This window comes from Salarias fasciatus, chromosome 14 (assembly GCF_902148845.1).
Source record: "Salarias fasciatus chromosome 14, fSalaFa1.1, whole genome shotgun sequence".
Lineage (NCBI taxonomy): Eukaryota > Metazoa > Chordata > Actinopteri > Blenniiformes > Blenniidae > Salarias > Salarias fasciatus.
The window spans coordinates 29,307,291-29,379,379 of NC_043758.1; the positions used below are offsets into that span (position 1 = coordinate 29,307,291).

General features: G+C 41.3%; 2 protein-coding genes across 2 annotated transcripts; both read right to left on the minus strand.

Annotated features, from left to right (window-relative positions):
• Positions 1 to 10,828: 10,828 nt before the first annotated feature.
• Positions 10,829 to 37,622, minus strand: LOC115400339 (SR-related and CTD-associated factor 4-like). Its single transcript, XM_030108147.1, has 18 exons — positions 37,403 to 37,622; positions 36,511 to 36,594; positions 35,666 to 35,710; positions 35,394 to 35,555; positions 35,194 to 35,311; positions 34,972 to 35,105; positions 34,742 to 34,888; positions 34,569 to 34,642; positions 33,988 to 34,081; positions 33,738 to 33,821; positions 33,554 to 33,627; positions 33,226 to 33,407; positions 29,243 to 29,343; positions 29,041 to 29,154; positions 28,806 to 28,962; positions 28,640 to 28,731; positions 12,031 to 12,172; positions 10,829 to 11,805 (listed from the first exon to the last, which is right to left on the minus strand). The coding sequence occupies exons 1-18, from the start codon at positions 37,430 to 37,432 to the stop codon at positions 11,381 to 11,383; spliced, it is 2,259 nt and encodes a 752-aa protein (XP_029964007.1). The 5' UTR covers positions 37,433 to 37,622; the 3' UTR covers positions 10,829 to 11,380.
• Positions 37,623 to 39,981: 2,359 nt separating this feature from the next.
• On the minus strand, positions 39,982 to 57,942 carry urb1 (URB1 ribosome biogenesis homolog). The gene is made up of 38 exons (XM_030108141.1): positions 57,741 to 57,942; positions 57,518 to 57,657; positions 56,869 to 57,020; positions 56,658 to 56,787; positions 56,480 to 56,576; positions 55,293 to 55,378; positions 54,957 to 55,210; positions 54,676 to 54,871; positions 52,994 to 53,131; positions 52,725 to 52,898; positions 52,529 to 52,646; positions 52,311 to 52,433; positions 52,106 to 52,218; positions 51,848 to 51,961; positions 51,364 to 51,480; positions 51,116 to 51,254; positions 50,876 to 51,034; positions 50,556 to 50,755; positions 50,227 to 50,445; positions 49,963 to 50,148; positions 49,053 to 49,881; positions 48,480 to 48,684; positions 48,215 to 48,401; positions 48,081 to 48,136; positions 47,806 to 47,993; positions 47,554 to 47,664; positions 47,411 to 47,474; positions 47,131 to 47,299; positions 46,898 to 47,000; positions 46,657 to 46,817; positions 46,461 to 46,572; positions 45,557 to 45,663; positions 45,154 to 45,297; positions 44,026 to 44,135; positions 43,729 to 43,935; positions 43,408 to 43,649; positions 41,919 to 42,461; positions 39,982 to 40,329 (listed from the first exon to the last, which is right to left on the minus strand). Exons 1-38 carry the CDS (start codon positions 57,874 to 57,876, stop codon positions 40,157 to 40,159), a joined length of 6,702 nt encoding a protein of 2,233 aa, XP_029964001.1. The 5' UTR covers positions 57,877 to 57,942; the 3' UTR covers positions 39,982 to 40,156.
• Between the last annotated feature and the right edge of the window lie 14,147 nt (positions 57,943 to 72,089).

Sequence of the window (72,089 nt, forward strand, 5' to 3'; positions counted from 1 at the left end):
GCATTCATGAGGAGGACAAAAAAAAACCCCTACTGCTAATTACACAAGCCTATTTGCAGTTAAATAGGGCTGAGTAAGCCTGTATAGCTCTGCAGGACCAAATAAGAGTATTAACATGCAGGAGGTGAATGAATGTTCCTTTCCTGGCTATATATGCTAATGTGATTTAGATATTCAACATGTGCAAAAATACAGTAAGATAAGCACATTTCAATGCAATATCTTTTGGAAGCATGTCGTCTATGAGTAGATTGCACAGCATTTCACTATCAGAATGATAAAGAAGAGGTTTATGTGAAACTGTGCTGGAATCACACTGAGGCTGACTTTACTTTAAACCAGAGGATCTTCTGCACGCGGCGTCTGCTTCTGCAAGCTAACTGATGGAAACACTGGGGGAGAACATTCATCCCCACCAGGGTTTAAGCGTTTGTTTTGATTTTGTCGAAGGTCCCCTCAATCACAGCAACCCTCCTAAACCCGGCCGGGCCCCAGCGCAGGGAGAGATAATCCATTGTGCTGGAGAAGAACACCATGTACCACTGATATGTAAAGCGAAAAAAAATGCAACTGTTACGCAAGACATGAAAGCGGTAACCCCGGCCCGGGTAGACATCATTAGTGGAGGATCCAGTGGTCTCCAGCAGAGAGTTGCCTCTCAAGAGTCAACATCAAAGACGCCGGTATGGAGAGGAAAATAATTCAGAGTACAGAGAAAAAGGCTGGAACTGATTGGTCCAGACTCAACCTACACAGGCAATAGGTGTCTCTCCAATGTTAGTTATTAAAGGATGCGTGGAGAATATCAAAGTGTGGCGGTCTGCACTTAACAAGGTCAACTGCAAGCTGAGCGCTCCCACCACAGTTTGGCCTGCCAAAGTGAACTACATGAAAACATCAGTGTTGCACAAAACACGTATCGTATATTGCAGTTTGTTATTTTACATTTGTGGATTGTTTGGTTGATTATCATTATATTTTATAGTCAGACAAGGGTACAAAAAAAAAATCTTTAAATTATTCAAACATACTTTCTTTGTCCAATGAGATAAAAGAGTTTGTAGTTTAAGGGTCTCAAACCAGACAATGATGAATAATTTAGCAGCGAAAATCAATATCCCTGCTGTCATGTGAACTTGTGAATAACAGTGAGGGTCTTCACAACTCAAATTCACCCAATAGTCATAAAGCAACACTCAACGTTCAAGTCATCATTATTTTATGCAAATAAACTTTTTCCTGTTTTTGCATGGCGACAGGATTTTGCCACTGGGACGATAAGGAAAATTACCTTCACAAATATCTTCTCAAGTTTCAAGCATTACCTACTTCGCCCCATGTGCGCGGCAATGTTTTTAAGTGAAAATGGAAAGCCTTCATTATTTTTTGGGGGCATCACTGAAAATGCAAGTCTCTAAGGTGGCGCTTCTAGAAAATGCGCCATCTCCGTGGAAACAGGAAAAACTGAACGTTCCTGAAACGTTGCTACTCCGCATGACCAACACAGCCGTAGCTAACAGTTCTTCTGCACGTTCTCATTTCCGTAGAAATGGTTTTCAAGATGTTTACGTGTTAAAGTGAAATCCTTCTAAAACAAAAACGCATAAAATGATTTCACTTGAAATGTTGTCGTCTAAATAAGGCTTGTTGCTGTTTTTTCGCCGGTTTTGTGGTAATGATCATTTTGAACATAAATGAATGCTTAATGTGAAAAACTGTGATTTAAGTTCACCCCTGAAAATAAACTCTTCCAGTATTGTCAAGGAAGAGCGTCCAGTGTCCAGTGTACGGTGCAAATTCTAATAACTTGCTACAGCAATATTCTAAAAGGGAAAATGTATCTAGCTTTGCAGCATAAAGTTCCAGAGTTGGGGTCAAATCGACCTGAACATAACATAAACATGAAAACACTCAAAGTCGTCACACTAATTAAACCCAGTAGGAAAGCTTTTGTGAAGCAAAGCCATTACGGTACAAATTCTCATTTTTACACTTTGAAAAAGGTCAACCTGACTCACGCAGCATAACAGGATGTTCCAAACCAATTATCGTTATTAGTAACAACTTCATTGACTCCACCAAGTATTTTCAGCCACTTGAATATGAATGTGACAAACCAATTATATTTTATGTTGCTCAGATTTGTGAAAGTGTTCACTTTTAGCCCTGTGGAGCATTGATGTTAAAGCAACTTGTACCTTGGATATCACCACCTTAAAGGCCTTGTTAATGTGACAATATTTCAAGTGAAAACTCAAGAGTCTTTGCATCGCAGTTTTGCGTCTACACAGCAACATTTTGAAAACGATTTCCATTTCTACTGAAACAGTCAGAACACCGAAAAAAAATGCAGTTAGACTTCCAGGTCACAAGTTGGCACCGTTGATTGTTTTTGTAATGAAACCACACACACATGCACACAGAGAATAATGTGCAACAAACATTAAAAATGGCAAGAACACCATTGTTCTTATTGTCTATCTACTCATCCATGTGCAACAGAAGCAATGAAACTGTGTCTTAAAAAACAAAACAAACAAAAAAAACCCATCAGATTCACAGAAGATAAAGTAGTTCTTATTGTCTGTGACCTGAGAACAGTCACTGTACAGCGGTGGTGTCACATACCAGTCCTGAAGGGCCATTTCCCAGCTCCAGCTCCTCAAACTCTCATAAACGCACCAGCGTTCAGCTCTGCAGAAAGTCAGTGAAGAACTGCTCACCGCACTCTGGTGTGTCAAAACAGAGCGAGAGCAGCGGCCCTCCAGGACCAAGATCTCCACAACATGGGCTTTAAAGCAGGCTGCGAGAGTTCCTGGGTATGATTGATGGTGTGGCAAACTTTGCCCAACTCCAATCTCCCCAAAGTGACTCATAGCCTCAGCAGTTTGCTGCACTTAGTATCTATTATTCATTTTAAACCACAAGACCCTATGAGCAACGTGAGGCTGATGATCACCGCCGTGTGCATTTTTGACAGCTGGTCATACGTTCCTGCCTGCAGCTCAAGAATAACTGGAACAAACACGGCGTTAATGAGGTCTTTAAAAGCTCGTTTGTCATGGCATTTTCAAACTCCAGCGACCAGGATTCTGGAAGGCATGTTGCTGTAAGTGAGAACTGTTCACTCGTCTGTGTATGGGCACAGCGTCCGTCCATCTCGATCTGTCTTCTCTACCTGTGTGTCAGGGTCATGAAGGGCTGGAAAAGGATCTCTGAGCAAAATGCAGGGTACACTCTGAGAAGTGGTCATCAGTCCATCCAAGACCAAACACAGACTCTCAGCTTCAGGATAATGAAGGCTCTATTGAGACAATAACATTTTCAAGTGAAAATGGAAAACTTTCATGGTGCCTTGGGGGGCCGTTCACAACAACGATGCTCAGAGCCACTTGAAATGCCCATTTCTGACAGCGCTCTGACTCTGTGTTCATATAAACAGAATCCTCAGTTAACCTGGAGTAGGACCATACTGCTTGGCGAGGTCAAAGTATCAAACCCAACCAGCATCCAGTGGGAGTGATTGAGGGGATCAGTAGCTACGGTTAAATGGACCATGGTGATTAGAATTAATCACATCAGCTGAACACTTCGATCTGAGTAGATTGATTTAACCCAATCACAATTGTCTCTTATCGTGTTCCATGTAAATAGCACATCAGTTTGCTTTTCACTGTCTGAACTCTGAACACATTCCTTATGTAAAATCTGCTACATTGCATCTTCAAGTGATTCTTTAAGAGGGGAGTTTTAAGACAGAAAAAGGAGACGGCAGAAAGCGACCTTGAGTTTGTGCAGCAATGCCATGCAAAAAAAACAAAAGACTGACCAAAAAAGCAGCTTGTGTTTATGCAAAGGACTTCAAGATGAGGCTTCAAAAGACCAGCGATCCACTCCTTCAATTAGAGGTACATGGAACAAGAGGTGAGCCATGCAGATGTCTGAGGATTGTTTAAAACTTAAGTCAATAATCCAGGTCTGTCTGCACTGTACGAGCTTAGAGGATTAAATCACGGGTGTCAAATACATTTTAGTTCTCGGCCAACATGCACCCCAATTTCATCTCGAGTGAATCTGACCGGTACAACAGAACCATACCATAATAACCTCCAAATCTAAACTTCACAGTTTGTCTTCGTCGTGGTGCTGAGTATATTTAATGAAAATATCGACATTTTCTCAAAACCAAAAAATTACTAAAAATAACTACAATCTCATTATGAAGCCAACTTTATGGGATTTCTGTATTCATTATGCTTTGGAGTCAAACAGAGAATCCCTCCAAAAGACAAGTTCTCCTGTTTGAGTTTTACACCTGGAGGGTGAGAAGACTTGACATCCGCTGCTTGTTTTCTAAGCTGAGTGCAACACATCCAGCAGTTGTCTTCCTCACAACACACGGACAGCATCACAGTCGGCCTTAACGTGCAGCACTGCTGGAGGCGTTGTCTCCTGGAAAGCATCTGGGATCAACTCTTGGCAGGCCAGGCCCATGCTTCCCCAGATCACGCTGACTGTCAGCACATCATGAATTCATCACGTATGACCTCAGTTTGTCAGAGACTGAGAGACGTGGCAACTTTCAGTCCACTGCAATCACCACCAAACTAAAAAAAATACAGAGATTGTCCCTTTAATACACGCGTGACTTGAAGAAGCACCGAATCCTGCACCCACTGATGTGAATAATGTGGTTGACTGTGTGGGACGGTGGGATTTCTTTTTCCAGCTGTCCAAAAATGGCAGAAAACAGAGGGATGGAGCCACACATCAACGGTGTTCTCTAATGGAGACAGATGTGGTGTCAGGAGGAGCAGGGAAATGCTGAGCTCTCGTCTGAAACTCAATATAACATCAATGTAAACAGAGGTGCAAGTAAAGGCAAGCCTGTCCTTCATTTGTCAACTTGAGACTCTTAAACGTGATCAAATGATATTTATGTGGAACAAAATAACTTCACTTTGTGCATACAGCTTGAACATGGACTCTCTCTCTCTCTCTCTCTTTGGTGTAAGTCTGAGGGTTCGTGCAAAAAGAGCGAGAGCAAAGAACTCTCACAAGACAAATTTGGCAACCAGCCTGAGAAGACTGCATTCAACAAGACAGACAGGATATTGAAGTCTCCAGCTGCAGCATCGACACTGTTACACAATATGGCTGCAACAACACAAGATCTGTGTTTATTAGTGTGGGATCTGCCTGAAATCCAAAAACATCAAACTGCTGATTATGTAAAAACGGAAGAGGACGCTCTGGGTTTCAACTCTGATCTGAGGTTCCTGCTCCCAACAATAACACGAACTATGGTAGATTAACGCGATGAAAGATTGGTTTAAGTAAAATGGCAGAAGATGCTTAAGTATGTTTTGTGGAATCATTGAAAACTATGGGGGGGGGGGGCATGTCGCTGCATCACAAAATAAACAGAAACACTTGTTTCAGTAAAATGTCGCTTACTTCCAGTTAGTGCTCTTGGTTGATCGTGACTTATGATACAGATTTATAACTAGTAATTTCCAGAGATGTGATGAGATTCTTTAACCTTAGACACAAATCAGGTGATGCATTCATTTCATTAAGAAAGACGGTGGTCAGATGGCGTTACATCTTAGACTTTTCAATAATGCGACACATCAGAAAAGTCACAATTTAAGGTCTTGTTTCATGTTATTTTGAGTGAAAACGCGCCATTTCTATTCCAGGAAAGTTTGCATTTACGCAGCAACATTTTGAAAATGATACATGTTTAAGTGGAAACTGAAAAGCATGTAGTTACCATGTTGAGACACTAGCGGGAGCCACGCATGGACCGATGAACAAGTTGGATTGTTATTACAGGCGACTCTCAACCGTTAAACTACCAAAATTCAAACCTTTGAATATCAGTTCAGTCTGGGAACAGTTGAAACCTTTGAAACTTGCAAAGTAGATCAAGTATGAAGAAACTACATAATTAAAATATAGGCACATTAAAATAGAACCCAGTTACAGTAATTAGCAATTTGTAACAGCTAATTGGTATTTATTTACATGAATCTAAAAAAAGTAATTTAAGCAAATAAATCATTTGATAAAGGATATGGAACAAAACCTGCTTACACACAATTTTACCACAAAATATAGAACGCTATGGGGATTCCCGGATTCAGGAGTGAAGAAGTTGTTTTGTTGTTAAAACAGAGTAACTCTTGATAATATTTGTTGCAGCCATATCGGGTGAGACCGGCGCCTGGCACGGCGGCTTGAGCTGAGTTCAGTACTCTCATTGTAATGCCTTTAATCAGATGCTTAACTTTCTGGCGCGACGCCGCTGTTGGGAAACATCATCAGCACCGCAGACTGGAGACGAAGCCAAACTTCTGCAATAAATACATCCAAAACACACTTTTCCAGGAGCATTTGAACAATTTAATAAAATAACGCTGTGGTCCGAGCAACTGCACTACAACCTTAAAATCAATCTGACATGGTTACAGTTTAAAATACAGTGGACGGCAACGGAGATGAAGGGTTTAACACATTACTGTCTGTATGTTCTTCACAAGACTGTCTTCAGTATTTACTCTGCAAATAAAGTGAGGAGCTATGTGCAAGTGGGACGGGCATGAATTATTCACAAGGAGCACTTATGAGGGTGAGATTATGCGCATCTGAAGAAATCAACTGTGTGTTTGTAACATTTTCTGAACACGCATGAGGCACAAAGTCATGGATTGTACAGTAAAGCCACTGCATTAGCATATGAATGTGAGGACATTCTTTAATGGGACGGACAGCAGCTACAATCATTCCAGTTGACCAAACGGTTGAGAGTTAAAGATTGTGGACACAAGAGTTAAAAAAAAGAAGAAGAAAAGAATTACAAGTGAAAGATGTGAAGATGTGGTGGGGGAGGTTTCTGTGCAGGCACCTTGCTCAGACAGCCTCAGATCACCACCTCCAGGACACTGAGGTCAAACTGCTGCTGCTTCACTAATATGTCGCTTTTCATTCACATAAATGACACACACACTGCTTCCTTACTGCCACACACAGGCCCTAAAAGCACTGCAGATTTACAAACACACTAATGCAATTAAAAAGTAGTTTTAGGTTACTTTTAGTCATATTTACATGCAGTTTACAACATCTAATATACTCATTTCAGTGGAAACAGATTTTTCAAAACGCTGTCATCTAAGCACGAAACCTTTCTGAAACAAAAATGCAAAAACGAATGGGACCTAATGTACTCTTTCTCGCACTGTGAGTTCTTTAAGGCCGATTGTCCTCTTTTATCACCCTCTTTCAGATTAGAGTTATCATCAGTAACAGTCAGGACTTCAAAACAACCCTATAAGTCTCCATCAGTGGCAGCGAGTCCAGTCTCTATATTCCCTCACATGTGCGTCAGCTCACAGACATTCACCCGGAGTGGCTCAGACCTCTTTAATTGGATGTTATTCTGCTTTGTCTTTTCTCAATTTTTTTTTTTTTTATAACCCGGATCACTAATTGGTCCATTTTTTTGGTTGAGTGACACAAGTTGAAGACTGCAGCAGTCTGAGAGCGTCCCCAGCGTTTCTGTTTATTAGCCGATTGCTGGAGAATCCAGAGGGCCTCCAATAAATCTACAAATGCACATCTCTGCTGACTGCCCTCGACTGAGGGACTCTGCCTTCATCTGGACTCGTCGTCGAAGCTAATCCCATTTAAGTGGTGCCACAACAACAGTTTTCAGACACAACAGCCTGACATATTGCAGCGATTTCAATCACTGAAACCTCCCAGAGTCTGTTGAGCTTTACGTGCAGCAGCAGCAGCAGCTCAGCTACAGCATATTCCCTGTGGAATCACCTCATATATCTGCACCGGTAGCACGGCTGGTTTGTGGAGAAGGAAGGCCCGGGCTGGGCAGAATGAAACCTGCTGACTGAGGAGCAGCATCAACATTCACAGGACGGGGATCGGGGAGATGTAGCCTCTCTCTGCGCAACTTATCTCCCTTCTGCTGGGTGACTTTCAGTTATTTACAAGCTGAAGTGATCGGCTGAGGCGGGGAACCCCTGAGCAACACCAGACAGCTCTAGGAAAAACACTGCAAAATGGCTTTTCCCTGTGTCTTTTTTTTTTTTTTTTTAATTGAAATAAAGCGTAACAAGTGAAACTCATGTGATGAACAGGCCGGACGCAGGCTTCTCTTTAGAGATAATCCCCTTATTTTCTGACAAGACAGAATACATGAACGGCCTCCGGTTAGACAACACAGACCCAGCGACTACATCAATACGGTCAGTTATCTCACTCCAGCACACTGCAGCTCAGTCTAACTTTCAAAGAAATGAAACAAAAGCATAAAACACCTGTATGAACATGAATGTGAGTCAATAAAATACAGTTAGTATGCAAATGAATGGAGCAGATATTGACAACTCACCTCTAAACACTGTTCCAGGGAGAGGGGAGACGTAAGGGTACGAAAATCTATTTAAAGCCAGACTGGGACATACCAAACAGGGGGAATAGCTGAAGCATGAACCATTATAGTATTACAGCTGGAGGTGTACATGGCAGGTTGGTTATTGACGTTTGTTTCATTTCAATAAATGAAACAGAGATAAAATAGATGAACCAGTGCTATTGGGGTGTGTGAAGTATTTTTTCATTGTAATCTAGTTATAATAGTGTAAGAGTAATGAAGACCAATAAAAATTCTAAAATGAGTTTTAGTGCAAAAATATCACATCAGATAAATTCAGTCTATGCATGAAAACAATGATGTTATTACAAAAATCCACTTTGTGAAAAGCGCTGCTCTAAACTTCCAAACATGTTGAATATTCAGGCAGTGAAGACTGAGCTGGACAGGAAGATGCATCATGAACCCAAATCATTATTTCAGTACCTGGTGGCCGAAGTGGGGATTTCTGAAGCACAAACATGAATGATAAAGGAACAAAAACAAGCAAGTCTACTGAAAATACACAAAAATACAAGAGTATGGTGCAATACGGGGCAAGAGAAAGCACACTGTTAAATCCTGAAGATGTTAAGATCATCTGATTAAGTTATTAATCACAAAACATATTCATATAACTGGACAGGATTATAAATGGCATGTCCACCTGATGAGAGGTTAACCATGTCTCAGAACTGCCTGTGTGTAAATGTGTGTATTACTGTCTGTGCAGTCAGAAATACTGTCTTCATCCATTGTTAGAGGTTCAAGTGCTTTCCATTTTGATTACAAAACATTAATTAAACACTACTGTTCAAAACATGTCTGGTTCTGACACCTGCGTCTGAATATCTCCTCTTCTTTTCTTTCTAAATACGCACATGCTTGCGAATTGTGATGCAGTGCTGCTTTTGTGTGCGCGCGTGTGAAAATGGCTGTTGAAAACATCACTTTGAGCAGGAGACCAGTGCAATGACGCTGCAACAAACGTGACACCATAAGGTCACTGAGTGAGGCGGCTGCACGGACGAGCTCTCGCCTTTCAGTTTGAGTCACCTGCACGGGATCCGGTTGCCGAGGCGAGGTGTAAATACACCGAGAACGCAACAAGAACACCTCTCTGGACGAACACGGGCACGAGAGGTGCAGCAGCAGCAGGTCGGGTTAAATAACTCATGTCCGCGCAACAATTTACCGCACCGTTTTCCCCCAAACCTGTGATCATCACCACAGAGACGCGCAAACAGACGGAAACGCGCCCTGCGCGCATCCCGATGTGCGTATGAAGCAACATTTGCTGCATTGATGCACTGGGGCGCACATGGAGATGTCTGAGCATGCATGCATGCATGTTTCGCCCCCCCCCCCCCCCCCTCCCCTCCTTTAGTCATTCAACCACCCCCCCACCCCACCTCCACCTCCATCAAAACAACTGCTGTGTGACTGGACGGAGGGACGCGGCTCGCCGGCCTCCTCCGGTGCGCTCCGGTGCGGCAGCGCCTGTCACCTCTCATAAACTTGTATGATGGAGTGACGCGGTCATGCGTGCGCGCGAGGTTGAAAGGCGCTAGGACCGCGCGGGCGCATGGTGGGACACCGATACTAATTTTTTACCTTCAAAATGATATGATGAGGACGTGTGCGCGCGCCGGCATCCCAAACATACCTGTGTCGGCTTGCGTCGGAAATCTGCGTCCTGCGTCCTGACATTGAGACCTCCATGTTCCCTCTGTGTTTTCCCTCACACGCCGGTGTTACCCCATCAGTATCCGCGCTTCCCCGCCGCTTCTTCAAGGTCTGCCCGCCTGCCTGCCTGCCTGCCTGCCCGTGCACGGACCATGCGTGTTATTGCCACAACGCGCGGAGGGGCGGAGCCCGCGGTCCTTGGAGACGGAGCGCAAGTGGATCAGCAGAGTGCCACTTATTTCCCCTCAGAGCCAATCAGCTGCGACCGGCTCCCCATCCGTGTTCAATGACAGCGTGAAATGCACAATGTTTTGGTTTCCAAAGAGATGAAACAATAAGAAATTATGTTTATATATATATTTTTTAAAACCAAATGCGTAATTCCTGTTCAGAAAAAGCGTGAAGGTGCACACACAAGCTGAACACAGAAATGAGATGGGGGGTGTGGAAAGGACTGAAATCAATTTTTCAGACATGATAATGAAAGGAGAGCTCATCACTATCCAGATGTGACACTACAGCTCGTAAATATGCATATAAAGAATCAGGTGGGTCAGTTCAGGTTGACACTCCAGAGAACAGTCTTTTTTTAAAATCATATAAGACCTTTAAATTTTCTTTAAATTGAACATTCTTGTAAAACTGAGAAAAACCAACTTTTCATGCAAGACATTTCAAACTATTTGAATCCAAAGAAAGACATTAAAAATGAATAAACCACCTGCAGAAATGACAGTGCCTTCTTTTTAATATTCACCCCACATAATCCAACAAGGTGTGACCTTAACATATAACAGAGGTTGGAAAAGGAAACAGGGTTTACCCTACCCTCTACTGGCAGGACGGGAAACCTTCTCGAATGAATCCAGTTTCTCTTAAATATCAGAGTGGTACCAAGGCATTTTACTAAAAACAATATACCAAAAAGGTATCGTACATTTTTACAGTGTTTTTTTTTTTCTTAAACAAACGAGACACCCTGGAAACGGACTAAGCTCAAAAATACAGACATTGCTTTTGTTTAAACCGGCACCTACCATAACAACACACTCCAGGATAAACTACACAATTTTCCAATGTACAAAAAGATTGCAAACAGAGCCAACCAGACACATTATGTACAGCCAAAAAAGTCTTGTGTGTGTTAAAGGAAAACTCAGTGAAAACCCAAACAAGTCTGAACAGCAAATGTCCAAACGTCCTTCAGTTCAGTGTCTCAGTGGTCACAGTGCTTTAGCTTCATCATTCAGCAGATTTCTACCACCTCCCCCTGGGAAACTGCGGGATCCCAAATCCCGGTCTCGCGTTTCGGAAAAGCGCTTCCCTGTTATTCATGCCCTCAAGTCCAAGAGAGGGGTGTCGGATAAAAGGGGGGCCACGAGGGGGGAAGGGGATGGCCAGTCTGAACCTGTCCGCCGGGAACATGGGCCGTCCGGGCAGCATCTGTGGAGGCATGTGAGGCATGTGCGGCGGGGAGAGGAAAGAGGGGATGTGAGGGTTCGCCATGCCCGGCGGGACCTGCAGAGACGGCACTCCGGGCCGCGGCCCCGCCATGACTGCCTGGCTCGGCAGGGTCATCACCGGGGGGGACCCCAGCTGGCTGGTGGGCCCAGGATCCGAAGAAAGGCCTTTGTCCAGCGTTGGAAGGTCGGTGGACTCTTCTGGAAATTTTACACCTCCGACTACAAGAGAGGATGAGAGCAGATTATAAACTTTATCTTTACATGAACACGTTTCGGTTTCAGACGCGGTAACTTTTTGAAAACAACGTCCATTTAAAAACGAAACGATGCAGTTTGTTGGGCCACTAGTGGAGGCTGTTTGTTCCTGTGATGAAACAATACTCACATGCAGAGAACAACACGACTCTTTGGTTAAACTGACTGTGGTCTCGTCAGATGTCTCACCTGTTGCCAGCTTTGCAGGATCAAACTCCGGCCGGACAAACGGAGCCCCTCCTGGAGGCATGGAAGCAGGGGGCATCAGTACGGGGCTGGGGAAAGAAGGAGGGGGATTTCCAACACACTCTGTCTGCTGAACCGGCTTCACCTGAAAGACAAACAAACACAAAGGCATAGCTTGTTAGGGTGACGGTAGGTCAGCACCTGGGCCGTGAAGTCAGCGGGAAGGAGAAATCAGCACCAGTTCTTATGGATCATCTGAATTATTGTGTGTTATTGAAAGGCAGAGAGCAGAAATGACGACACATGTATCCAAAACAGTGAAATAAGTCACTGTGAGAGGTTTGAACGACCTCAGAAAGAGGCAGAGGAGGATTCCAGGTGAAAAAAAGGCTGAATATGACCATTTTTATTGCTTATCTCTCAGCCCTTGTTTTTCATTTTTATTTTTTGGTTCCATTGAGTTGTTTTTCCTTCCTAGAAGTGCGACAAACAGACTTATTTATAGGAGTCATAAAATACAAGTTTAAAACAGTTTTGATTTGTACACTGGATGGCAGAAAAAGAAAATCACTGCGCCACAGAAACAGCAGAAAAGAAATGTGGATAACTTCACTCTGCACCAGGGGTATCAAACATGAGGTACATGGGCCAAAACCAAAACCTCTCTGGGGGTGAAAATCGCTGAGAATCTACACTCTGAATGACAAAATGACAATCACTTCTTATTTCACTTCAATAGAAAAACCAAAGCAGAGAATCAATACCCTGAAGATTCCCAACTTTAACATGTACATGTTGGCATGTTTGGATATATACTGCTCACCATCAAATACACACAAAAACGACCCTCGTGATAATTTAGGTGATGTCTTCAATGAACACACTGGAACTGAGATGATTGATTCACAAAAGAAGTCAAGATAGAGCAGTTAAATCTTTTATCAATTCAATTTAAGGCAGAAATGTGTGAAAGTCAGATTAAACACTGGACAGGTCACAAGTCCACCACAGAGCAAATAGAGAAAGAAACGCAATCAGACACACACACACACACACTGAGGGGATGATTGGAGTCCCCAGATAAGCTCAAATACATTGTATGGGTGTGAAAGCTTCTGAACAGCAAATGATGAAAAAGATTTATGTAAAAAAAAAAAAAGTTAATATAAGCACACATTAACAGAGTATAGCTAAAAGTTAGTGGGATCGATGCATCCCCAAGATTATACTGTTATGTTGTGACGGGTATTCTCATTCCCATTTACGTTTATGCAGTTTCCACATTAAACCTTGTTCATGCATCAAGAACCACAAATACTGATTTAACCAAAGACACATAAAAAAGTTTAATTGAAGCAGTAAAAGATGATTTTTTTTCCAACCATCATGTCAGAATAATAAAGTGACTATATTAGAGAAACTAAGGCATACTCACAACACATTACCCAAAGTATGTTAAAACACATGAATACTCAGTGGAATAGCCTCAAACACGGATTTCACTGAGACTGTCATCTGTAATTAATGGTGGGGAGTTCATTTAATAATGCCTTTCACTAATTAATGAACAGTTGTTGCATAAAAATTCAGTGTACAGCTCCCACAAAACCATGATAAGAATGATTTTACATGTGATGTACGAGTTACTATATGGCTGCACTCTTAATTCATTCTGATCAAAGATATAATTAATCAGACATGTAATATTTAAACATTAATATAAGACCTTTGAAGTAATACATTTATAACAGCATTTCTCCCCGATGGAAATCTGCTGTTGTGGTTTAAATGACAGCAGTGACCTAAATTAACACAAATGAGGCTTCTCTCCCCCAACAAGATCCAAGATAACAGCTGATCACAGTCACTGAGTGCATCAAGTCAAACAGTCTTTTAGATTTTGATGTGATCACTCAAACTCTGTGCCTTGATATTCTGTGTTGGGTATCAGTTCGCTGTAGGAACAGACTGCAGATCGAATGGTGTTAATCGGACTGAACACAGTACACTGCTGTCTTCAGGATGACCTCCCAGTGGAAAATATCTTGAGCACAGATTCACGAGAATGTTTGAAATGAAAAGCAGCTCCAGAATTTGATATGAGAACAAGCTTTAGTTGAAAGGACAAAAAACTCATTTTTATCAATATGTCTTTAAATCAGGTGATATCAGCAATATTATTAATAGTTTCTCAACAATTTTCTGGATACTTGACACAGTGGAACAGCAAAAATATGAGTTTTTATATTTGGTTTTTGTAATAGAATTATTTTGGCAACACATTGTTCTTTGCCTGCATGTGTGTGGTTCCATTACAAAAACAACCAACAGCACCCACTAGGGGCCCTAAAATATAACTGCAGTGTTTCCAACATTTCCGTGTAAATGAACATAGTTTGTTGTATAGATAATTTTTGAAATAAAAATGCAAAATTGATGTGTCGTCACTTGAAACGTGGTCATGTAAATGGGATGTGATAATACTGAATGATGTGAAAACAAAAACACAAAAAAATAGTAAAAGATGTTTTCAGCTATGATCGAGACTGCAGCAGAGTTTTATCCTCAATGAGTGAATATGGTACCATCTCATCCACAATAGCTGTGTTTCCATCAGCAGACTGCAGAAAACCTACAAAAAGACTTTATTCCCCAGGGAATGCGGCCCTATTTAGGTATTAATTTATAACATTATTGGCAAAATGAATGATAATTCATCAATGATCTTGTTCAATTATGATGTAAAGGGCTTCATTAGAATCAAAATGTTATTGGCAGGTATTGTGTTATCAGGCATTATTACATTATTAGTTGTTACAGTCCTTAAAATATCCAGAAAAAGCAAGAATTCACTTTTGCTTGATTACTTCAAGAGGAAAAAAAAAAAGCATATTAGCAAAAATAAATATCATATAAAAGAACAAAACATTCATTTGGTAAGTCAAAATGAGGCCATTTTGTAAAGACTGACTGAGAACTGACTGAGAACTGAGCAAGCAAAGTTTAAAGTTGAGTCCAGATTCTGCCTGCAGCTCTTGGATGGGAGCATCAGAGTGTGGAGACGATGCAGAGAACAGGAAGCTGATTGCTCCACCGGTTCAGTCCCAAATTTTTGACTGAGGCAGGTCGATGGCATTTTGTGGAAACTTCCTCTGCATAATTGGAGTGAATCTCAAGGCTGTCAATCCAGTACTTCCTGTCTGAGAGATGAGGCTTTCTTCACACTGGTCGATCACAAAGTACCACAAGAACTTCAGATTTCATCATGATGACATGGAAGCAGTTTTGATTTTAGCTCTGATTAGATTGAGCTGCAACAACCAACACAGGCCTGGTCGAAGAAAAGCATCCATCCCAGGGGCTGGTTGATCGCCGTGAGGAGGAGCCAGGCTGCTGTGGATGTGGAGGGTTCTTACCAACAGTACTGAGGCCGTTGTTTGTGAAACGATTACGATGTCAAACTGACATTTTGGCTCGTTTCTTCAGATTTCAGTCAACCAATCCTTTCATGGTTGCATTAGACATGTTAACCTCTGCTGCTTATCCCACATATGCATGTTCTGTATCACTCTGGTACCATTTATTAGGAGAGTCTTTTTTGTTAGTAGGAGTCGCAGAGATGAAAGGTTTTTGTCATCAGCATTGTTACGGCAAGCAAAATAATCTCTAGAACACAAATGTCCTTACTTTTGGGAGTAATTTACATAAGATGAAACTCAACACAAAATGTACAACTTCTTCCCAAATCACAATGAGCGGATTAAGAACGGCACATTTGTCAACTTGACAGAATTACCAGTGATCAGCAACATTCAGGTGAGTCTGGAAGCATTTGTAGTTTCATCTCTGTAAACTGTGATTCATAAGATGTGTCTGTATTGCATTGTCTTGATTTAAAGGGTTTCATTAAAAATGAAAGTCATTTACAGTCATTTCTTAACCCACACAGACCACCAAATCCTAAGATTCCTCCTTTAAATTTTTGGCCATTTGTTTAAGCTTCTTTTCTCTTAATGAGTTAAAACACTCAGCTGAGATCAGACGGCTCTTCAGTTGGTTTTGCAGTACATTTTGGGATGTTTGTATATGCAAAAATTGAAGCGCTGTTAGTTTTACACTTTAGGAGGCAACTGTGTTAATATATAGTATAAGTCAGAGATGTCAAGCACCTTTCAGTTCCTTTGGTCTATGAAAATGAATGTCTTTATTTGTAGGGAAAATACTACAACCTCAACATAAAGGCATTTTAATGAAACCTTCTGATGCCAAATACAGTGAAAGGTCCATTTATTTCTCTTGTAGCTGTTGAATTTTTCATGTTTTTACAAACTCACCCTGACAGCTTTGCTTTGAGACTAATGCTACCTTCATAGCAACGAGGTAGCTAGCTTTCATGGCAGCATCACCAATATTTCAGTTTGGGCCCCAGTGGTCCAGTTTACATGGGTGTTTTTTCCAATCTGATTGAAAACAAGCGCATTAAATGCATTTGTATACATAGACGGCATACAAAGTGATCCACATTCAATCCTCGTTTACAAGGGCCCCTGGTGAAGCGGATTATATGGCGTCCTTTGACATCGCACAAAGTCTCTCACGGAATTTTCAGGTTTTGATCTTTAGCTTTGCAGCCAGCAGTCCTCAGCGCCTAGCAGTGCGTTTTTATCTGCTGGATATCTGCTCAAATAATGTTCCAACATCTCCACGATGTGCTGTTTAAAGAGCAAGCGATCCTCAGGCCAGAGTACCGCCCCACCGAGCGGTACATCCCGATGTTGAGCTCTGGTCGGCTGCCAGACTCCACTCCGCCCGCCGATGTTTCAGATTAACTGGTTTCCCTGTTAACTTGTGACCAACAGATGTTGAAAACCCGACTGAAACTTGCAGTCGATCGGGCGAACGTAAATTTCTAAGTTTGGTGCCTTTTCTGAGTCTCACTTGAACATCTGCTGCTACCAGCAGGTGTTCACAGAAATCCGGCAATCGTTAACATGTGAGTCAGTTAATCCATAACACCGGCCAGGCGATCTACAGGTGGTCTACCACGGAGCTCTGAACAATTCCCTGTTGTGCAATTTTCAGTCATCTCGCCTCTCCAGTATCTGATCTCTTGGGGTTTTTATTAAAAAAATGTTTCTCAACCACCGTCGAGTTCTTCTGCTTAACTTTAGTGCTTCGCGTTTACTGCGCACGTCATCACATCACTTCCTATGAGGGAACGCATGCGGTGACAGAACAATCCCCGTTTATTCCGCTTCACTGTCAAGCGTTGTTTATATGAGGCACGGAGCGGATTATGGATCGGTGTAGACCACCTCGTACAATCGGATCCGAAATATAATCCGCTCCGGTGTTTATATGACACATGTACAATCCACTTCACCTTACAATCCGATTATATGAAGGATTTTTCAGCCCATGTAAATGTGGCTAGTGCTGTGTAGAGGCCAGTTTTGGCCCATGGGTGTGATGTTTGGCATTCCTGGAATAAGTAGATCTTTCACCTTTTCATACTTTCCTTGATGTTCTGTGATTTTCAATACATTTGAACACAACTTAAACTGGACACACCAACACTGAGACCTGAGCTGAGCTGAGATGTCGGTGATGCTGCCATTAAAGCTTGTTGCTCTCAAATCATGCTGTCTGGGTGACTTTGCAAAAACATGCACAATGCAACAGCTGCAGAAGTTTTTTTTGGACATTTTACCGAATTTTGCCCCAAAAGAGTTTATTAAATTGGCGTTATGTTGGGGTTGTAGTCATTTTTATTTGCAGTAATTGCTTGGTATTGTGGAAATAGACATTTTCATTAGGTATACTCTGCACCACAACAAAGAACAACTTTGAAATTCAAACTTAAAGGTTACCGTTACTATTTTATTGTAACCGGCTCCAGATGCACTTAAGCCGTACATACTGTAGCCCCTCAACTAAAACGTGTTTGACACACCTGCTGTAAAGTCTACCCATGTTACTAAATGTAGAAAATGACTTATTTTCTGACTTGAAACACTTACAGAAGTTAAATCATGATTTGTTTCATTGCTAATAATGAAAGAAACATATCAACACTGACAATATGAACCGTAAAAGCAGTGTCAAGCAGCTCAGTTCCATTCACAGCAAACCATTAGTTTCATCGCATATTAAACACACAATCATAAGGCAGTGTAATCTACTTTGAAAATGATGCCTGTCTTAATCTTATGGAGGGATCTGAACTTCATTAGATATCAGGAGCAAATATTCTACAGCCATTGCTATCCTTTCACACTATTTGATCACACTGGATTTCAGCTTTTTAAGAATTTAGTTCAGAATTTTGTTCTCGTCAGTAATGTTTTTGTTGTATAATGCAGCATTTTTCTCTTCCACAGCTTTGAATGGTGTCTCTTGATTGGACTGACAGATCTTTACACCAGATAATAAATCGAAAGAGCAGTTATCAATTTCAATGTGCAACAAATAATAACTGAATTTAGCAGTCAACCCTTCAGTAGTCAACTGTGCCGTTTTATTTTGTTAAACTTTAAGGATTAACTAAATATGAGGAAATAAAAGACATACAGCACTTAAGTTTGATTGCTTCTAAAATTACATTTCAGTATTTTTTAAATCACGTTTTCAGCATACTCAGTTTTTTAAGGAACACGGACTGAGGTTGTTGGAGAACAAAGCACAGATCTTCTGTGGCTGCACACTGGTTAAGATCCTCCTGCCTCTTCTAAAACCACAGACCACATTACATAAAGATCAAGACCCAGTGGGGGCACAATATCATGAGGATTATTTTTATTTAAATACTTGATGTTTGGCGTCGTGTTGTTCTGCTGCACAACAAATTTGGACCCAAACAACCAACTCCCTGCAGGTTTTATATGACAGTAAATAGCAGCATATTAGATGTTTAAGACTTTATCGCTGGCCCTTATGTACACATTTGTAAGACAATTTTATTCTCTTGATCTGTGTTAAATACTTAAGTATTTACATTTTTTTTTTTACAACAGAATCTCTCATCTGTTCCTAGAAAACTGTCAAATGGACTCATGAAGCATCCAAGGGAAGTGGAAATGCAGCTTTGTTTTAGTCTGCATTTAACTCCCAGAAGCTTTGAGTATCATTTTAAGCTTACAGTGTGTGTGTGTGTGTGTGTGTGTGTGCGCGCGCATGTACTTGTACATACTTGATTGTGAGGACCAGAATGACTTTTAAATCAACAGACTGAGCATATTGCAGCAAAGTGAGGACATTTTTGCCGGTCCTCACTTATAAGCAGACCTTTTTGAGGGTTAAGACTTGATTTTTAGGTTAAGGCCAGAATTAGGTTCAGGTTAAGTTTAGGCATTTATTTTTGACAGTTAAGAAGGGTTAGGGGCTTGGGAATGTATTATATCAATGGATGTCCTCACAACCATAGAAGTACAAGAATGTGCGCGCGCGCGCGCGCGCGTGCGTGTGTGTGTGTGTGTGTAAAACATACACAACCCTAAAAGTGTTAATTCTGGAACATGCCTGTTGCGCTTTACAACGTTTTATGAAAAACATGCAAACCCAGTGAATCCAACAATTCTTTCATTTTTACATTCTAACATTCCCAGGCAGTGGCTTCTCCTCTCTTTAATAAAATAATTTTAAGATTGAACTGAATCAAGGCAATATAAACAAACTCATCTATACGCCCCATTCCTCAACTAACATCTAAATTGTAGGAAATTCATTCAGATTGGGGAAAAAAGATAAAATAATGCCCAGATAATGATAAAAACAGCCTGATTTCAGGAATATTTGACTCATCCTCCCTCTAAAACCCTTTTGATGCCTTTCTGTACTTACAAACATAATGAAACCATTTTCCCATGATAGAACAAAACACTGAAATCATGAGGTCTTTCATCGCTTAATATCAGGCCATTATTACATTTTGACTTGTGCGCTCCTTAATGCAATAAAAAGACTCATTTGTTGACATTGTCTCTTATGCTTGCCCTGTAATGAACTACAAACAACACATAAAACCTACTTCATCTTAAAATACAATACTTGATATGTTTTATGGATCCCACATTACTGAGAGAAATCCAAACAGCATACCAAATAAAAGCCTGGGTCCCCATAGGCTTGAAGATATTTGCCAGCTGCACACTTTGAACCTCAGCTTGTTTGAAGAAGTGAAGCACTGATGTGATTGGCAGGAAGATGGGTTGAACCTTTTATGTTTTCTCCTTCTTCAAACATGCCTGTGGCACCTTCAGGGCTGGAAACCCTTTCTTCTCACTCCGAATGATGACAGCTTGACAGATACAAGCTCTAATTAAAATAATTATCTCCAATGAAACGAAGACACTAAAGGATCGCAAGGGGAGTTTATCGTTGACTGTATATTAACCACATGCAGCGAAAATAGAACTTTTCTTCTATTGAGCTTTCATACATTTTAACCACTACAAAGAAGAGCGGTAAGGGGGGCAGGGGGGGTAATAACCACAGAGGTCTGCTCTTACCATTGTCTGACTTCATCAGCAGAGACCAGAAGGTACCAGCTGCTTCGCTTCTCCTACAGGTTCAGTTCAGAGGAAACCCTCCGAGGCAACACATCTTCGATCAGGACTCCATAAAACGCCTCAATATTATTATTTTGTACTTGCTGTTCAGAAAATACTTCAGAAGGAGAGTAAACTACACTCCAGAGCGACCTGCTTTGATTTTACCTGTCCGACATCCCACTGTATCATCCGAGAGCGAGAATCCGAAAATCCAAAGGTCGTTTTTTGCAACACTCACCTTGGTGAGGCCTCACGCGTGTGACGTTCTCCACAAATGGACAAAGAATCCCTCCTGTTTTACTTGAAGAAATCCCCTTTTCCTTGAAATATCAGCTCATTTGTTACAGACTGAAAGAAGAACTGAAGAACAGGGCTTTACGGTGTAGTTAATGATGGTTAAATATCATTCCAGAGGCCCCAACATTATACCGATGAGGTGAACACATACAATAAATACAGATTTAAAACGTAGATATCAATAACATGCAAGAATCAACTGAAAAGTTTCGAGCACTATGACTGTGATAACTTGAGCAAAGACAACAAGAAAAACATTAGGAAATAAATATTTAGACACAGTATAACATAACAAAATTATAAATTTAAAAAAGCTTAAAATATTTCAGAATTTGAGTAATTGATCAGAAACATTTATTGCAAAATGTTATCTGTTAATTAAAACTGAAATTTACATTTGTGAGTAATGAATTAAAATTAGATTGATGTTTTGTACCATCACACTTGGAAGATCCAGTGATGTAAAAGTACTCTCCGAGCTCAACCCCACTCTTTCTATTCTTATTGAAGACTTGAGGCACAGAATCAACTCATCCTCATGATTCTGCTGAATATGACAAGTCTCCTTGGCCTCAGTTTGCTTTTGTTTTTTTTTTTGTAGATGAAATAAAGAAAAAAAAGTATTTTCTTTATATTTTGAACAGTGTTCAAACAATGTGACATAGACAGTTTAAACGACTCACAAACGTGAGATACTGTGTAAAGTTTCTTGACTTTCCAATAAATGGCAGCACACTTACAAATCCAAACACTGAGCTTTAACTCTATGTCTGTAAGTATCTTCAAAGTCAGGGCTCAAGGAGATAATCTTGCACTGAGTGCTGGCAGCTCAGAGCAAAAAAAAAAAAAAAAAAAAAGCATCTCGGTCATACAAGTAATTAGCTGGTTAAGATACCGCTTGTATTGGAAGGAAATTATATAACTGTCAGAGAGAATACATTTAACTTTGTTTCCTTTTCTAATTACTTTAATTAGTCTGCGCTCAAGAAATTCAAAAGTTCTCGTCGAACGAAGTCTGCAGACAAAGGATTGAGCAGTTTAAGCTCGAGTACACTCCACATGGGTAGAATTATTCAGGTCTTATGCTGAATCTCAAGACATTTTCACAAAGTCACTGTTTAAACTAAACCTTACCAAAAGTCAGAGAATGAATTCATTTGAAAAATAAAGAATGAAGATGCTGCATTCCTTTTGCACAACACAAACTCTGTTTGGTGTGCATGGTCTGAACCCCTCAGTTCATGCTAAAGTACCGTCCTATACCTGGCACTGCTTGGCTTCATTTGTCTTCCACTTGGCCCATTTCTCTCCGCTGTGCAGCTGCTGCTCCTGAGGGTGGCCAACAGCGAGACTCCACACGATCAGCATGACTCACAACCGATTTGCATGTTGTTTTATGCCAGTTTCACACGTTACACATGCTGTACAGACAGAAGAGGTATAGGAAATGAAAGTACCTGGTGCGCGGTGTCAAACGCCACACGTCTGATAACACATCTTATCCGGCCACCTACTGTGTTCTGGTATTAAACACAGTTATGAAAGAAGCAGGTGACACACACTGACAAGCATTGTGTGTTCCACAGTACTGTTGTGTGGTATTACGTAGACACACATAAAACCAGTTGATGCCCTTATTCATGGGAGGGGAATCCAGGTCCTCGAGGGCTGCATTCCTGAATGGCTTCAATGGATCCTCACTTCAACACACCTGATAGCAGTGACTGGCTCGTCAATCAGGCTTACATCGTGACATATTCATTTAATTCAGGCATGTTGGAGCAGGGGAACAGGATGGTGGCCCTCGAGGTCCAGGATTCCTCATCCCCTACCCTTATGTATGCCGAGGTAAATCAGCTTGAGGGAGTCACTGAGTATATAGTCAGCTGGTTAAGGTCCGCTTATATGACGATTGACTGAAAATATCAGGTTTTGTAAGTCTTAGGGGGCTATATTTTGAAAAAGATCACCGTCTACACAGAATGGCAAACACTGAAAATGATGTGGTTTTACCAGGCACCAACCTCCAGTGGTGAAAAATGAAGTCAATATGGAAGCGTAGAAAAGGTGTAATTCCACAGAAATTTCAGCAGGGGGCGATGGTGTTGGTTTCACACAAAAACCCAAAGTCCCATTGGAATCCATTCAGAAATGTCGAATTTCAGTGTGAAAATAACACTAAAAGCTCTGGTTCAGGACATGTTTTGGTCTATTAGTTTCCACAATTGTGACGGCTTGACTAGACTGATTTTCACACAAGTTATCTGCTGATATTACATTAAAGTTTTGCATAAATCACTCTATGACATTGCCTCCTCCGTCCACGTGATGTTGTCACATGCCAGACAGGACCAATCACATTTACATCTGATTTCAAGTGTTCAATATGAACAAGTCCTGCTCGAAGCCTCAAAATAGGATTTCAGAACGCTGCGGGTAACGTCACGTGGGCTTTGTCCATCTTTGTATACAGTCAATTGGTTTCACTGTGGGGCCGCTAGTGGATGCTGAGATTTCGTTGTGCAACATCCCAGAAATGCACGTGCAGAACAACACGAAATGACATTCAAACACTGTCAAACTGTCATTCTTCCTTGTACACCACGGTTAGGGTCAACACACTCAGCATCTGTCGGATCTAAGAAGAAATGTCTCCATATGGCTTCAAGCACCTGCCAAGTAAGTGAAACCCCGAAGCACAAAATGTTTCTGTTTTGAATTGACCTTTGGCTAAGCCCCGCCCCTTAATACAAATGAGCTAATAGCAATCAACTCCCAACTTCCCAGAATGGAAATTATATTCTCAACTTCAAACGCTGTGGAAAAGCATTCGAGCTTGTGACAGTATATTGCTTTCTGGGCTATTTCAGTCAGGCACAAGCAACAGCAATACCAGATAACCCAAAAGGAAGAGCAACCAGGTTTACTTCATCCCACTTTGTTCAAAGACAAAGCAATATATCACCAACGAAATCCAGTGATGTATTGATGATACAACGCTAGTAGCAATGGGCTTCCTTAAGCAAGCCATCTAGCTTACCTGATGGACGTTAGATGAGGCTTCTTCCTCGATTTGGGATCTCAAGGAGTCATGGTTGTCACAGTGGCAGCAATATGTGCAGCTTTCCCGACGGCAATCCTGTGTCTTCTCCTGTGGTGTATTGCACGTTGCAACCGACTTTTGCAAAAGCTGGAACAGTCTCAGCTCACCAAGATAAAAACAGCTGCGACAGCTTGTCCAAGTTGGGAACAGTAACTGAGGGGGGCGGGGCTTAGCCAAAGGTTCATTAAGAACACTGTCGTGCAAAGAGGGCCTTAATGTCTCGTAGTCACTCATTCCTGCACAAAAAAAATGAATTCACCTCAGTTTGCATTACTTTGAGTATTCAAATGTGGTTTGGCTACATCTGCAAAAGCATTGGCTGTGCTCCCGTAAAGACAGAAACGGCCATGTGCTTACACAGAAAAGTAGGAACGACCGATCTCCAAAACTCACACAGGTGTCAAATGTTCTCCAAAGCATGAGATCGCAACTAGGAGTGTAACGGTATTTGTATTCGTCCCATACCGTCACGGTACGGGGGTCACGGGTCGGTACACACAATCACACGACGAATACGCGAGTGAGTGTTAAAAAAAAAAAAAAAAGCGAGTCCTGATTACAACCTTAGGTGGCGGTAATGAGCCCAAAAAATTCCAGCGACCCATTACCACAGAAGAAGAAGAACAAACAGATCCAAACATGATCAAACGAAGAAGAAAGTACAAGCGGAATGAGAGATGCAGCATGTGGAGTTGGAAGACCCGCCAGTCTCATGTAAATTTGTAAATTTGTCGCGTGGGAAAGATGTTCTGGTACATTTGTGAGCTTTTGTTTCTTTTTCCCTGCTGTACCGAAAAACGTACCGAACCGTGACCCTGACACCAAGGTATGTACCGTACCGTGGCTTTTGTGTACCGTTACACTCCTAATCACAACCATGTGGAAGGTCTTCAAATGAGTATGTACGTAGGTATGCCGCACCAACATTTTCTGCAGTGATCTTTAACAAGCAAAATGTGATAAATTTCAAGGCTCACACTTTTTCACACAACTCACAAGGCTCAAAATAGCTTTCACACCTCTTGGTATGAACAAATGTGCATTTTCTGCAGACAAAATGTGGATTTTAAAGATTATAGTACGTATAACTGTCATGCAGGCCTATTTAAGCCCCTCTGGTCCGAATGCTGCACCAACTGGTGGAGCGTCATGTCTCCATGACTGCAGCATCACGCTTTACAGACAGGATAATGAGGCAGAATTGGAAGAAGACGATGATGGGAGACAAAAGCATGTAGGTTTTAGTGGAGCTAACTAAAATGCTCTGCAGTTTGTTTCACTCAGTGCAAACAGAGGGATATTATAATGACTCGCAGGTGCCGTTTTACAAACTGTTGAAGCGTGGCGCACATCATTGGTGTCGGCACAATTCAAGAAGTGGCGCAGATTAATCCTCCTCACCCATGAAGTCCTCATCACAAGGAGATATTGATAACTGACAAGGGAGGTTACGTTCATGGTCTTGCGTGGCTCATTAAGCACACATTCTGCTCAAGGCAGTTGTTTTTACCAGAATGCTATTGCTGTTTTCACATCAACAGCACGGAGTTCCACAACTCAACTGGCTCAACGCACAAACAGCAAGTGTAAGAATTTTTGAAGGGAAAAAAATTGGGGTGGATCAACTCCACCGCACTTCTTAGGAACAGATTTAGGCATTGATAATTGCCTCTTTTTTTTTTTTTTTTTTTAAAGCTTTTACATCAACTTGGGTTTACGTTTGTAATTCCTAACAGGCTATAAGATTATGATGGTATACGTCTAGGCTCGGCGTGAAAACTACAGCACATCCAGAAGGCTGCCACAATAGTGTGCACTGACAGTGAAAATATAGCAGAGACAAAACCTAAGGTAGTAATTAAAAAAAAAAAAAACACACACACAACACAAAAGAAAGCTTGGGACTGAAAGAGAGAGGCAACATACATTCAAACTGGCCTGACAGGCCCGCAACTCAAACAGAGGCTCGAGCAGTTTTATTATTCGAAAACATTAAAAGGCTTAAGTTCCTCTCCAGAAAACGTCAGCTCCAGGTATATGCTGAAGTGCATCAACAGCTACAATAAAATACAATTCTGACATGCTTTTAAGGGTGAAGTCCTCACTGGAGGCAGAAGTGAATTAAGTTAGTGAGATGTCTTCAACTTTTCATGTACAATGACCCAGGATTTTTCTTTTTTTTCTAACAGTGCAGAACAGATGGTTCTGCTTACGTTGCTGTCGGCTTACCTTGTCTCCCATTCTGAAACTCTTCGTCTCAATCAGACCTTCAGGTCCCACCAGCAGCCAACAGTCACTCATGATGGAGACATTTTCCTCCACGCATGGGGGGCTCAGTTTTGACTGCCTTGCTTTCAAGGGGTCAGTTCCAGGTTGTCTACATGTCTGAGGGTGACTTGTTTGCCCATACAGACATCCCGGTTATGAGAGAACTTTTAAGATTATTGACTAGTTTTCTGAGTTGTATTAAAATATTGAAAAACTAAAAAATCTGATTTATTTCCAAGACCAAAAACCCACCTAATACACTAATACACTGATAAACTTTCATTCAATTTGTGATAAATGATTGAGATCGTTTCTTTATTTGACATGAAGATATGCATGAATAGATCAGTCCTGGAAAATCCACTCACACATCTTCACTAAACAGACAAATAGAAGAAATGTGTCCCTCTGCACATACCACAATAGTTAAAGGTTTTTGTAATTCCCACTTTATTAGAATAAGTTATGTGACACAATACAAGGGACTGTATGAAGATGAAGTCAAGTTATATTAGAAGAAAGAGATGAGAAAGTACTGTGGAGCCTATCTGAATTTTGGCAATGAAAACTACCTCATCAGATGTTTATTCAGGGAAAAAACAGTATGATGCACATAAAGACATGAGTAACGTGCACATCTTCTATTAGAAGGTTTAAAAACGGCTATTACATACATTAGAAACATTTTAGAACAAAGTTTATGATTTTACTTCATGAGTTGCATGACAGGGTTTCTTAGTTAAATTGTCTCCATTTGAAGACATTTTGCAACTGCATGCATATAAACTTCCTATTCCTTTGAGCACGGTGCACATAAAACTAACTCCCAGCACCAAAACACAGATCCGAATGCCCCCATACTAGACTGGAGGACTGACTTATGTTAAGGGCTGATAGCGTCACCAGTATCGCATCTGTTCCTGTGTGTGTGTGTGTGTGTGTGTGTGTGTGTGTGTGTGTGTGTGTGCGCTCGCTCATACTTGCAAAGGTGCTCCGACACAATAACACCTGATGCCCGGCGCGAGATCAGCTGACCTCAACCTCCCAGCAGAGCAGCTGCTCATTAAAGAGATGAACGAAGGGAAACTGATACTAAGTGGAGCTAAATTCATGCTCACCGATATTTAATCCCTAATTTCCACCAGGCGACGAGACTTTGCTGTACTCTGTGTGACAACATGTATGATGGGTATATTACAGAAACTTAAGAGAAAGAAAGGAAGCATAACCTCCATAGAGAAGAATAGTAAGTCATAATATCTTCAGGAATTCTCTAAATTGACAAATTGAATTTTAAATTACTTATTAAATTGAATTCAACATTTACCGATACAATTATCAAATGCAATTACACATCATTTACACTCCATTCTGAAAAGAGATATGAAGGCTATGTGTTGCTACATGCACCTCCAACAGCTTTACGATCAGCAAAGAGCAGCGCACAGCCTCTATCTGAGCTCTGCCCAATGCATACCGCAGACCCAGGGTCTGAATCAGGCAGCTTTCACAAGTACCCCATGCAGGAGCAGACTCGATACTGGTATAGAATTCCTAATTTTTCGTAACTAACCTAGAAGTACCAATCTAAGAACTATCAATGATCTGTTATGACAAGTACCTGTACTGTTGTGTCTTAAAAATAAGTCATCATTAGTTTCCCCAAGTGTGTGCAGTGAGGTTGTGTGTGTCAGCAAGAATTTGTGAATCCAAAACAAAGGCAGCAGTTTACACCTTCATAACGTGTTTGCAACACGTGCTTCAGTTAGTAAATGACCAGCATTAAGAAATTATTTCAATAATGCATGCGTTTGGGAGCACACCTATCAGCACGTATGCAAACAATTCCTTGTACTTCTCCCAACAGTAATCAAAAGCCATAACTGTGATAAATATTCACCTTTACAGGTGTTTCTTTCCACCAAACGCAGATGTCAATGACATGCATACAAATACTGAAATTCCCCACTGAATAAGGAATATACCGTCTCCTCTGAAACTTTTAACCATTTTGTTCTGGCTGGCCAGTTCAATAACCTTTTAAAACGTAAGACTAAACGTGGACTCACTGGCTCCAGAAAACCAAAAGTGTAACTTCACTGGTGTCTGAAAAAAGCCTTTAAGTGAACCTGAGACTATTTTTAAGTTGATTTTTTTCCCCTAAAGCTAGGGAGACTTCACAAAAATCCCATACAACAATCCCATTTTGCAATGACCTGGATTTAAAACAAGAGTAATTCAGATAGGCTCCACCACTCATGTGCAACAGTTTATTTTCTATACAGCCTCATTAAGAAAGATAATTTTAATCTTTCTTCATGGCTGTTAAGCAAATTAAACAACAACACCTGGTGAATTAAAAAAAGAAGGTGTTTAAGGACTGTATAAGAATTACCTGAACATGAGCAGAGACGGTCCCATCTGGTACACTCTCCGGTACTCCGTTCTGAGGCGTGTGGTTTTTGGCGTCCAAAACATTCTTCCACTCTGAAAATCAGAACAACACTGTGAGGAAAAGCTGGCAGTAGGTGAAATGTGCCTGCACTGAAAAAGAAGCTCACCTGGATTTAGACTTTCTGTGTCCAGGATTCCCCCTTCCCGATAGCTCTCCAGCTCCTCCACCTTCACTTTGCTCCAGGGGATGTATGTAACTCCTCGCTCCACATCCCAGAACTTCTTGTGTGCAGCTTTAATACCTTTGTTCAATGCCCAAGCAATCTAAAAAAAAGAACAAACAAACAAACAAATTCATCAGCGACCAAAACTCCAGAAACAGTCCTCACATAGGAAAAGTACCTTCATTGGTTTCTGGTTGACTTTGTATGGGCCTTTGCTGAGTTTGTTCAAAGCTGTGTAGGCATCTTGTCTGTGAACCATGACGATGTAGGCACAACCCCGTGGAGGGATCATCTGGACGCAAACAGCAAGGGGTAAAAAGTGTGAGTTTCTGATTAAGAACACTACAGGAATGTATCTGAAGTTGGCGACATGAACTCACATTGATGGACTCGATCTGGCCAAACTCTTCCAGAAGGGACATCACATCAGACTGCTGCGTTTTCTTGTCGAGCTGTCCGACCCAAAGCGTCGTGCTGCAGACTATGAGAGGAAAACAGAACAGTTATGGAATATCAGACGTATATTGCTTCAATGAATTGCTTTACCAAGCAAAAATGTGCATTCTAATGACAGTACAAATAATTATTCTGAGTTAATTTAGAACATACTGCATTCGTGAAATGATCTTAAACACTTAAGTACATGGAAATACAAGGTTACCTCAATTTAAAGTTCTCATGGAATTTTTAATTTCAGTTGCCTTATTAAATGTAGAGGAGCCAGACATGTAGCTATTGGCAAAAACCGGCATGCAAGCAGGTAAGCAGGACTTCAAACGTGCACTGGGGCCACAGCATTTGAACAGCAAGTTCCACAACTGAACAGCTGATGGCAACAACCCCCATATCTGAAAGCTGGCTACCTTGTTATTTGTGAAATATCATCAGCATTAAGGCTACTTTAATGAAAACGTGTGCAAAGACGCAGCAGAAATCATGTGTTCTCAGATGTGACATATTTTTACCCAAATTAGCATGAAAAGAAAACAGCGAAGGTAAGACCTCTCATTATAAACACATCAGGTGTTAAAATACATTTGTTAAACACTGATCACACATTAACCTTTACAGGATGTACTTTTTATGCAGTAGAAATGAAAATCTTTGGTGTTGTTCTCATTTGTCGGTTCCTATGCTGTCATTTCACTGGTCTGACCAATTTGAGATGAAGTTTGATCTGTATTTGGCCTTTGAATTACGAGTCTGACCCTCCTGCCCTTGAGCAGTGTGCAAGGCAAAACTACTTTGTGTTTATGCAATAACTCATCCAGAACACTAGGGGGCTGTATTGTGGTACAGATGTGGCAAAGGAATAAAGTCAACTTATTTAAGTCTTTGCTAATGAGTGTTCATTTACTGACAAGAGCACAACAATTTCACTGAACTCACTTTAAAGGTGCATTAAGGAGTTTGCACGTTTTATGTGAAACAGCGCCCCCTGCAGGCCTTAGGTGTAATGCAGCGTAGTGAAACACTTGTGCCTGTGGCTTGCGTGCACGGAAGAGGGGAACTCCTTCTCTTTTAGTAGCGCTCAAGTAAAATTTAAGTTTCTTTTGCCTAGTGGGGTCTGTGCTGGAGCTGTGGCAGCGCTAGAAGCCAGTCTTTTCTTACTTTCTGGAAGATCCTGCTCAGTTGTTGCTCACTAAGCATCTGGCAGAGTAATGGCGGAGAAAATGAAACCTAACTAGATCAGGCCAGTGGAGCGTGCATTACGTCATTCCTTTCAAATTCTCCCCAAAAAAATTCTGGTGCCGGACCGGCACTGCAACTTTCAAGTGACAATTTAGCGCTGTTAGAGGTACTTGTAATGAATATGTCAGGGCACATTGTACACATCATTAAAAATGTGTAACATATTTATGGTGGAAAATAAGTATTTTTAAAGTTGAAAAACTCCTTAATGCACCTTTAACATTATGGAGAGCTCCAGATTTTTATTCTAAAATGAACTTACAAACAATTTTTGACAATGGGAAAAAAAATTTAAATATGTGTTTTTATTGGTCAAGAGGATTTACATGATTATTGCTAAACCTAAAAGATACTCATGAAAGGTTTAGTAGTATAACAAACAATAATTTGTGATCATCAAAAAGACTAAATGAAACCATTTTTAAGGACCTATATATCATGCAAAATCCACTTTTTTAAAGGTTTTAAGCATGCCACAAAGTCAATTTTCCTTTGAAACCACCCCCAAAATGTTATTTGCCTTCTTCCACGCATGTCTGAGTAATCTTTTTCAGTCTGCTGCTCTTCACAGCAGCCCCTCCCTTCAGGTAGAAAACGACTCGTTTGAAACTCTTCAAATCTAAGTATGTCACAAAAGTTGAACTCCTCCCCACCACTCTTCTCCCACCCCACCCCCGCGCAGACCACATTCCAACTCTCCTCTCACCAGCACGCATTTTCAGCACTTCCACAGTAGTTTACTTTTGGAGACTTTTGATGAAGTTTATGAACATGACATCATCACGTGACAGAGCGGGAGCGAGAGAGAGAGACAGACAGAGAGATCAGGAGAAAGATGGCGAGTCACGCATGGAGTGACCTGGTCCCAAAGAAGAACAGGACTGCAGCGGACTGGCAGTATTTCGGTTCTGAGCTAACGAGAAGGGAGAGCGGTATACTGACGAGGCAATTTGTAAATTGTGCAACACGAAGGTGATTGAATTTAATTGACGGGTGTACGGTGCATTCTGCGCAAAAACTGTTCTGGATGGTCAGGTTAATTTAACTGTTTGTTGTATTTGCACTTTTTAAGCTGTTGCTAATAAAAGTTGTTAATATTGTGCACATTATGTTGTTATTGTTTCATTATTAGTGTTTGGTATTCAGTTTCTGAACGGTGTAGGGACAAGCCAACAGTTTGGTGATGCTGTCTGAGCCTTGAGTTATAATTTTTTAATTAGTCACGGTAATACCGGATACTGGGGTAAAATGTGGAGACAGTATGAAGATATCAAAAATTGTAAACCACCCAACCCCAGTACACTCTGCAGCTATAGATGTTTTGCTTAAATCACAACAAATTCAAGTGAAAGCTAAATTCTTAGCGCGTTCGGCTTTTCAAGTCTCTGAAAAATGTAAGAACTGCTTTTTTTCCTAATCGATTGATTTTTTTTTTTAATTAGCCATGATCATCTTTATTTTCAAGCACCTGTGCTACATGATGAAACACTGGCTCAGGTGTTTGTGCCTCCATGTAAGGATGATAACACTTCTTTTTGAAAGAGCCTTTCAGGTCACCCAAGGTCAGTGGAGGTCAGGCAGTGAGGTGGATGGCGGTGTATGTAGTGAGAGTTGAGCTTCACAGAGTTTGCGCTGAACTTGTTTCGCTGGTTTACCCCCATATTCTATTGAATGTGTTTCCGCTATGCCGTAACCCTCAGTGCGCATTTTGGCTGTGAAACGCCGGTGATCAAGCAGGGCTCAAGAGGTTGCAGTTACAAGGTCGCGGGGGAATTGCAGCATCTCTTCCCTCCACCACTCTGCACCTTGGCTGCGGCAAGCGGAGAAAATAGTCCTGCTGCATATGCTTTGCGGTGTGTGTAGCAGCATCAGCAACACATTCACTGGAGCATATTTTCAGTGAAATGTTCCCAAATTTGAAAACCCCGTTCGCCCGTTTGTTCCACCATAATTTGTGTTCTTCTTCTCTGTTTGATGTAAACAGTGAGAAATACTGCCTCCAGCACTTCCTGCAGTGCACTGCGGGGACAGATGAGCATCAAGCAGCTGCTGTGTGATTCTATCATACAGCATTTTGCAACATGGTGCGTCAATTCAATTTTCAAGCCGGCAATTTTTTGACATCAACATAACTGATAACAATGACTAACGACTGCATTTAATGGAAATATTTCCAGAACGCAACCTTTTCAAAGTCCATGAAAAGAGAAAATACAACTCTTCCTTCCATGGAGTTCTGACACGCACACGACAGTCATGGTAAATTGTTCTTCTGCAAACAAGTGAGAGGTTGGACAACAATATCAAAGCCAGATCACAGAACAGAACAGATGTTCTGGATCATCTGGATCAGCAGAGACTTATTACTTCAGACACCATGTACCGAGTCATCCTCAAGAAGAAAGACACAAAAGGCTTAGAGTTGCTTGAATGTTCAACATCTTTTCTGCAGGCGTCAGTGAACTGCTGTATTAAAAAAAAAAAAAAAAATCCCACATTCCAAGCCTGGCATGCTAAAATGTTTGTGGTGTTTTTGTGTGTACTGCTATCATCACCCAACTGTTACCGTGTGAAGATGTAACTTCAGCGTTTTGACGCTATCCTAAACAGATTTCCAACATGGATTCCAGCTGTTCTCTGTTCATCATGCGTGTCTCTGAGGTGCACTTACCACTGAGTGTTTGACTCTTTAAGCTGGGAAGACCTTTCTGCCTGCGCTCTCGGTCCTTCTCACGTTCACTCCTGTTCAGGGAGCGAGAGCGAGATCTCCGGCGCCGATCTCTGGAGCGGGAGCGTCGATGTCTTGGTCTTCTCGAGCGAGATGACGATCTTGACCTTCGTCTCCAAGGAGATCTGAAACACAAAGAAATAAAGCAGCTTAGTTTGCACAAACTTTGTGGTTGAAATAAGCCAATGCTTATAATCGTGACGATTAGATGTAGTTGCTCTGATGAGTTTAACCTAACAATAGCTTAACAGAAAATGATCTGTGCTGTTACCTGGAACGTGACCTGGATCTTCTCCCGTAGCCTCTGTGCCGATTGTCATGCCTGGAGTCTTCTATTGAATTTCCCTATTAACAATTTTACAACGAACTGAATGAGCTTTTGGTTCTCAGCAACAGCTTAGCTGAGATTTACAAAGGTAACCCTCAAACCAAGACAATTAAAGAAAGAAACTTACCCGTGAGCCAGTCTGGTCCTCGTTTACAGGGTGGTATCTGCCTGGTCGGACATGATGGTCAACATGGCCCGTTCCACCAAAATGCTAACAAGTAACACACACACACACACACACACACACACACAGAAGAAAGCTCTTTGGCAAAGTTGGATTAAGATGTTTTGAATACGATACTGTTGAGAAAACCAAAACGCCCATCATCTTGAAATTAAAACAGAATGTTGTCATCTGAGTCTGAATGAGGCGGTACCTGTGTGCCAGCAGCCTGTCCCCTCATGTGAGGATGAACATCTGTGTTTGGTATCTGACCAAGAAACTGGTTTAGGATACTCCCAGGAAAGTTTCTGCCAAGACAAAATACCCACTGAATATTAAGAAACACGCAGAAAAGGATATGTGATCAATAGAGATTTTTTTTTTTTTTTTTTAACAAAACATAGTGACAGGTTATATAGGGAAAACTTTAAATATGTTCAACAAAAAGGCAAAATATCCAGTTCCAAAACTGTGTCTCGTGATGGGATCAACAATTGAATGTTACATAGTCATTTACGTTATTTTTTCAAGCAACATTTTCATTATCTAATGAGTGGAATTCCCTCCGATACATCAAAAACTACTTCACCACTCACTGACGGCACCATTAAGACCAAAGACTCGTGAAAGAAAATGCAACATTTTCATGTGCACTTGACTAAAGTGTTTACCGAAAGCTAAACAAACATGAAAGGCAAGCAGCTGTGAGTTTTCAAACATGACTGAGTCTCAAGTTATTGTAATTCTCACAGTAATTGAACACACTTGGACATAAATACATTTTGTGAAACTCACTGTGGCTGAGCGTTCATTTCTGGAGCCGTAGCATCTTCAGGTTCATCATCATAATCAAATCGGTCCAGCAATTTCTGAGGAAAAAGAAAATCAAACAAACGTGTACTGGTTAATGTATGCAGCTTGTCTTGAGATTATGTCCAAACACCAGCTTGGTATTTTGAGATAATTACCTCGGCTAAGGAGCTTTTCCTTTCTGTGTGTGCGCTGTATGAATTGATCTGGGCAGCCGGCATCTGGGGTGGATTTGGCAAGTTGTTTGCGGTGGTATCTGCCAGGCTTTTATCTGCCTGCTGGAAGTTCTGTAGCATCCTCTGCAGCTGGAGGAGAGTATGATCGACCAATCAGCAATAATACATGACTGAATATTACAGTAAAGTGTACTGGGGAAGTTTTCACTTACCTCCTGACCATGGGGGGACTGAAAGAGCTGAGCCACTGCAGCTAAGGCATCAGGAGTGGGAAGCTGGGGCTCCGCCGGCTCAATGGAAGCATCATCGACAAGAGGCTGCGCCTGTGGCCGAGGGTGAGCAACGACTGAGGATTCAAAAACAAGACTGCAGTTAATGAACAGCGAGTGGTTCAGTAAACAGTGAAAACTTATAACTTTGATTCATTAAATCACCTTCCAGCGCCGGGGCCGGCACAAAAACACCATTGGCCATGTCCATCAGAGGCTGAAGGATGTCCATGTCAAATACACCGTTCTTCTGCCACAGGTTAAGCACACGGACTATTTTAGTCTGATGAGGAAAACCAGAAATCTAATTAGAGTGGTGTACTTTCTTCATTTATAAGAGTTAGCAAAAGAGCACAAACACACACCTTATCATCCTCTGAGCAGCGGAAAAGGTTTTGGAAAGTTTCCGTGAAGTTCTTCAAGAATCTGGGTCCAAATACATCTTTATCAACACCGAACTGGTGCCGTGACTGCCGAACAATGGAATCCACCACGTACAAACCAGGGACTTTTAATTCTGGCTTGCACTGAAACAAATACACAACAAAATGACAGTGGTTTAGCGATCATCCCATAACAACACATGTTTTGTTAAATGCACTGTGAACAAGAAATAACGTAAGAAACGCATACATACCTTCTTGATAAACTTCTCAACAATCTGGACAACATGCTTGTAAAGCTAATAAAACACAGAAATTATCAGTTGCAGGAAACAATAGATTTAAAAAAAGCATTGGTCTTAAAGGACTTTCTACACATCAGCTAATCTTTCAACAAACAAATAAATAAAAACAGGTGTGTTAACAGAACCATATTAATATAAAACACACTAACAAGATCAATAAAAATAACAAAAATTATATGAACGTGCAGAGCAGGACACAAAAGATTAAATTTACCAATAAATAAATGGTAAACACAGACACGTTAAAAAAATGCCACAGATAAACCAGTGGGACCACAAGAAAAATGCCAGAGTATGTACCGTATTGGCCCGAATATAAGACGACTCCGAGTATGTATTATCTTAAGTTAAACGTTTGGGGCAAATTTGAGGTAAACTTGTAAAATCTACAGGAAGAAAGTTTTAATATTTCAGAGTCATAACCATGTCTCTTCCTCACATATCAAAGGAAACAGTCTTCTAGGAGATTTCCAATCAAATCATTCAATAAGATTAGCCATCAGAGATTATTCAAACAAATCCAAGTAAAGCTCAACTAGTTTTAAAGTTAAGGTTTGGATTGCATGCGCACAGAGTTTCAAAGGTTAGTCTAAACCAGGGGCCATCAACATTTTGGGAAACAAGAGCCTCTTCAAGAGGTAATACAAAACCTGCTTGTTACAAAACCACTGAATAATCAGAAGCACAGTTCACCTCAGTGACAACAAATGAATAAAATACATAAAACAAAAGGGTCTGTGAACAACACATAAAATACACACAATTTTGTAAAATGCTTCTGAAAATCATTTTACCTTGATAGCTTTGATGGCCGCTTTGGTTACAGACATCATTTTGGCACGGGATATGGGGGGCTTCATGTCAATCATGGAGAACAACTGATTGAAAAACAAATTTGTATTAGAATACTCACAGAGAGCAATAATGATTCAACAAGCAAGCAGGAAAACTGACAAATATGGAGAAAAAAACCAATACAGGACATGTGAGAAGTTTCAAAACAACTTCTTGACATACGATCTCTTATTTGAGAGTTCTTAAGCAATTGTTACAACAAATAAAAATTTATAAAAAGAGCTAATTTTGCTCATGAATGATAAAAGCTGATGACCAAAACGTCAACAAGATTTAGACAAATACTTACAACACTTTAAACGTGGCCAGTAAACTAATTTATGTAAGAAATGTTATTCTAACATCCACAACAGTTTAGAAGGCAGCAAACATATTGACTTTTAAACCACTTTATCACACCGGTATACAAATACGGAATAGAAACAGTACAGACATGTTTATTTCATAAGTAACTTGCTCCGACCACGCATTTAGTAACATGAGCATTAGCTGATGTTATTGGTTTTGTTTGTTCACAAATAATGTTATTTGACTATTTATATCATCATACATGCAAATCACTCAGACAGCTGTTTCAGGGTGTTTATCTAAGAAGATGCACAAAATATGGGGAACATGCAGGCTTAAAATGCTAACGCTAACAGAGCTCCTCAAATTACGTAGAAGCGGGATGCGCTCTCCTCATACTCTCAAAAAACCTTGAAAATCCAGATTTATTTGGAGCAAAGAAATGCAATCAGTCGACAGAAAACGGATTACTAAGTCTGCAGGTCTGAATTTAGCTAGCATTGACATTAGCTTCCAGGATTAGCTCGAAGGTTTAAAGTTTACCTCCATGTTGAACGCGTTCACTGCATCCATAATGCTTCGCTTCACACGGAGCGCCGACGAAATAACAGAAATAATTGTTGGCCTCACTCAATCTCAGACATGTGTAGCTCTTCGACAAACAACATAGTAAGCAATAAAGGTCAAAAGTCTAGATTTTGGGTCCGATAAACAAGTGACCGCCCCGCTAACAGCTAGTTAGCTTAGCCGTTCCACCCTGTGGAGGTGGGGACGTCACGTCAACGTGATTGGTTGGGTTTTTACGTAAGAGGAGATGATTGGTTAGATCTTTTGTCACATGAGCCAATCAGAAAGAGAGAGAGGCGGGTCATTGGGTTCTTTGTAAAACCTGAACCCTCGACTGTTTTCCTCCATAAAACTAAACTATTTGTGAACCCTAACCCCAAAATTTTCTACTAAAAGATGACGAGATGCTGAAAATTTAAGTAAGAAAGTAAAGTTAATTTATAGAACACTTTTCACAGGTAAAAATCACAAAGTGCTGTGCAAAACTCTACTTACTACTCTAAGTTTACTCTACTTTGAGCTCTCTCTGAGCAAAAGAATACAAAATTCAACACGTTGCTTCATCTCAGTTTTGCTCAATTGAGCAACAGTTATGGCTTCTTTTCATGTCAGTAAAACACACTTTCTCTCATATACATGTCGCATCATCGTTAGACGGAGGGCTTAAAACATAATAAATAAAATAAATAATCTTAAACTATCTAGGTTTGACCAATATATCAAATTTTAAAGGAACATTTGATGGGACAGCTGAGTAGGATTGTAAATAAAGATGATTAATTTTATTTTAGCTGTGTTGACAAAAAAAAGTGTTTTGTTATTATAATACAAACTCAGAAGAACTTGTTACCATCTTTGTTAACCACAATGAAAGTCCCATCTGGTGTACCAACACATGACCTTGTCACTGCAAGCCGTCCATGTACCCTGCCTTGGCCTAGCTGGCTCCACTGCCTCAGCAACCCTGAACCGTGCAGAAAGCGGCGTGGAAGATGGATAAAGTTGGTTTCGGTATCAACATCAGGGTTAATATAATATTTACTGGACCATCCCACTCCACGATGACTGGATTTTCAAATGTGCTACTGAAGAGCACGGCAATGTGTGTATCACTGACTTTATTTGCAAATGCAATTCTAGGACAAAAAAAAAAAAAAAAAAAAAAAAATCAAGAAATTTGGCTGCAATTTTTAAAACATGCAAAAACACTCTATGCAGTGCAGCTGAGGGTATCATGTAACTTCTGCATTTCTTCCACTTTTTTTTTCAAACCAATAGTTATGTATTGATGACAGTCGTAGAACAGATGATTAACGATGCTGGACATTGAGAAAGGTGCTGCCATGTCTTTTCTGTCAAGTCCCTTCTCTTTGTTGAGATATTTCATTAAAAAAGAAAAAAACAAAACAAAACAAAAGAAGCTTTGCACACATATGCAATGTATTTAGGATACTTTCGTACATATACTATATGGCATGATGTTTTTCAACATTTAATTGCATGTAAAAAAGAAATACTGTTGTATTATACTGACTTTACGGACAGAAATGCCTTTAGATGATATTCTAGTATGTGGTCTTTCAGTCAATGTTCTATAAAGGATTAATCTCAGTGGGAACAATGTTTGGAAAAGCTTCTTTCAAAATGTTGACTTGTGCTTGATGTTGTTGCTTTTTCTCTGACAGTCATTAATGTGTTCTCTGTGCGTCCCTGTGGTAGGACCAGTGTCCTGCTGCAGTCAGTCAGTGGAGGGAACTGAAGGCTTCGGGAACTGGAAATCCCCTTCGTGTGGGTGAGCATATCAAGGATAATATTCTCGGCTTTCTAGAAAAATGAAAGACTAACTTTCCGCATTTATACTGAATGACTGTCATTTCTCATTTACCAGCTTTGTAAAAAACATTTTGTACAAAAATGAGAAGATGTCAGTGACTGAGAACTCCACCAGCACTGTTGAGTGGGAATATTACTACGATTACGTGGATCCTCCGGTTGTGGATCAGAGCAAGCTGAAGTACAATAGATGTAAGTGTTTGTGCTTTACAGTGGTTTGTGTAAAACACAAAACTGTCATTTAACACAAAAATAATGCTTTTTTTTCTCATCTTTCAGATTCCATTGTCATAATATTTTGGATCATTCTGGCAGCCTTTGTGGGACTCCTCTTTTTCAGTCTGAATTTTATGTCTCTAAATGGAAATTTAAGAAGGTAAATAAGGTCCGTTTGATGTTTTGCATCCTCGTCATTTTTCCTGTACACATTTTAAAAACTTTTACAGGACAAACGGATCCAAAAACAAAGGAAGTCACAGAGCAGCTACAGCCTGACCAGTGGTTTTAACTGAGGTGAGGCAAACTAACTCAAAATCATACTCATAATGCTTCTAAAAAAACTGACATTATGACTAAATTCCAAGTCACAGATGAACTTGAGCTGTGTGCATTAGATCCATAGCTTATGTGTGAGAGTGCATGTTAGTGTTTTAATAAAAAAGCCACTTAATCACATTTCTATTGTTTTTTTATTTGTTTTAAGATCACTTTTGTGTCTTAACCTTCATGTTTGCAATTACAAATGTAGACGTTTATTAAAAAAAATCGTGTGATCGTATGAAAAAAATCTTTCACACAATGTGCAAAAAAAAAACAATTTCAAAAGAGGGTTTTTACAAAGGTTTACAAAATTTAACACCAGTGTAGCAAAACCTGAGTGAATGTTCAGTATGAGATTTAAATCTTCTGTTTGATATCACTGCAGATTGCTCTGACAGCTGCCAGGGAGGATTTCTGCCCTTTGGTCTTGATTCTGGTCACCAAACCGATGTGAGACAGGAACATTTCTGGTGACGAGGCTTCGCTCCACATCTCATGGATGTACAAAGACAAGAGGAACAAGCCCGCGTCTGGAAAACACAAAACAAGGGATTACAACTCATTTACACTTTGACCAAACTAAGTGCTGCTGTGTAGCTGTGGCTGTGCAGAGGAGCATCTCCAACATGTAGATGTTACACAAAACATGTAAACTATGTTTTTATTTTTTTTTTCTCATTTTCCTCCTCCTAACCATTTCATGATTATATCTCTTGGATTTATTTTTATTTTACAGCTGAAGAGCTGCAAAAAAATGTTCAGTAAATGAGTGTTTCTGCTACTTTTTCCAGAATAGCTTCACCTTAAATATTTGGTAGTTCCTCAATAAGAAAGTTGTTGGTTGTACAGAGAAGCTCGTGATACAAGTAAGCAACAGAGTAAATGCCATTGTAATGATATGTTTGCAAAAAGCTTTATTTCTTGAGTTTCTTGTCATTTAAATTCGAGACATGATAAAAAGACTAAGAATTCTAGCTATCAGTTCATTGCCAACAGGATCAGGCATGCACATTTCTCATAGGATTAAAATTGTTAAAAAAAACAAACTTTTCTTTTATTGTGGGAGGCATTTATCATTTACACGATTTAACCACCAGGGGGAGCAGGAGGGGTGAAGACATATTAAAAGCTCAACGGTGATGAGCTGCAGGCCTGTGAGAGGGTCTGCATACAGTCTTTTGACTGTGTTCATTTGGAACGTTTGAATCGTGCTCGGCGTGTGGGATATGGAATATGTGTAAGCTGACCTAGCCCAGCTTTGCAGCTGTAAATTGTGGATCCATACGCAGAAAAGAAAATAAACCGGTTGCCGCACACAAAGGCGAGAAAGTGAGTGTAATTTTATGGATGGACTCGCCGCGGACACGCGCCCGAAACGGTTCTCCCTCTCCACCCTCAGAGGAACTCAAAGTGTACCAGCCCAGACTGGGAATGGGCTGTACAATTATTACGATTTATATACTGGCAAAAAAAAAAAAAAAAAAAAAATGTGTAGAACGTTTTTATATGCTAGTTAAGATGCACATTTAACATGCCATGATGGTATTTATCGTCACATGGCTGTGATCAAAGCCAGACTTTGATGCATTGTGTACACTTTGAGGAAGATCAAACCATGATCTGGCTATGTACGCTGCATTTCCTGTTTCGTGGCGATTTGTAGAAATCTGGGCCAAGATCCACCATATTTTCCAGATAACCGACTACAGGTTCAGTTTTCAGTATGTATACTCTTAGACTTTTTTGTGCGTTTTGGGATATTGTGTACCGAGTGTCGTCTAGCTGAAATGGGATGAAGAAGCTGAAATTTCAATATTTTTGCAGGTGGTGCTGTTGAGCCATTCTGCCACTCGCGTGTATATTTCCCCCCAAATGTCAACTTTTTCATCAGGTCTGGTATGTGTGCAAAGATTTGTGCAATTTGGAGTATATCTGGATTTTTTTTTTTTTTTCAATATTTTTGGGCAATTCCAAAACTGTCCTTGTGCATATTATTCGGTTTCAGACAATCACTATTTTTTTCCTGGCACCACACACTTCCATTACTGTCACAGGATCTGGATTTCCGAGACATCATTTAGTGTTTGAGGAGACAGAGCGAGCCGGGGATCGCTCTTACCTCGTGTGGACTGCTGCTGTGCGGCTGACACGACGACACGATGAAGCTCAGGAAGGCCGCCTCGAGTCTCCAGGAAGCAGATCATAATGTCGGTGAAAATCTGCAGAGTCTCTGCTCCAGCTGAAATGCTGCTGGGACTCTGAGCTTGGAGGACCCGATGGTAGAGCCGAAGGAGGTCCGCCTTCCAGCCCGGATCGAGCCACACGGCGTCCAGGATCTCTCCATGTTTCAGCACTGACTTCTGCACCCAGTGCAGGAATTCCTTCGCTCTGCTCTCATCGTACGTCTGCTCCACCAGGCACCTGAGGGACCACTTGGTGAGCAGGTGTGCCGTATCACAGGCCAGCTGACTGGGAACCAGCTGGTCTCTCTGCTCAGAGAGGAGGATCACCGGCTCCCAGTGAGCGAAGATCCCGCCCAGGAGGAGTTTACAGTCCGCCAGGGCGCTCTGCTCCTGCTTCTCCATCTCAGAGTCTTCTGCCAGGATCTCCTTCGCTGTGCGAGATCCCGAGCCTCGGCCTCGGAACTTGTCCTTCCCCGTCCCTGGAGAAAAAGATGAACAAAACAGAACGAAACAAAACTCAGAGATGAGCTTTCCATTTGCTCATTTTTCAACCTTCACATGGAGGAAAGAAACCTGCAACTGATAAAAGTGTGTCAGTTTGTTAAGGCTGTCTTTGTGTATGAGCACAGCTAAACTTCAACCACAGAAGCACAGCAGACATGAACAGTATAAATCATACTGTTTAATCAATAAACACAGCCTCACAGGAGACGTTGGCCTTTCTGTGGGGAGTCTGCATGTTCTCACTGTGCGGTTTCTGCAGGTACTTTAGTTTCAAAGTCCAAAATCATGTATTTGTGCTTCAGTGGTGTCTAAATGTCTTGTAGGTGTGTCATGACCGATTTAAAATCCAAAATTAAATTACAAAATGGGCTTGAAGAATTTCAGTTTTTCTGGGGAAAAAAATTGCAAATGTATGGAAGTTCAAGTATTTTGGATTGAACAATGCAGAAAAATTACTTTTTTCATTGTGCTTTTAGTTAAGCTGAGACTGCATATAAATATGTATTTGAGACATTCTGACGAGGACGATTGCCTATAAAAGCTCATTAATAAAGATTACCCTATATTTCATTTCTCGAGTTATGACATTTTAAACAAACATGCTATTTTCTTTAACTTTGCTTTGTGTAGCTCAGAAATTTTCACAGAGAGAAAACAATCCAAAATTTAAATGAATATTAATTATTATTAAAATGAATAATTCTGAAAACCAACACAGTGTTGATGTCTGGTCTGTTCATGTTGGTGAGTCACAATATCAGGTAGATTTGGTGAACTGTTTAAATTTTGAAGAAGTTGCTGGACTTAGACAGTTAAAAGCTAGTTTTTCTCATTTTCTGTATCCTGCTGCTTTCAAAACTCGAAAGAATAAACGTTTGATTTCTTCTTTGAAATGAAGCGATGATGATGGTTGGTACCGACCCGTCAGCTCCTTCAGCTTGTGCTTTTCGGACAGGGCCTGTATGTGTGCGAGGAGCGCCGTGCAGCGGGACGCCTGCGCCCAGCAGAGCAGCAGGGACAGCGTGTCGGTGCAGGACAGCGGCTGTGGGGCCAGGCTGAGCCGCTCGGCCTGCCGGTTCACGCTGAGCGCCGTCTCCCGGTGCTTCAGCACCGAGCTGACGGTCTGCAGAAGCAGGAGGAGGTCGGCGGCCTTCACACCCGACCTGACAGGAGCAGAACAACAGCTTAGACATATAGACTAAACCTGAGAATCGACGGGTTCAATGCGGCAGAGCACCTTACCTCAGCTGTCTGCAGATGGCTGATGCCACACTCAGGAACTCGGTGATGAAAGGAAGTGAGAGACATTTAACTGAGCTGGGAGCGTTCTCCTCACTGGATGAGGAGGACTTCTCTCTGTCTGCTTGCTTCTCCTTCTGGCTGAGGACCGTGAACCACAGGACATGCAGCAGCTGGATGACGGCACCGAGCAGCTGCCGGTCCACATTCCTGTGGAGCACAAACAGCACAAATCAGCTGAAAACACTTTCAAACATATCAGAATAATGTGGAAAAACTGAATCTCACTTTCATGCCTACCTTTTTTCGACCACCTGAATCATCCAGGTGAGGAGACTTGAGCGCCGAATTAAGTTATAGGCTGCTTTGGTCACACGGGCAGCTTTCTGCAGCACTTTAATGATTTGTGCCTGTGTGGAGAGAAACATGAGGAATTGATTCATTCAGTTCCATTTGTGGGGAAATGGTTTGTTTCTTTTCCCAGCACGCCCTTTACTGGCACTTTTCAAAATGAACTCATAATATTGAATTTAGTTTAGTGAAGCAGTGAAGTGCAGCAGTTTGCAGGACTGTATGTCAGATCCTAACAATACCTGACCTCCACTTTGAAAATACACCTGCAATAATGGTTTTTCTACACCGTGGCTCTCAACAGCTGTTAAAGCAATCCAATGTGGAATTCTTTAAGAAATCAAACAAAATCCAAAATATCATACTTATCATGACACCGAGTGTACCCGGAACACTTAAAAGCGGTACACCACTAACAGAAGGTCACTGTTCACTTTATCAGTGGCGACAACGGGTGTGAAATTAATATTCATGTACTCTGCTCCCTCTGAAGGAACACTGTTCGAAAGTCACTGAAATCACAGGAACTTACAACTAATTATTTTAAAACTCACGTTACAGACTTTTAAATGGACAACTGTGGAGTTGTAGATGTTTTATTGTGTAATACTGTCATAACACATTTAAGGTCAAACAATTAACAAAAAAAAATCTCTGTTTGTTGATCTATTTATGATTTCCTCTACGTGTGTATCTGTCCATCACCTTTCTTTATAATGTTGTCATTTGGCTCCAGACCTTGATTGTAAAACAGATCAATTAATCTCAAGCAACAGTCTGCTACAATAAAACTGAATGAAATGGCTCGAGAATCAAGTTGTGGTTCTTGTAGAGATGAAAGATCTGGATGAAGATCACAGCTGAATATGTGTTGAGCGGTTTGCCATTTTACTGGATTTAATCACTGAGAAGGAAAAAGATTTTATTCTCCACTGAGCTGAAGAAGCAAATGCTCATAATCATACTTCGCAGTTTTGTGTCAGTGAGTCAGTGATTAATTTCAATTAATTTGTTCGTGATTTTTAAATTTTAAGTTTTTTATGACTCTGGTGTAAATGCAGACGGTTGTGTTTCTACCTGAAAGTGTTCGTCGCAGAGGGGGCTGCTGCTGAAGCCCAGAAGCACCTGAAAGATGCCTTGTTGGCTGCACAGCCCGTAGCAGTGTCCATCGCTTATCCCCTCCTCCAGCACGCCCAGGATCCACTCACGTGCCATTTTGTGCTGCAGGATTTGAAAAAAAAAAAAAAAAAAACAGACGTAGTCTCAAGGGTGACTCGCTTTCACAGAAACAGATAACATCAATCTGGAAAAAATCCTGAACCGAGCAAAACACAAAAACACACAAAGGTTAAATGTTGTTGATGCAAGGAGAGGTTGTTTGGACAGATGTTTATTTTCTCGGGGAGGGTTCACCAATCGTGATTAATGGTTTGCAGAACCAGAAAAGCCTTGTTTTCAGCAGCTGCCTGATAAGCTTTACCTCCAAATCGAAGCCATAGAACAACTTGAAGAACTCTGGGACTCTTCTGAAGTCCAGACTCTGATGGGACAGCAGAAACCTGTTCAACACCACGTACATGTGGTCCTCTGAGGAAAAAAGAAAAAGGAAAAGTTCGTGATGCTCGTGGAAAAGTGGAGTGTGCTGTTTGTAAAAACAGAACTGATCAAAGAGGACAAAAAATGTTTGTGAGTTTGGATCAACTTTTAACAAACCTTCATCTTTGTTTTTCTCTATTTTAATGGGCCGTGACAAATCGCAAACAGAACGTGTTAAGGAGTTTCCAACATATAAGAGTGTAAAATAAGCCTTGGTTCTCATCCAGCAGCATTTGACGGGCCTCTACTGCAGGTAGCTGATCAAGGTTTTTAACCCCCAACTGTTCAGGGTCCAACATCTGGTGAAAAGCCTGAGCTGAATCAAGCATGCAGCTCATACGATCCACTGAGATAAAACCTGGAAGGGAGCAGCTGAGTCACAGCCCACATCTCTCTCCTCCTCTTTCAGACAGTGAAAGATAAGACAAATGAGCTTTCAGGGTGTCAGTCTGCGCTGCAGCCGCTGGTTTCTGCACTTCTCGAAGAAACTTTCAAATGGTGCTTCACCTCGAATGACTGCTGAACGGGGAGAGATCTTGCCTTTATTCATGCAGCGATTCTTGTTTTCGTAAGTGACTTTGACAAATTAGTAGTGACTATCATGCCAACTCCAGGTGAAAGATGCTGGGAGTTTACATTTGTGTGACAAACAAACATCAATTTAATGTAATACTTAGTCAATATAGGCACTGATGTGCATATTTTCTTGTCACAGCCCAGTGAAGTTCAGGACTTTAAGTAACAACTGAGTGCTGAATGAATTCAATCACAGATTCCAACATACACACCAGGTTTGAGCATCAGCTGAGCCACTTTGGCGACGTACGTGGTCAGAACAAATGGGAGCCTCTGATTCTGCTGTCGAACGCCATTCTTCACCATGTCCATCAAATACAGCAGCTGTTTCACACACAGAAAGTCTCACAGAAGGTGGATCACAGGGGAGAATCATAATATCCTCCATCCGACTCCTTCACACTCTACCTGTCTCTTCTCCCTGAAGCGAGCGCCCTCCAGGTGGTGGTAGAAGCAGCCCAGCACATGGTACGCCGCCGCTCTCACTTTTGGGTCGTAGCTGCTGAGAGCAGCTACGGTCGCTCCGAGGGCGTGGCTGGACACGAACTTCAGGCAGTCGACGACGCATTCTGTCACACAGGCAGGTTTTAGACACTGATGCCCTGGACCGGGGATCTGTGCGACGGACTAGAGGAGGTGAGACCTCTACCTGGCTGCAGTATGACGCTGAAGAGAGGCAGAAGGAAGCAGGGATCATACAGAGTCCCAGGATCCTTCACTGCATCGTTTCTGTACAGCAGCTCTGCTTCGTCCTAAAAGAAAGGGCGACATACATTAAAGAATAAGTTCCTGAAGGAAAAAATAAAACACATGCTGGCTCACATGGTGGAGTAGTGGTTAGAATTCCTGCCTCACAGTGAAAATATCCCAGATAACACAGACCTGTGGGAAGATTCTACGTTGCTGTGGAAAGTTTTGGATAGTCTGCAGCATCCGGTCGGTTTTCAGCAGGGCTAACACGTCGTCCGAGCTGGCCTGCTTCCACAGAGACGCTCCCAGGCTCTTCCTGGTCTTGTGGTGCTCCACGGCTGCTGGGCCCCACATGAAGGATCTGCAAAGCAAAACTCACGATCAGTGTTTCCTTCATGCATGAGAAACTTCAAAGGCTCTTGAGAGCCGCAAGAAATTCCTGATAAATAAAGATGAGAGCGAATTGACGTACTGATATTTCAGCAGGCTGACTTGGTTTCTTTCATATTCCTGAAGAAGCAGTAAGAGTTTCTGATCTGTAAAAATAAATAACAACGGTAAGATTGCAGAAAATGAAGCAAACAACCCAGAAATGTCAGTCGAGTTTTCTTGTACCTGCAGCAGACAGCGAAGCTCCGTAAGCTCCCAGGAGTATAACAAAGTGATTCATGTTGCAGACGGCGGGGCATTTCTTCACCAGAGAGAGAAGAAGGGAGACCAACTCTTCTGCAATGAAAACACAAGTGTGGTGTGTATTCAGCGATCATTCCATGTTGATTACTGTTTCACACTATTAAAAGCATAAATTGCTGAAACTGAACTGATGAGACGACATGTCTAAACGTTTGACGGCCGCCGTTTGTTTACCTTTAGCTTGACTCTTGGCTGAGTCGGCGGCGGCGTCCAGCATGGTGGGCAGGAACAGCGAGTGGCTGCTGGTCATCATGTGAACAGTGGATAAAGGAATCAGATCCTTCTCAACGTCACTGCCGGCGTACATCCGGTCCAAAAGTCTCCTCAACGTGCTCAGGAACTGCTCATCATGGTAGCGATATCTGGAGTTTTAAAAAACATTTTTCAAGGTGTTTGTGTAAATAAAAAGCACTGTGGATTAGATGAGTGAACACTGAGATCAGTCCTACTTCAGCCCAGTTTTGACGAAGCTGTTCCATTCAGATGCAGAGATGTCTCCAGACGTCTGTGTAGTGAGAAGTAATTACCGACTGCACCCAGTAAAGTCATAAACACACAATATGAAAGAAAACAGTGAACCCACAAGTATTTGCTGCAGTCTTTTCAAGATGCTGTGCTCGTGGTCTGACGGGCTCGAGGCCTGATCTTTAGACTGACTATAAGAGGCGATGAGACACTTGACCGCTGCTGTGGCGACAGATTTCCTCCATTTTTCAGATTCTTCTGGACAATCGGCAAGTTTCTCATTGATTACATCGACTAACTGCCACCTGAAAGACAAAACAACACCCGACCAATAATATCCATATAAATTACCTTTTTAGCAACTAGTTAATGCAAATGGTTACCTTTCAAAAGTGTCAGTGTTTTGAAGAGCACTGGGGAGATTACTGATCAAATCCTTGATGTCCTTCACTTTCGAGGCCAGTCTGATCAGAGATGAGAGAGCTCCTGCAAACGGAGCTGCAGATTCCCCGGTCAGATCTCCCAGAACACACTGGGACAACGAAGCAAGCAGAGCTTTCTTCAAGGCCTTTAAGACTTCTTCTTGCACTAAGAAAAAAAATAAAAAATAATTCAACAGTTACATTAAAAAAAAAACCCCCATGTTTCACTAAATTGAGCCTGACTAAGATCTCAAATAAAGGCTGCTGAATTCTCTGCTGTGCCTGTTTTGCAAGTGATCAACAAAAAAATCAGATCATGAAAATCTATTAGACAGAGAATTATGAAATGACAGTTTTGTTTCAGACTGCGAGGAGAGCTGAGTGCATGCAGAAGAAATAAGAAACAAGAAGAAATCTGGTAATGTAGTCAGTTTTGTTGTTAGAGGGCGTTAATAAGCACGCTGAAGAATAACAACAGTAAAAACTGAATACTGGAAAACAAAAACAACTTTTAGACTTTTATGTAAGACCCACCATCTTTAGGTCTGGCTGGGTCGTCTCTACCGGCGTCCTGTAAATAAGTATTAATCAGTGGGAGGAAGTTCTCCTTCTCCTGTGATATCTTCTCCATATGTGCGGGTTTTAAGCACCACTCTTCGAAGCGGAGGCGGTGAGTGGAGCTGTGCTGCAGCAGCAGGGAGCTGACGGCCGCGCCGTCTGCACGCAGACAGTGCAGCAGCACGTCTGTGTGGACGAGCTGAGCGCTGGCCGGCTCGCTGGACAGAGTCTGGAGCAGGAAGGCCTCCAGGGCGGGGCTGGAGCAGGACAGCAGCAGCGTGCTCAGGCCGTGGAGGTGAGCCTGTGTTAGAAACGTGTCGTTCTCCTGGGAAGAAGTCCATTTGCACTCGGTGAGGATCTGCAGGGCCGCCTGACCGTAAATGCTGAGCTCTGATTGTTTCCCCTCCCTGCTGGAGGATATTAGGCTGTGCTGGGGAAGAAGCAGCAGCTTCGACACCACCTCCCTCAGACTGCAGGGGTCCATGAAGCTGTGAAGGGCCAGGAGCGCCTGGAAAGTTCTGGAGTGCGTCTGTGCGGGTTGAGAGCTGTTCTCTGTCAGCTCGCCGAGAGCGGCTCTTTCCAAAGACGCCATGTAGCTTCCCACGAGGTCCAGACGGCCCAGCTCACTCAGCGTGGGGCCGCCGATCTTCAGCAGGGCCACGGTGCTGTCGCTCATCTGAGCGCACAGACGCTTCAGTCTCACAGGCTTCAGGGAGTGAGCGGGCAAGGAGGACAGCTCCAGAGCCAGAAACCACTGCTCCAAACACGGGTGCTTAAAGATGGAGCCAAGAGCTGAAACGAGGACCTGAAACAAGAGGATGACACTTAACACTCAACAAGTAGTTTCATTTCAGAATACTTACAGTAAAATCTCAATTTTCCTGACCTGTTCTTTATTGTTTTCTCCAGCAGGTGACTGGTTACATTCCAGAAAGAGGTCCGACTCCTCCGGAGAGCTTTCAGCTGCTGGAGCACTTTCCTTGCTCTCCTGGAAGCCTTGAAGTCTGGTCACCAAATCCTGGAGCATCTCCGTTAACGTCCTCAGATATGAAGCGCCTACATCTTTAGGGAACTGTGCAGAAAGATGAGAACCACTATTTACATTTTTGATTCATTATTTAAAGGGAATATTCCTGTCTTGTGCGCTTACCGTGCCAAAGCTCTCCACAGTTGCTCTGATGTAGAGTAAAATCTGCTTTATAGCAACAGGAAATTCTTCCATTGACATGGAAGTCAAGGCGTCTTCTACATTTTTCCTGAAGCCTTCCTCAAGGAAGCTGCCCGGGCCCTGGATATAAGCAGCTTTCATCACCGCAGTGTATTGGGAAGGAGCTGTCTGCACCTCCAAGTGGCATTCAGAAGACTTGAACTGGGAAGAAAAAAAAAAGGAAAAAGAGGGACCATCATTCTCTGAATAATTCAGTTTCAAGTGAGTGACACTCTTGCTCAGTAAGTCTCTTTGTGGAGTTCAGAACTGACCAGCTGCTCGCGGCACTGCTGCGGCAGCCACTTGGTGTAGTAGCGATGGAGGCGGGCGACAGACGGATGAGGAGAGGCGCAGAGTTCGGAGGATTCCAGCTCCTTGTCGTACTGCAGGAGAGCCAGGCAGAGAGGGAGCGGGTCTCTCTGACAGTGCAGCACATCTGACAGCACCGCGCACAGGTATTCGTGCACCACGCCTGAGGGAGGGGAGCACGGACCGTTACACAGCAAAACAAAAGTTAAGATTTTAAAAAAATACTGCACTGAATGCTGCTGTGGTTTGTGAAATCTCAGGTCAACAGCAGCAGGAGCTTCACCTTTATCTGCTGGCAGCTTGTTTCGAGCCTCCAGAGCAGCAGGGACCAGCACACTGAAGGGGAAGGTCTGGATGATGAGATCTTCAGTCAGAGACGGCCCGAAGTCCTCCATCTCGCCGTCGTTGCCCTCCATGATAACATCCAGCATGTCCAGGACATCTGCAGGGACATGGTGAAGATTTCAAGGTCGATACATATAACCGCTGTCTGATGAAATAAAACTCATCTTGAGATCCCCACCGTCGATGTGTGAGACTGCGATACTGGCAGCGTCGCCCTCTGCGTTACTCAGGTTAGCTTGAACTAAACCTGCTTCCTGGACCAGGCTGGCAACTTTATCTGTGTATGTGTGGGAATTACACACCAGCTTCACCAACACCTGGAGAAAGTGAACGAAACTGCATTGTTAGGTTTCATTTTTTTTCTCAACAACGTTGCAGCCACTGCACAAAAATACTAAAAATCAAAGAAAAATGTGACAAATGTACCTTTTCCAAGAACTGAATAATGGTCTCCTGCTGGTCTGAGTGGAGTCTGGTGAGGTGATCGAGCCACAGCTCCAGTTCAGTCCAGGTGTACTCAAACACACCCGAGTCCTTCAGCACCTGGATTCAAGGAGAATGATTTTATTTACGTCATAAATACATCAAGATATCAGCAAGCTTTAGCTTTTTCTTAAAGAATAAAACCAGTTGTTAACCAGCTGGATAAATAAAGAGCACTCTGAAGAAATATAACTTCAAAGAGATACAGTTCATTCAAATCAGCTAAAGGTTTTATACATCTTTCTGTGTTGAGTTTGCATGTTCTATTTGGATAAAGAGCAACAAGGGACTGATTGGGAGAGCATTAAGCTATGGAAAAGAACATAGCTTTGATTTCAAAACCAATCAAGTTGATTTCAGGACAATTAAATGCAACCTTGCTCCTCATTTACTTCTTTTTAACAGTGAGAGGAAAAATGCTTCTTACCTTGAGAACGAGCCTCTGTGTGGAGGTTTTCAGGTGGCTGCTGCTGACAAACATCTTGAGGAGCAAATAAAGTACGGATTTCTCTCCAGACAACAGATCTTGTTCCGGCCCACCCTGAGAAATGAAAATTTAACACAAGACGAAACAAAAGCCGTTCATGAAGCAACATAGCAAAAATGGAAAAACTGCATGAGTGAGAGTCTTAAAACTCAGTTCATTCCATGTGTTCTGTTACTGAAAACCAAAAAATATGTTCACCTGTATGCGGAACCAGGAGAACTTGCTGGCAGGAAGATCCAACGCCAACTGCAGTATCTGCTGCTGCAACATGGGAGGAACTTCCTCCCTCATTCCTTTCTCAGATACGATGCCTGCAGAGGAGCATTAAAATCTAAATAAGCTACAGAAGTATTATCCAATGCATGTTTTACTGCCTTCTAAAAAACTTCAAAAGTAAAAAGACCTTTCAAGAGTTTGCTGAAGTCGAACTTGCACTGGCTGACCAGGTGTGGCACCACTTTCTGGTACAGGCAGATGACCTGCAGGATCAGAGCCTTCAGTAAAATGACCTCTGCCGTTTCTGCACCTGTTTGACAAAAAGGTGCATAAAGTCAGTCAGCTGATATTTTTCCCCACTTTGTTTTCCAGGACATATGATTCCTGTACTGTAAATATCAGCACCAGGCTCGATCTGCGCAGCCGCCGCCTCGGGTTTGGCTCCTTTTTCTTCGCTGGTAGTTTTTTCCTTCTTGCTGAGCGACTGCCACTTTGAAACGATGCTCGTCATGTCGGGCAGAATCTGGAGCACAACAGGAGAAACATACTCACAACTTGTTCCGGACAGGATCCATTTATGCCAGAAGCTTTCTGAGCTCACCTTGCTGAGCGTCTCCCTGTACTGCTGCGCCAGCTCCTCCATCATGTCAACCCGGTAAACGTCCGAGCTGTTCCACACAGATTTATCCAGAAGGTACTCGATGTTCTTATTGGCTCTTTTCAAGAGGAAAGTCATCATGGATAGAGTTGTAAGCTGCGCTGCTGTGTTGGCAAGCTGTAGGAATTTAAAAAAAAGAAGAAAGAGCTGAAGCAATGTTTTATAGAGATCATTTTTAAATGGTGGCAACACAATGAGTTGGAGTCACTCACACCGACGGCATGTGAAAAGAAGGCTTTGTTACAGACTGGAGGAAGAGATACCACCAGGATCATGGACAGCAGGCGAGGCAGAGGGATCGTCTCACGGCCCTGAAAGATGGTGGAAATGTCTGGCTGGGCCTCATAGATCTGGGGGAAAAAATTAAAAATATTCAAACATAGCGGTTTGTGGCCATGGAGAGAAGGGCTGAATCCCACTCTTGAAGTGAAGACTAAAAATGACAAATGAAAAATCTCAGTGGTTACATTAGTTTAAAAATATGTGCTGTTCCTGGTTTGTCCACTAGGAGTCCCACCGTTTCACTACTGGTGGAGATCCTAACATCACGGAGACAGAGCTGAGAAGCAGCTTTGATTTCAAAACCAAGCGGTCAACGGTTAAAACAAGGACACAAAAGGCTCCGGTTCAACCCAATTCATTTGAAAAAAACTCAGTGAAAACATCAATTTCCAACATATTTATGAATTGAGATGTGTTTGATACCCCTGATCAAACTACTGCAGTGAAGTTGCTTTAGCCCTAAAGACACACCATGAGGGTTAAATTATGAAAACATGCCGAGCGCTTCAGAAATAATGTGTTCTTTGAAGCTTGATGCCAAAACAGAATGGAAGGAAACACTACAGCAATCGTTATTTGACAGCCCTGGTCTTCAGTCATGAAGTGAACGGCTTCTCTCAGTCACGTTGGTACATTTCCTCATGATGTGGATGAGACTTTGTGGCCCAGCAGACAGTAAGGTCCAGAGGTGTAGGAAGATTGCAATGTAATCCCTACAACACTGCATGTACAGTTTTCCTGAAAGAGACTGTCTAATGTTCACATCTCCACTTTATTTTCATATTTTCCCTCTGTTCTATGCAGAGCTGTCTTTTCCTTTCTATATTGCAATGATGTGATCAGTCAACAAATTACAGGAAAAAACAGTACAAGGCTCCCGTTCCACTTGAAACTTGTCAAGTCTCCCTCTTACCTGGAAGTAAGATGTAACTTACAATTTACAAAGACTATCATCTAAACTTTAGTCATAGTTTACATCAGCATATACTGTTTTATTACCATGACAAAGTAATTTGACTGTTTTATCTGAACACATTGAGACACAGACTTATTCTGACGGCACTGATGTGTTCGTTGACACAGAGATGAAAAAGGATGCTGAGTGTGACACTCGTTTTTACAGGTAATCATTGTTTCCATGGTGTCCATCCATGGTGTTTTTGCTATTTGTACAAATTATTGACAAACGCATTTACTGTTTTGCAAATGATGAGGATGATTCAAAAAAATGTACCAAAGAGACTGAGGAAAAAGTGGCATAAGACAGTAGATATTTGCATAGATGTGCATTGAAAATGAACACCATAATGGACCTGCTGTCTTATTTACATTGAAACTGAGAAAAAAAATCAAGGAGTTGTTGCATATCTTTAAAAGAAACTGGAAGAAATGTTTCATTTTCGTGGACAAAAGAGCAATGATGGAGACTCCACTGCTGCTGAAAACTGGAGTTAATTGGCGGACATACTCCAACCTTAGCCGATTTCTTTTTCTATGTTGATTATTTATGTGACAATCAAACACAATAAACAGTGGAAACTAATCGTGTTTTTAAACTATGGGAGGAAATCTGAGCGCCCAGAGGAAAACACATGATATCATCAACATTTACCTTTTTCAGGAACTTGACATTGTCTTGCCATGCACTTTTGAGCCGTGGCGTGTACGAATGCTGCGTCTCCTTAAAGTATCGGGACAGGATGTCGGGACTTTCTTTCAGCATGTTCACCACCAGCTCGGCCACCAGCTCGTCCTCCGTCGCCTGTTTCAGCCCGACCAGGAACTGAAGCAAGACAATGTTTCCAGCTCTGTGAGGGAGTGGAGAGCATCGGTCAGTCAGCATGAGAACTGGCCAGAGACGCTGAAGGTGAACTTCAGAGGAGAGTCACTCACCTGCCAGCTGTGCCAAAGCTGGCGTCGTGAAAGCTGATGCCGTGTTTACGGGAGCAACACAGTTCAAGGAGGAAATTGTGAGTCAAGTCCCGAACTACAGAAATGCCACTGAGCTGAGAGTCGCCCTCCACCCTGTCGCCGGTGGACACGTCCACGATCCCGTTCCACTTGTACAGCGATGCAATGTTATCCAGAACAGCAGGAGTGAAGAAACGCACCTTCTGGGTTTTACTAATGCCTTTGTTTAGTACAACCTAAAAGAGAAAAAAAACTACTTGAAACAACCAAACATATAAACTGATTTAAAGTGAAAAGCAAGAACTGGAGAACGCTTACCCGACTTTTCAGAGTAGATAAGATCAGATTAACAGTAGACATCCTGTCCTCCTTCAAGCCTGTACTCAAGATCTCAGGCAGAAGTTCTGATAAACAAAAAAACATGTTATTCAAACATCAGAGATAGAAGAGTACGAAATGTAAATTATTCTACAGTAAGCCATCAAGCTCAAGCACACATCGAAGAAACTGAGTTTTTAGACACACTTGAGCCAAATACTTGTTTTCTCATAGGTATAGCATGCATTTTTTTGTGAAACCTATTTACAACCAAATTTTGATTTTATGTGCATAAGATAGAAAAAATAAAAAGACAACAAATAACTTAAACTTTAAGAGACTGGCAGTTCCCTGAGAAACTTCTGCAGAGCCACAATTTCATCAGCTGTCTGGTTGTTTCGGATATTTTCTAGATATCAAAAAGTCTTTGTAAGGTACTGTTTGAGATATTTACACACTGAATCCTGTAAATGAGGACAGGACAGAAGTAAAATCGTTGAAAAAAAAAACATTGTCAATGTGGGGGTTGCACATGAGAATACTGAACAGAACAAGCTCAACAGCTAACTCCAGCCCCTCCAGTGCTGGAGATCCAGTATTTTGTCTGTAGGTAGAAATTGAAAAGAAGCTGGACATATAGCAAAAAAACAAGAAGGCAACATTGACTCACTGCTCCCACCTAATGCATGTGAATGATAATGATTTAATGAAATAGACTTTAACTTTAAAGAGAACTTTTTTTTTCTGACTTTTAACAGCTGTATATGGTCAAAAACAGTTTTTTCGGACCACGTGGGTCTTTTCTTCAGCCGATCAATTTAGCTTTTTATAGACTAAAGCAATATTCCAGGTGTACACAGCAAAATGTCCATGCTGCTGATTTTTTCCCCACATGTGAACAAACAGAAAACAATATTAAGCCAAACGATGCAGTTTCTCAGTATGTTATGGCTGAAACTACTCTGTTGGTTTCCTTAAACAACCTCAATACTAATTAATTTGGCATAATATGGGCTCTTTAAACAAAGTCTGTTTTTAAGCATCATTTAACCTTTTAACATCATTAACCATGTGCTTGAACTTTTAATTCAAATTCCTTTTAACAAATAGATATACACATAGATAGCACAAAATATACAGTCTGTGAATGTATATTCAACATGTCTTCCTATTTTAGGCATCATTACCTCTGCTTTCCAGTATTTGTCCCACTGTAGCATTATCTCCTGCCACCAGAAAGGAGAGCACAAACTGGATGAAGGCCAGGCGGACATCAGGTCGACCCTAAAACACAGCAGACAGAAACAATAAAGCAACCACTTACATTGGTAAATGAATCGGATACAAAAATATCCTGCACTGAACCTTCTTGTCCTTCCTCTTTGCCAGTCCAGACAAAGTTCTACTGATGTGAAGGTGACTGAAAACCTCTCTGGCAGCTTCTGGACCCTGGGACACCAGGGCAGACAGCAGACTGAGGCACTGACGGACAAACCTGCACACAAGAGTGAAAACATGAAGACTGAAATAGCTCTGAAGCACCACATTCCTCTGTGCAGTGATCATGTCTACAGACCTGTGGTTTTCTGCGTGAAAAGAGGTTTGCAGAAGCTTCATGTGGCTGGAGACGATCTTCTTCACTATTGCACTGCCAACTCCTCTGAAGTGTGACAGATCACTGGCTGTCCTCAGAAGAATCGCCTCTAAACTCTCAAAAATCAGCAACATCTGACAGAACAAGACAATAATGTCAACATTAAATCATGAAACAATATTTTCTATCTGTATTGCTATCTACAGTTACACATCAATTTTGATTGGTGTCTTGTCTCATTATCACACAGCGGCATTTGAATAATTTAGATTGATGTAGTGTTTTGTGTTTGTAATTTATTCTATTAAGTGTCCATTTATTTCATTAATCATGTATTCAGCTTTATAATAGATAACTGAACAGGCATTTTAATGTTTCATTCAGAGGGGATCCACATTCTTTGACATATTTAAACCTGTTTTTTGAAGTACTGCAATAGTTACTTTTAATATATTACAACTCAGTTACTTTTCTGAAGAAGTTACTAATTACTTTTTAAAAGTAACTTACCCAACATTGTAAATAACCCACTGTCTTTAGCTTTTTCTTGGCTAATTAATGTCAACACTGACCAGAAACAAAGCATTTTATTATTTCATTCATTAGTAAACATGCTGTGACACCGGCATACCTCCCTCTCCACCTGTTTCTCTCCCTCCAGCAGTTTGAAGATCTCTGCACACTCCACAGAGATTTTAATGTAACCCTCCACCACATCGTACACCCCCGGGCGCGGGAGCCTCTTGGAGGTGGAGATGAACTTCTCCAGTCCTGTAGAAGACAGTTCAAAAAGAGAGGCTGTTGTTTTACTGCACTGGGAAAAAACTGAGTAGAGAAGTCAGTGTCACACAGACCTTTCATTGCAGTGGTGGGCTCCTTCAGCATGGCTTTAAACTCAGTCCCGTTAAACTCTGTAAAGTTCCCTTTTTTAGCCGGAGCGTCTGAGTTCGCAGACGCGTCGCTGCGACGTTTTATATCCATTTTAGGCATTATGGGTTACTGACACAGACACTTCATCAGTTCCAGTGACAGAAACATTCATAAAGCCTAGTATAAAAATCCACGTTGTGGCGTAAACATGGAGTTCCCAACATAAATGAAGTCCGGCCTGAAACAGCGTTTGTAGAACATTCGTTCCGCTTTGACCGTTTCCACTGGAGTCGGCCAGAAATATTATTCGGAATATTTGTTAATTCTGATTTCTTGATGATAACAATAACAATAACAATAACAATAACAATAACAATAACAATAACAATAACAATAATAATAATAATAATAATATTTGATGATGGTACTGGATGGTCATTGTCTCTCATTTTTGTTTGTTTATTATACGTCACCCTTGCATTGTCCTAATATAGGTGTAATTTGTTTCTCTTTTCTTTGAACCCAATGCATGCTACTGCCCTTGTTCTTTGCCCTGTACTGCTGCAATACCTGAATTTCCCCTCTGGGGATCAATAAAGGATTATCTTATCTTATCTTATCTTATCTTGTCTTATCTTATCTTATCTTATCTTATCTTATCTTATCTTATCTTGTCTTATCTTTGTAAGATTGTGTTTCAATGATAAAACTCAAATGTAATGCATAAAAACTGACATATTCACTCATCTTCAGTCTGCCACACTCAAAAATAGTATCTCCATACAACACCTATCATTCCTGAGTAGCTTCAGCTAAACTGTATTTTGAGATCTTACGTTGTAATTCAGCTGGAAGACCAACAGGGGTCAGATTTGCTTTGCTTTGCTTGGTCTGACAATTTCAAAGCGAGATCAAAAACTGATCCCCAGGATGACTGACACACAGCATTTCTACTGATTATTCAATGTCAGACCCAGTCAAGTCAGAGAAATATGCTGGGGTAAATCACCTCTGGAGAATGATATTTTTACATCAAGCCTGCACATTCACTGTAGAGAAGCTCAATTATTTAGGATCCACTGTGAGACTGGGTCTTTGGAGTGTGGAATTGTTCAGGGTGGTTAATAGGGGATGCTGGAGATTCAATTACAGCTCACTGTTGTTCACGCTGTGCGTGCATCTGCCTCTGGAGTGGAAGAAATTGGACCCTAATGGCTGCTTTTTTAATGAATCATTGTGGTTCGATTCCTATTTATTCCCTCTGACATTTTTTTAAACTGAATGAAGAAATATCTTTTGCCTTTTGAATGTTCTTCCTATATCTCCCTGGCTAATTGCTGAGGCAGGAATGTCAAACATAAAGCCAGTGGGCTAAAATTGGCTTGACTAAGCTCAAGGTAAAAGCTTCAAGTAGAGCAGTGATATTTTAACATATTTCCTCAAGAGTAGCGAACACAGCACAACACTGAAACCCTAGCTGAGATACCAGTGATGCAGCAATGAAAGATAGCCACCTCGTTGCTATCACACGAGCCTCAAAGCCATGTTGTTGGGGTAAGTTTGTAAAAAAAAAAAGAAAAATCATAATGCAGCAGCTCTAAGAGGGGACATTTGGGATATTTCACTGTATTTTGCACCAGAATGTATAATCAAAATGGTGTTTTTTGTTAGGACTGTGGTCATTTTGAGCATTAATTGTTTGGTTTTGCAAAAATATTGACATATTCATCACATTTACTCTGTAACATCACAAAGAAAAACTTTGACGTTGAAATCTAAATGTTATTACGGCACTATTTTACCAGTGCTGCCCGCTCAGGATGGAAGCGGGCTGAATGTGGCCCAGAGTTCATGAACTAAAATCTGTTTGACACCCCTGATCTAGGATGACTCCAGTAATGCCTGTAGGTGTGATTGTCTCGCTCCTGTGATGGACTGGTGAACTGATCAGGAAATACTCTGCCGTCACTCATAGGCTGCTGGGATCAGTTTCAGCATCACACGATCCTAGGATAAAGCGGCATTGAAGATAAATGGACGGATCATCCTCTCTGGGTTTGGCTAAATGGGGTCGAGGCTGTTTGTTGACAGTTGAAAGAGCCTGTATCTCCGTTAAGAAGAAAGCACAGAGAAAAGGTAACCTTCTTTTGTAGTCGGTCAGTGTAAATGTCTCCTGAGTGATGAACTCTGACCCCGCTGCAGGTCCTTCCTGCACAACAGCCCTCGATTTGATTCATGTACTGCATCTAATATATCAATGCACAAATTATACTTACAAGTGTATGCTATAGAAATGCATTTTCAGGACAAAAAAAAATGAACAGTTTTGCATCACTGAAGCAAGACTTGGATCTTTTGCAGCTCATTAAAACATGACTGACAGTTACTGATTGAACAGATTTGTTGAGAAATCATTGAAACTTGTCTTTAAATTACATTTCAGGAGATGCAAAAATGTGCCGTGTAATATCAAAAATGTAAAAAAAAAACAAAAAAACAAGCAGGCAGGTTTGAGATTCAAACCTGATATAACAGGTTGTTACAATCTGAAGGTTTAAATGCACGTACATGTGGCAACTGAGATAACGCCAGTGTTTTTTCCTTATGTGACCTCACTCTAAAATTACATGTCTCACAACAAAACAAAAGTGTGTATTTATAGAGCCGAAATGTGATTTTTACAACCAGAAAAAAAATGAAGAAGTTCGACATTCCTTTCAGTTTAAGCTGCATGGAAATAATCGTATTTACCTGGTTAGTAAAGGGTTTGGTCTACTTCTGTTTTTTTTTACCATTTGTTTTTAATTTTATGCCAATTTTCCAGCTCCTTCGGGCCTGGAGGGTGCTGCTCAGAAACCTTCTGCACCTGACGCTTTTGTCTCACTTCTGGCGGAGCAGAGACTTTGAGGTGGAGGCAAACCTGTCGAGGCTGTACTTCTACATATTCCTCCATTTAAAATTCACGTCAGAGGCACAGAGATGAGACGAAGTAATGTTTGATCACATTTCAAAGGTTTTATGATAAGTTAGATGTTCATTCTTATTCAAGATGGAAAAAAGTTTGGCCAACTTTACAGACGAGCTTCTGAGGAGCGATGATTCTTTAATACATACTGATGATGAAGGGAACATTCAGACACATTTAGTTGAAATGTTTGAGATGTTTTTTTCAGGTTATGTTTTTTTTTTTTTTTTTTTTTTTTGGTGGTTAGTTTTACATCTGGAGTCTCAATTAGTTAAAAGACAAGATACAGCATGGGTGTCAAAAATAAGACTTGTGAGCCAAAACCAGCCCAAAGGAATCTCCAATCTGTCCCAACAGACTCATCAAGTAATGCTAAAAAGAAGACGTATGTGACACACTCAAGATGAAACTGGGCCTTATGTGACCTCTGAACTAAAATGAGTTTAACACCCCTGATATACATAAAAACTTAAAATGACTGAAATGAAAGCGTAACAAATTTCATGCGCTCACCCCAATATGGAGTATATAGTATTTTAGGAACGGAAACAGACAGGAAACAGGAAACATTCTTCCTACATATAGAGCAAAACAACTAACATTTTCAACTGGATTGAGTTGATTTCAATTATTAGACACATTTACCACTCTGATTGGTTTCATATGTACCTCTGCACATTTAAGTGCAACCTTTTTCAACCTCCACCTTGAATTATATTTCAGTTTATTGCCCCATTCAGCAGGAAAACACCACACGTCTCAGTTGTGCAAAGACTTCCCAATATATCCCAATATGTCTAAAAATATGTCAAACACTTTTGGTTCATCGCTATAGCTTTACTAATATCTAATAGTTATTTTGTGTAACTTTCCGACATAGCAAAACATCTTTTTTTTTTGTCCTGCAACTCTGGGTTTTGGAAATGACCCCAGCTGACTGTGGATAAAAGCAGGAAACACCCTGAACAGTCCATCGCAGAATAAACAGAGATACAGACAAACCCTCACACTCACACTGATCTGGGACATTTATAGTTCCATTCATGCACAGGGAGAACATGTAAACTCCTCAAAAAAATGCTGCAAAGTCAAATACATTTAGCAAAAAGTGTTTTATTAAAATATACATTATACAAAATTTGTTTTTTCAAATCTTCAGTCTTTATTTCACATTTGATTGTGTGCATGGATGGCATGAATTTGATTCAGTTCAGTTCAGTTCTATTTCTATAGTGCCAAATACAACACAGTCGTTTCAGTCACTTTTACAAAGACAAATCCAACAATTCACATGAGCAAGCAGAGCAGATGGAAGAAAGGAAACACTCTCTTTTCACCTGAAGAAACCTGCAGAACCAGACTCAGAGATGGAAACTTTCTGATGAGAGGATTTTATGCATTCGCGCTGTGGAGATATTAGTATATTTATCCATGGAATGTGTATATAATTGTGCATATATGTAAATATAGAAGTTGTTATGATCTATTACTGGAAAAAAAAACATGCCATAATTCGTTAACAAAAAATTTGGCTTTTTTTTTCAGGCCATGTTGATCTGCAGTTGGTAGCTGGTGTCTGTTTCTGTTGTTCAGGATTATTTTGAACCCATTTTCTTGTTTTGCGTCCACTTCGTGTCTCTTCATTTCCCAGCTCCCTCCTCTCTGGATGAATGGCTGCCAGTTTTGTCCCTGGAAATACATTGCGTCTGCTATTCGCGTGCGTTCAGTGAGTAATTTACCAAGAATAAACTCCATGAGAGGCGTCACACGCAAACGGGAGCATACAAATGAGCTTTTTGCATGCGATAGATGCTGATTACACGAAAACTGCCGACTGGATGTGGTATCATTTTCCCGTTTATGTGTTTGTGGTGACCGTGGAGCGATTGACTGGAGCTTTGAACCCCCCCGAGCTCTGTTTGTATCAACTCCGCCACTTCACATGTAACCATCTCACTATCAGATGTAGAGACGCCGCTGTTACGCAAAATGAAACACTGGTAAAAACAGACTGATTTTCCATCTGAACTGGTGCCTGTTCCAGTCTAAGTGAAAGAAAGTTGGTCTCATGGGGACTCGCTGCTGAAGAGCTCTTGTAGTCCAACTGTGTGTTGAATGAGAGAGGAAGCAGGAGTGGCACAGCTTTCCGCTTCATAAATGTTATGTTTATTTTTGAAGTTCTGGCCTGGTGTGCACCATTTCCTAAAATACCCTCTCCCTGAATCAGAATGATGGGTGTAGCGAGGCGGCCGCAGCTCTGATGGGATCGGCTCGGCCTTTGTAGCTGCAGGACGGAGGAGCAGTTTGTCTGTCGGTTCAAAAAGCTTTTCAACCACATCTGATCACGTGAAAACAAACAGAAACTGAGAAAAACATGAAAATGCCCAGCGTTGCTTTCCTGAACAATAATGTAGATAGCCTTATAGACTTTCAGCCTGTGGAGATTCAATTTTCTTTCCCTTAAAACTTACTGTGTGAATACACAGTTTTCTTTTCTTTTCTTTTTTTTCTGCGACTGTAAATCATAAGGTTTAATTCTATGCTTGTGTTTACTTCCTCTATTACGATGCCAGTAGCACGAGATGCTGGGTGGCTTCCAGAGCGCTCTTTTCCACAGCTGAAGCCACTTTGCCATGGATGTTTTCACCACAGCGAACCACAGGCCCTTCTCGTGCTTCCGTCGGGGCGCCTCTCAGAGCGTCTCCGGCCCGCCTCACGATAACACTGCAGCCAACGCCGTCCGGGGGATCAAAGATCACCCCTCGCCTAACTAACAGCTCGACACTCGGCCTACCGGGAACATCTGGGAGCGGTTGGTCGCAGATGCCGGTGCGTGCCCGCACCCTCCGAAACAATCGAGACCCGGACCATATGTGGATATCGTCTCACGTAAAGCGCAGATGTTTCTGCTCCTCGCAGTCCCTCTCCAACGGGGGAAGCAGGGCGCTTTCTGAAGTCCTATTAAATTTAGACTGTTTGTGCAGCGCTCGGATTATGTTCGGAGCCGTGGGACGTGCCACCGGCTTGTGGGTTGTCACTATTTAGCGAGCTGATTGAAAACACTGCTGCATGCAAAATGCTCCGAGCAAAGAAAAATTCTGGTTTTGGCCGGACCGTTATATTCCAACCCCTGGAAAAAGGTTGATATCTGTGACTGAGTGGGTGCGATTGAGGTTTCACCGTCAGTTGGGTGGTTGCTACATAATGGCAATGCAGTCAGATCGCGTCTGCTACCCGTCACCTGACTGAATAAGGAGTTTACATCCAGCAAGAGGGTGGATTTCAGCTCCCAGGCTGAATTCCAAAATAGAAAAATGAAAAATAAAGTACAAAAATACCATCTTTTTCTCATTCATTCACTCAGAATGGCACTGTGTTTATCATAATGGACTTAAATCAGTGAGGCACTGAGATGTCAGTGATTAGCGTCGAAGCTTCTATAACGCGCCGGAGACTTGGGCTCGCTCAACAGATTTACCAGATAAAGTCCAGAGTCAAGTTGGTTTCGATGTGATGAAATCCAAAAAGAAAACCTGAGACACAAGTGGAGGAAACAATTTTTTCACATCAGGAAGCATTGTTAAAAACATTATGAACCTGAAGCAAGTGTTCAAAAGAGTGTATTTGATGACATGGTGGAATTCAGTTTTACTTTTCTTCTAATTTTTTTTTTTTTAATCTTCAGTTAAATTAATATTTTTCAGATAATTCACATCAAATACCTCACTGCACTAACGCTAATCGAAAAATGTGAAGTTCACTCATCTGTCTAGGGTTAAAGCAAAACATTTTAATTTGCCGAAATCACTGCAGATATTCATTCTGAAGCACCGGGGTCACGGACTGCACACATATATTTAGGCTGCTGTTGAGCGTTTTGTTAACATTTTAGCTTCGAAATACAGTGAAAACAAGTAAAAGATTCCATTTCCCAAAAAATTCAAAGAAGTTATGAGGGAAAGCTAAGGGGGTGGTTCAGAGGTCCTTTTCCAAGATATTTTTTAGAATTTAGATGTGATTTCCTGTATTCTGGTGGATTTTAAATGATGAAAAAAATGTTTTTGACTGAACATTTTTTGTCAAAAATGGGTAAAAGAGGTAGAGACTCTGGCAGTAGCACTGCATAAAATGATATCTTGATAATTAAAACTACTGCCTACAAGAATGTCTTCGCTATAATTTTGCAGAATTTGCCAATAGAACTGTTTAAAAGCAAGTTACTTAGTATTATTAAGAAGGGTGCAGAATGTTTTTTCATCGAGTACAAGAAGAAGACAGCATTTTGCTCCACTGCTGAAATCTAGACCAAGTGGTCTTAGTTCAAGACTATTGACTCACATTTTGCATTGCAGCTGAGCATTTTGTGATCCGAGTCATGCATCACAGATTCAGTGATAGGTAACAAACATCTCAGAGTTTTTATTGGTCCATAGCTAAGCTAAGGGGAAGGAGTTTGTTTGTTTCATAGATGCATTGCTACCATATGTACCAATACAGCATGGTATTAATTCATCATTACTTTATCAGACGTTTTGTTTGGACCCCCAAGATATGCCTTGCTGACTCCTGGAGGTCCGGGGACCCCAGAGAACTGCTGCTGTAAACATGCTGTTGCTGTACAAACATACTTTTGTTGTGGTACTGTATTTGAAAAAAAAAAACCCAAATTGAAATAATAATGCATAAATATTTATCAGTCATTGTTAGCCATTTGGGAATTTTTGTGTTTATCGCTCCTGTGCATCTCCTGGAGGCTCAGCCCCCCACCCCACAAAACCTAGTGACGCCCCTGTCTATCAACATGAACACTCACTACTCACTGAGCAGAAGCAGAAATCATTGATGAATCAGGTGATACCAGTTTGATTCTCGGCTCTTTCAGAGTGATCTCGGGTTTATAAATCGTTTTTAAATGACTGAAATTTGTTGTGGCGAAGGAGGTCTTCAAGCCCTGAACTAAATCTAAACGACCCTAAAATCAGTTCGACCCTCGGGCCCTGACTTCGAGGCTCACTTGGACTCACCAGCAGTGGAAGAGTGCTGAAAAGTAACATAAATCAACAATACGCTTGCTAAAGAAGTACAATGCACTGAATCACAGACACAACTTCAAATATATTTCATTGCATTTCAAGGTCCTTGCCAATAGGAAAGATTTGTGTGAATTTGTTAAAAGTATACAAAAGTATGAATAAATAGTTCAGGAGCAAAGCATCACAAAACAAAACAGAGGAGGGAAGAAAAAAAAAGTCAATCTTTAGTAAGCTTGAGAAGTTTATCAAACAGAAAAGTTAAAAAAAAATACAAGCAGATTCAAAATAGGAGATTTATGTTGGGTCAGTGAATATGTAACTTACTGTAATGTTAAGTAAATTGAACACAATTGAAAAATTAAAGAAAAAAAACAAAAGGTACTGGTTTATCACCTCCGTCAAGGAGGTTATGTAATCATGTCGGTTGGTTGGTTTGTTAGCAACATTATGGAAAAAGTTATGGACGGATTGCAATGAAACTTTGTGGAAAGGTGGGTCTTGGGCTAACTTAGAATCCATTAAATTTTGGTGATGATCTGGATCACTGTCTGGATCCAGGATTTTTTTTAAAGGATTCTTTATCATTGAGAGATAGGGAAGTCTTTCACATAGTTGGGCAGGCCCGCCGACAGGGGGGGGGACAAACGGGTCTGTTGTCCCGGGCCCAGGGGAGAACGCACTCCCATGTTAACCTATCTGACTGCCCACACACAACGCGCAGGGGGGCGCCTCTGCAGCGCACCCGCTCCGCTTCGTTCTATTTTTCACGCGAGCCGCAAGCGCCGAGAGCGCCATTTGTCAAGCTGGATCAAGCAGATCAGACCAGACAGGAAGTCGGAAACAGAAAAGGCAAGAGAATCCGGTCAATTTTCAAAATAAAATACATTAAATGACGATTAGTTACGGACAGTGTTGCTCGTCCGTCTATAATTTGTCTAATCACAAGAGAGAGATGGACACACACACAAACGCACGTACGCACCCAATCAAACAAAAAAACAACAACACATAAATACACACGCACACACTCAGCGACAGAGATTCACATGATGCAGAAAAAAAAAGAGGACAGGAGGAGAAAAAGTCTCTCCACAGGTCACCAAAACACACACATCCATACTGGAAGAGGTAGAGTGTTGCTGGTGACTGATTTGAGCTGTGGCGGAGGTCTGCGCTCTCTGAGTGCCAAATTCTAGTTTTGAATTGTATTTGATCCACGCATCCAAACCATCCGTGTTCTGCACTGTTCAGTTCTGTTCCGAGTTGCTGAATCCAATCCAAGCTTCACTGGACAGAATACAGCCTGCACAGGTCACCAGTGCATCACTTCTAGGTGTCACGCCATGCGCCCCTGCAGCCATGTGGGGGCGCTCGGGTCCTGATTTTGTGTTTGTCTGCCCTCATGTTCTCCTGCCTGGTCACCTGCCTGCTCCTCTTGTTCTCCTGTCTGGTCTCCTGTCTCTTAACTCCCTAATGTGCTGCACCTGTCCTGCCCTCTTTATAAGCCCCGCTCTCCTGGTGTGTCTTGTCCGCTCCTTGTGGGTCTGTCTTCGTGCTTCTGTGTCCCTGCCTGCACCTCAGCTCTGCTTGCCTTGTGTTCCGGTATCCTGTGTTTGTGGCAATAAAAGCCGTTTGGAACTCCAGCTGGCTGCCTGTGCGTGGGTCCTTCCACCTTGCATCGTGACACTAGGTGCTGATTTGATTCACTATCCTTAACTTCACATGCATGTTTTTGGACTGTGGAAGGAAGCTGGAGTTCCTAAAGGAAATCCACTCACACAGGGAGAACATGCAAACCCTACACAGTCAGGCTGAAGGTGGTGTTTGAACCCAGCCTTTGTGCTGTGAGACGAGAGGGCTAACCACTTCACCACCGTGCAGTCCTGCATTTGATTACGTTCAATTTAATGTGCCCCCATTTACATACCAATATTCAGATCACATTCATCATACAAATAATAAATCACATTTAAAAATTACAGTAAGACGATATGCTGATGATATGAAATGTAGACATGTTTCAGACATTTTCTCTGCAAACAAGTGGTGTAAGTTTAGTCAAAATATATGGTTATTAAATAATTATGGTGGCCTCATTAAATGGGGGGAGAAAGGCCTCATTACAATAAATCAATTATTTGAGGGAACAAATCTCAGGACTTTCTCCCAACTCCAGGAAAAATATGGCATTGATTCAAAAGATTTATTTAGATATTTTCAAATCCGGCATTACCTTATGACACATAAAGAATAGAGTAAAATTAAAGAAGCTCCATCTAATTTTGAACAATACTGGATTGACATAACTGAGAATAAAACGAACACTAAGAACACAATATCTCGTATTTATGATAGGATTCGTTTGGACTCAGTAGCAGACACGCTGGATGTGAAGGGGAAATGGGAATTGGAAGCTAATATGATAATTTCTGATGAGGAGTGGGAGAACTCCTGGGTGCCCTGGCAGAAATGTTTAAGCAGCCCAACTTGGAAAGAATTCAGTTGGAAAATGAGAATAAGATATTTCAAAACTCCACTGGTAATAGCTAGTTATGACAATAAATGTTCCCCCCAATGTTGGAGGGGTTGTGGAATGATCGGAGACTTCTCTCACATTTTCTGGGATTGTCCTAAATTGCAAAAGTTTTGGGAGAATGTGATTCGAGAAATAAATGTAATTTTGAATTTAAATAGACCAATTGAGCCAGAACAGCTAATTTTGGGTACAGTACCATTAACAGACATAAGGAAAAATAGTGTATTTTTGCTTAGAGTTATTTTGCTGCTTGCACATAAAATGATCACAGTGAACTGGCTAAATCCCCACCCACCCACTTTGGACCAATGCACCCAAAGGCTTAAGGACGTGAACTGTATGGAACATAACATACTGTATAACAGCAAACCTACAACTCCAGATGGACATATATCATAAAAAATGGACACCTGTCGTAAGGTATTTAGAAAAGTAGGGATGTGCGAGTACCGATACCAGGTATCGGTATCGGGCCGATACTGGCCTTATTTCAAGGTATCGGGTACTCGTGAAGGCTACCGATGCCAGCCGCCGATACTCACGGCAAGAAAACCCCACGCGTAGTAAGCCCTCCTCACCAGCAGTTGGCGGTAGTGCAACCGAATGGGATGCAAGCTGCCGACAAATATGAAAGAGGAAGAAGCTCCTCTCTGGAGTCGCTGACAGGAGCAGGGCTACACTGCAGCGGACTGACTTCTCCATGAGTCTCATCCAGAGCAGAGACAACAGGAATGAATCCAGAACGGCTGCTCGTCTCACCAGAACCGCCGGTGTGGAAATTCTGTTATATAAGTGAAAACGAGCCGAGCTTTGCAGAATGCTAACTCTGCAATGCTAAAATTGCTAAAGGAGGTGCGCGATGTTGTTCATTTACCACTAGTAATTTGTTGAAACACCTCAGGGCGAAGCTTGTGGACGAGAGTCTGACGCTGTTGTGCTGGAAAAAAAGAAAACTCCGGCAGCAACTCGACGGCAAACTCTCCAGAAAACCGAGAAACTGAAGAGCAGAGATCCGAGAGCAGCACAAATAACACGAGCAACTCTTTAAACTCAGGGGTTTTTCTATCTTTGACTTTAGTTCATAAAAAAATCATTCAAATTAGTACATTTAAAAACCTTAGTTTATGTAAAGTGTAAAACTCAGAGAAATTGTTTTGTCTTGCACTTAATTTCATTTAAATAAGTGCAAACTCAGTTGCTTGTTTTATTTTTCAGACTATTATTTTGGACTTAAACGTAGTGGCTGGGCTGCCTTTTTATTGGAAATAAAATTCATTTTCAAAAATAATCTCATTGCATTATTTTAAATTTTATGTGTATAAAGTATCGGTATGCAAGTATCGGTATCGGTGAGTACTGAAGATGAAGTACTCGTACTTGGTATCGGTCTGAAAAAAAGTGGTATAGCATAACCCTATAGAAAAGTGAGTTTATTGAATTTGTTCAGCTGAGCTAGTTTCATGTTTTGATGTGGTTGTTTGGTTTAATTTTGTAATGTTTGATTACTTTGGAAATAATTGAACCAATAGAAAATGATGTTCCACTTTTTTGGCGATTAGATTGTTTTTGTATGTGGTATCTCGGATACCAATTTTGTATTTGTATCTGTCATATTGTGTGACACTCTGTCAAGGAACCTGTTCTAATAAAAGTTCAAAAAATAATTATAGTTAATTGCGTCATCCTTGTCCAATGTCTGTAGGAAAATCAGCATTTATTTTACTGTTATTGGAAATGAAAACAGCAAACAGTGCATTTGTAATACCTGTAGTTTCCAAGGGAATAACTCTGCTATGCATAGTTGCATGCATATGTGAAGGTTGCTGGTAGGCTTTTTATCTCCTCAGGCTGTATATATTTGTTGTATGTGATTTAAAAAAAAATACAGAGGTTACATTTTAGTCACACTTATTATGCACATCCTCGCATTTAAACAACATCCCACAGCACCTTTTCAGTGCGAGTACGATATTCCTGCAACATGTTGTTTTAGTAAACATGGTCCCTTAGGTCGTCTCATAACAGCACACACAATAAGGAACTGCATCGGAATCAGAAAAAGCTTTATGAATCCTCAAACGGGCAATTAAGCTTGCATAATCCACCCCAGAGATAAATAATCAGACATATTTCATTCATACAGAACAAATTATGCAGACACAGGTAAGAAGTGGTAAACAAAAGGAGAAGAGGCAGTGAGGATGGTTTTTATTTATTCATTTATTTATTTTATTCATTCTGATTGATATAATCTGTTTGGCGACTTTTGGACAGCATGAATGAACTAGATACCTGTCGGGACCTTTTAAATTGAACTAATTGAATTTCCACAACACCTCTGCATCCTGATGCGACGGTGCTTTCTCAAGTCCGCACACAGTCTTGTTCCTGATGCATTTGAATCCGCCGTGGGCATGTGAACTTAATGTTCCGGAGACATGAAGACACCCATGGAGTGATTGCACAGTTGACATATTAATGCAGTGGACGTGATGTTAATACCAGACCTGAGATGGTCTGGAGAGAGTCTTCCGCTCCTGTGGGCTCCCTGTGGTGATTAGAAAAACACTTTGGTGGATATTACACCCTGTTATTCTTTGGCTCTCCTGTCTCTGTCTGTTCCTTCTCTCTGCACACCATTAAAACAATATCTTTGGCCCGGACTCGCCGAGCATGTCACGAGAGGCAGAGTCCAGTGAAGTACCCTCAGTCTGACCCGCTCATCCTCCGCTCTCATGAATGAAAAGGTTTTGTTCTGTACATCAAACAGAGGTCTTCTGTTTGTACTGGCCTTCACTTCCGATATACCTCTTCCTCCGGTTCTTCTGCTGCAGTATAGCCTCAATCACGCAGCCTTTCTTCTCTCTCTCAGACTTTAAAGCACATATCAGCGCCTTCCACATGGAGCAGTCTCCACCATTATTGTCCATCTGTTCTCCTGCTGGCTTAATAAGGGACCCCCTGCCCGCACCCAGGCCTTAAATCTCAGGGAGTAGTTTACCTGTCAGGAACTGTCCCTGCACACTGTTAGTTAACCTTTCTGTTTGCTGCAGCCTTTTATTAAAGCAAATATTTTATCTTTGCAGCACTGGCTTCTTTTTAATTATCTCTAACTTCTAGCTTGTTTTAAATTTTTAATCTTTCTCTCTGTTTTTATGTGTTTATATTTCCTTTATGTGTTCATTTAGGGGTTTTATGTATCAACATTGCTAGATGTTCTCCCTCAGTCGTGTGAAGCACCCTGAGCTTCCCCATTGCCTTGCCTCATCTGCCTACATTACCCTGACATAAGATCATATAAAACAGCACAAAAGTGTCCAGAAATGTGAGCTGGCAGAGAAAGAGAGAATAGGGATTCTTTTTTTCAGTAAATCAGTCAGTAGATACGGTGGTGCTGAATATCTTAAAAGCTCTCCTGCATAATGATATAAATTCATTATCCAGACTCTAAGCATAAGGAAAGATCACAGAAAAATTACCATAAGGAAGGAAACTGTACTTTCTAAAACTACTTTATAAGTGTTTCTGTGTTTCATTTTGTAGTCTGAAATTGAGATTATTGAACATAACTGAACCACCACTACTGTTATACATTTTCTGTTTATACGACATCTTTTTTAAACCAGAAACTGCAGGAACGTACCTGGTCTGAGCAGCACTGGACCTCACAGCGGCATTGTGTCAGCTATTCTTAAAGCTCATGTCCGGAGTTTCCGTTCATTTCCAACGTATGTATCATTTTTCAACAGAGCTTAAATGTGTCAGTCTGGTTTGATACTATAATATAATATTAGCATAA

Excerpts from the sequence above, each read along its gene's own strand:
- urb1 (XM_030108141.1), bottom strand. The coding sequence starts at position 57,876 with ATGCCTAAAATGGATATAAAACGTCGCAGCGACGCGTCTGCGAACTCA. Across the intron at positions 56,577-56,657 it reads CAAAGAGGAAGGACAAGAAG|GGTCGACCTGATGTCCGCCT; the intron begins GTTCAGTGCAGG and ends GCTGTGTTTTAG. Across the intron at positions 46,573-46,656 it reads GCTTCAGGGAGAAGAGACAG|CTGCTGTATTTGATGGACAT; the intron begins GTAGAGTGTGAA and ends TGTGTGAAACAG.
- LOC115400339 (XM_030108147.1), bottom strand. The coding sequence starts at position 37,432 with ATGGATGCAGTGAACGCGTTCAACATGGAG. Across the intron at positions 35,711-36,510 it reads CGGCCATCAAAGCTATCAAG|CTTTACAAGCATGTTGTCCA; the intron begins GTAAAATGATTT and ends GTGTTTTATTAG. Across the intron at positions 28,963-29,040 it reads TCAACCAGAAACCAATGAAG|ATTGCTTGGGCATTGAACAA; the intron begins GTACTTTTCCTA and ends TCTTTTTTTTAG.